Source organism: Glycine max, chromosome 16 (genome assembly GCF_000004515.6).
Source record: "Glycine max cultivar Williams 82 chromosome 16, Glycine_max_v4.0, whole genome shotgun sequence".
NCBI classification, from domain to species: Eukaryota; Viridiplantae; Streptophyta; class Magnoliopsida; order Fabales; family Fabaceae; genus Glycine; species Glycine max.
Window position 1 is genome coordinate 14,895,886 of NC_038252.2, and position 72,089 is coordinate 14,967,974.

A 72,089-nucleotide genomic window follows, 5' to 3' on the forward strand; every position below is an offset into this window, starting at 1 on the left:
AAGAGTATCTAATGAATAAGTGAGAGACCTCCATTGTTGCTTTTTACATACAGATTCAAACTATACTCCTTCTCGATCTATTATATTAATGAACAAGTGAACAACCATGATATATTATTAGGATTTATAAAGCTGTGAAGGGTCTGTCTTTAGATTTTATAGACTAAGATAAAATAATAAATAACATCCTTTTATATTTAAATATTTAAAAATAGATACATAATTTCATAAAAATATTTTTTTTATTTCACTAAACAAATATAAACGGTACATCACATCTTTTATTTTACTCTTATCTTATTATCTATTTTATTCAATTTATATTTCTAAAAAAATTTGCATACACATAAATATCAATATATAAAATACACATGACAAAGAAAAAGAACAAGAAGTGAAATTGACTCTCCCAAGATCTCAGTTCCCACAAAAGGTAGGAAATTTTTTATTTAAAAGAAGTTATATTATTTTTTTAACTCATTCACACACTCTAATTAAATTTTTTCAGTTTAAGTAAACTCATATTGAAATCGTCTCATTTTTTAAATTTAAATTTATTTATATATTTTTAGAATATTAATTATATTTATGATTTAATTTTGTTTTTTTATATTTGATTCCAAAAAAAAAACTCTTTAACTCCATCATTATCATTTATAATTGACAAAATATTATTTAAAACTTACATATATTTTATTCTTTATGAATAGAGAAAAATGATTATATAATAATAGTTTACAGTGTCATTCAATCACAACTCTTCATGTATGATAAATTTTAAATAATCTATTTTATATATTTCATAAATATGTTTTAAATTTATATTAGATAAAATATATTAAATAGATTAGTATTTATATATTTTAAACATATTTATAAGTTATATTATTAAAATATATTTTGAAAAACATATAAATATATTAATATAATTTTATTCATTATTTATACATTTATTAAAATCGTTCAACAATAACTTATTCGTATCTAGAGTTGATAGAAACTGCAGCCAAATACTAATTATATAAAATATTTTTTATTAAACAATTTTAATAATCATTAGTAACTTAAAAATTCGATTAATATATTTTATAAAATATATTTTATATGTATTTTAAAATATATATAAGTACTAATCTATTTTATATAATGTAATTTACAAAATACAGGAAAAAATACGTAGAAAATATATTTATAAAATTTTGGGTTTAGTTTTGTTGCTTACGTATTTTTATTTTATTTACATAAACAAAAGATAATAAAAGAAATTACATTTTTTTTTTATATTTAACATATCTGTATAAGATCAAATCTTTTATAAAAAGGAAACTAATCATATAATTTCTTTATTCAAAGGAATCAAATTAAATCAAATAAATAAATAATATTATTTCTTTATATTTTACAACCTCTGAGTCAATTGTTTGATGATTGTTTATAAAGATGAGGTGTTAAGTGTATGTCTATCACAACTATTCTTTGGCTTTTATAAAAGGTAAAATTATAAAATTGGTCCCTTAATTTATCTCTAATTATGGATTTGGTTTTCTTATAAATTAATTTACAAATTTGGTCCCCCCAATTTTATAAATCTCTGCAAAATTGGTCTTGAAAGCCCGATTTAGACGTCGACCGTTATCTCAGACATTGACTGTCACGTGTCAACGTTTGAGTGGTTCCCTGTAGGCTTCATTTTTTGTAGGTAAAATTGCACTTTTGGTCCCCTAGTTTTACTCCAATTTCGATTTTGGTTCCCCTATAGTTTTTAATTCACACATTTAGTCCCTCAGTTTTATAAATCCTTTTATAAATTGTTCCTTCAAATTTGGTCTTTTGAATCCCGGAAGTGGGAGAGAGACAAAGAGTGATTTTTTTTTGGGTTCCAAGTGAGTGAAAAACTTGCGATGAAAAAGAATTGCGAGATTTATCAAGACCTACCATGTCTCTAGCACCAGTGTGAGATTTATCAAAACCTACCATGTTTCTAGCACCAGTGACTAAATCATTCAAAAGACCAATTTTGAAGGAACAATCTATAAAGGAATTTATAAAACCGGGGGACCAAATGTGCAAATTAAATTATAAGGGGACTAAAATCAAAATTAGAGTAAAACTGTGGGATCAAAAGTATAATTTTACCTACAAAAAATGAAGCCTTTACAGGGAACCACACAGACATTGACACGTGGCATTGACATGTGGCAATCACATGTGACATTGACACGTGGCAGTCACAGTTTGAGATTAATGGTCAACGTCCAAATCGAGCTTACAAGACCAATTTTGCAGGGATTTATAAAACTGGGGGACCAAATTTGTAAATTAAATTATAGGAGGACCAAATCCAAAATTGAAAATAAACTAGGAGATCAAAAATATAATTTTACTTTATAAAAAGATAAGGGGATGAACAAATAAGACGATCAAATTTCATTAAGCCTGTAACATGAATATATGATCTAGATATTCACATATGATGTCACACACTATTCAAGTACTTTAATTATAGACCCAAGGATCAAATCTTTATATATATATATATATATATATATATATAAATAAATAAATAAAAGTATAAGTGAGGATAAATATGTAATTTTAATTTTTTTTAAGGATAGAAAAATAATGTTATATAGCTTTTCATTCTAAAAATAAAATATTTTTCCGCTAATAACCTTAAAAGCTAAAATAGTAATTTTAACTTTACGCTCTAAGGATAAAAGTATAACTGTAAAAGTATTTTTATATTATAATTTTATATTTAAAAAAATATTTTATTTTTAATTTAAAATGTGATATTTAAATTAAAATAGATAATAAATTAAACAAATAAACATGATATATAAAAAAATTATTTTGTATTTTATATTTCCAGTTTATAATTAATATATAATAGCTGAAATAGATAATAATTTTAATGCTTAATTATAAAATAAAATAAAATATACAAAAATATAAATTATTTTATATTTAAAAATCGTATACCTTTTTTATTTGCTATAATATATATATATATATATATATATATATATATATATATATATATATATATATATATATATATATATATATTATAATCGTTTGATTGATTCAAAATATCTCTATATATTATGAATCGATGAAAGAATACATTATTAAAAATATATAGTATTACAAATAAAATAACATTAAATTTACACATACTGACTATATATAACTAAATTTATAACATTTAATATAATTGTAAAAATCCTACAAACTTTACTCAAGTTTAATCTTTATATATATAAAAGTAGAAGTGAACATAAATATATAATTTTAATTTTTTTCGTTCTTTTTAAGGGAAAAAAGTAATTTTATAAAGTTTTCCAACCTAAAAAAGAAATATTTTCCCGCTAATACTTTTAGGCTATATTAGTAATTTTAACTTTCTGCTCTTTTTAAGGATAAAAGTGTAACTGTAAAAATATTTTTATTTTATAATTATTATAATTTTATATTTAAAAAAATTATTTTAAATTTAAAATGTGATATTTAAATTGAAATAGATAATAAATTAAATAACATGATATATATAAAAAAATATTTTTATATTTTTCATTTCCCGTTTATAAAAATATATAATAACTGAAATAGATAATAATTTTAATGCTTGATTATAAATTAAATAGAATTTACAAAAAAAAAAGTAGAAATTATTTTATATTTAAAAATAGTATACCTTTGTTTATTTTCTATAAAAAAAATCAACTAAAAAATATATGATGATCGTTTGATTGATTCAAAATATCTCAATATATTACAAATCTATAAAAGAATACATTATTAAAAATATATAGTATTAAAAATAAAATAACGTTAAATTTACACATAGGCTACTTATAACTAAATTTATAACATTTAATATTGTTCTTGTCATAAATTGATCAAATACTCGTCCTTCTACCCAAGAGTCTTCTTCTACCATGTTGAGGGGTCTCTAAGGTCGAAGGTTTGTTTGTTTGTTGTTTCTTGCTAAGGACTCAGATGCACCAGTATTTTGATGCAATCCTATCCCCCAAGGCCATTGGATAGAAGACTCCAAGAAGATTGGGCCAGAAATGCAAGAGAAGATCCTAGGGTTCTCATGATCCTTAGGGTAGATTTCAAGCCCATAGGCTAAGTATGAACTCACTTATCTTAGTACATATTAGATTAATGTTTCATTATTTTTGGGTCTTGTATTTAGGGCTCCATAATGTAGGCAAGGTACCCTAGAAATGTAGGATTTTTCAGTTCTTGTATTTTATGGCACCTAGACTAGTTTTGGTATTAGAGGTAGTTTTGTAATTTCACATGCATTAGGTGAATATTTGATGTGTGTGTTGGGAAATAAATTTAATTGAATTGGGAGAATTCCAATCCAATTAAATTTTAGAGGGGGAGGTGAGCATTTGCTTGCTACATCCCATTGTCACATCATGTAGTCACACTTTGTGCATGTCCTTCATGCTTTACATGTCTCATGACACCTAAGCACACTTAGTGGATAATCTTGGACTTGATCTTGGATTAGTGGACTGAACCATAGCTAAACTTCACTAATCATAATTAGTGAAATTTTGGCTCCAAAATTTGGCTCCACAAATTCAAGTTAAATTTGAATAGAAATTCAAATTTTCCTCCAATTTTGTGTGACACTTAGGATATAAATAGAGGTCATGTGTGTGCATTTTTTTCAACTTTGATCTTTTGAGAATTACACTTCAAAGTTTAGACCTCATTTGAGGCACAAAATTTCGTGCTCCTTCTCTCCCTCTCCCTCCACTCATCTTCTCCTTTCTTCAAGCTCTTATCCATGACTTCCTATGGTGGTAAGCTTCTACTTGACTCATCTTCTCCTTGAAGTGACATCTCCAATCATCTTTCTTCCTTCTTCATTTCGCTGCCATTGATATTCAAGAAGCAAATGACTCCCTTGATTAAGAAGATCAAGGCCTACAAGCTCCACATGGAGCTACATCATGTGGTATCAAGAGAATCTTCATCTAGATGATGTTCTTTTGCTTTCTCTATCTTTTTGTTTGGTCAAATCACTTTAATTCCTTGTTCTTCATCTTATTCTCCATGCATATCCTCCATTGTCTTGTGGTTTGATGCTGTTTAGAGTAGATTCAAAATAATAAATCGATCAAATCTTATATCTACACTTGTTCTTGCATTTCAATGGTTCAAATTTTATAGATCTACTCTTGAATCATGTTTTTGGGGTGATTTTAGGTTCTATCATTTTTCAGTTATAATATTTTTGTGTTGAACCTTTAGATCTAAATTTTCTTCCAAAATATTGATTAGAAAAAAAAAACACAAAAATCTAAGTGTAAATCACTTAATCCATGTTGTCTTAGAGTCATGTTTAGTCATAATAATTGTCACATTATATTCTAAGTTTGTGTTGAATTTTTATTTTGTTGATTGAATTCTAAATACATTTGTTCATGTATTCTTGTCATTCTTAACCTATCTTTTGAATTTTGAGTCTAATTTATGCATGTTATTTAGTTCATAACATGTTCTAAATCAATTCCTAGTAGTAGTCTTGTTGTTGAACTTTTTTTTTCTAAGTTTCCTACATGATGCCTATGAACAAGTTGAGTTGTGGTGCCGAGTTGTGGCTGAATTTGTGAATTAAAATAAGTCTTAAGCTCTCTTTAATTGTGTTATTCAAGACATTTGAGCATAAGAAAACACAAATTGTAATTATTCAAGCCTTAAGCAACATAAACACTACTCTTGATTTCTAGGTTGAAATCGTTGGTGCTGGCAGCTTTAACATATGAACTTAAAAATTACTGGAAATTGGTCACTGTGAATTTTGAGCTGAAAATTTTACTGAATTTTCTAGACATATGGACCCAAATTATAAAAAAAGAACCAAGTGATTTGGATAAAAGGAAAAAATACTAAAAATCACACAAGTTGGAAGAAAAATCAGTGTCCACGAAAAAAAAGTGAAAGGGAAGTATGTTTGTTGTTTTGGCTCGAAATTTGTTCTATAATTGGTGCCTATTTTATGTCAATCTTAGTTCTGAAATTTAAATTGAAAATTAGTGTGAAAACAAGTTCCAAAACTAGAGGTTTCTTGAGTCTTATTTTTTTAGTTTTTTTACTCTACTCTAGAGCCCTTCTAGGTTTCTCTTTGAGTCCTAATTTGCTTTTGTGTGCTTTTTATTGCTTTAATTGTTGAATAATCCTTGAAAATTTGTCTTGTTAAAAATCTATTGGTTTAGCTTTCATTTAATTTTTTGGTCTTAGGTTATTGTTTGTCTCTTGTTTTCCTTGTTTGTGAGTTGCCATATAGGGAACTGGAAAGGAGGATTGGTGTCATCCCTTGAAGAATTTGAGTCAAGAAGCAAGGGGCCAACCACCTTAAGAGCTATTGGACTAAGAAACACTCGAAATTGAGTGAAACACCAAAGAGAGAATAGCCACCAAAATTGAGGACTTTTTTTTGTAATTTTGTAATTGGCAATTTGCTTTGCTTTCAAATTTTGTAACAAAAAGGCCTTTCATTGGAAGTAAGTTGGGAGCCTCCAATAGGTCACCCTACTTCCATTTGTGTGTAATAATTTTAGGCAATTTTCCCTTAAGATAGTGAGTATTTTGTTGGGAACCTTAAATGAGGTCATCCAAACACTCTTAGGATCCGACTAGTTTGCATTTCTTACACTTTAATTTCTTGCTTACTTTCATAGTTTATTTCCTTTACCTTCCATTGTCAAACTACCTAGATAGCTTGCTTTTTACCAATTAGTTTTTACCTTATTTTTCACACCTATTTTAGTGTTTATTTTAGCTAGTTTCAACCATAGTTCTTTTACCTTTTGTTTTCAAACCCCTAACAAGAAAGAACCACAACTTAGGAACCAACATGAGTCTTCATTCTTCATCTAGTGTTAACGGTGAGGGTTCTACTCCTAAGTACCCCTTCTATAAGATATTAGATGAGTTTAGATCCCTTAAGTTGTGGAAAGAAAAACAAGAGAGAAAGAAAAAAGGAAAAAAAAGAGTGGAAGAAATAAGTCAAGATGAAAGAAGAAAAATAATGAAAGAAATGAAAAGAGGAAAACATGTCTCCTACAGTAGTCATGACTCTTGCAAGAGTTTAAGTGAAAAACTTAGTGACTATTATAGAGGGCATCATAGTTCACATACTAAACATCATTCCCAAAGAAGAGAAAGGATAGAAGGCCTCAAGAGGTTAACATTAACCTCCCATATTTCCATGGAAAAGATAATGTTGAGGTCTACTTAGATTGGGAAAGGAAGATTGAACAACTCTTTGCTTGCCATCACATTAGCAAAGAGAGAAAAGTTCCATTGGCTGCCCTTAGCTTTCAAGGGTATGCCCTCTATTGGTGGACTTCCCTTGTTAGGGAACGAAGGTTCATGGAGATCCTTTAGTAGAGTATAGGAATGATCTTAAGAGTGCCCTTAGGAAGAGGCACATTCCCTCCTACTATGAAAAGGAGCTTATGGACAAGCTCCAAAGGCTTAGACAAAGGAGTATGAGTGTTGAAGAATATAGACAACAAATGGAACTACTCCTTTTAAGAGTTGGACTTAGGGAGGAGGAAAGAACAAGCATAGCTAGGTTCCTTAGTGGGCTTAATATGGAAGTGAGGGATAAGGTTGCACTCCTTCCATATAGGGACCTAGATGAGCTAGTCTAACTTTGTATAAGAGTGGAGCAACAACTTAAAAGAAAGCCTTCTTCAAAATCTTAAGGATTTCACTCTTATCCAAGGAAGGACCAAGTTCAAGGAATTTTGGGGGTTGCACCTTCAAAACCCAAGGAAGATAAGGGTAAGACCATAGAGAAATCCACCCTTAAGACTATTTCCCAAGAAAGGATTAGCAACATTAAATGCTTCAAATGTCTTGGGAGAGGTCATATTGTCTCTCAATGCCCCACAAAGAAAACCATGATTATGAGGGGTCAAGACATTTATAGTAGTCAAGAGGAGACTACTTCTCCCCCTTCCTCTAGTGGAAGTGAAGATGAAGTAAGGGGTGAAGAGTCTAGTGAGGAAGTCTACCCCCGTGAAGAAGGTGACCTCCTAATGGTTAAAAGGCTCCTTGGAGGTCAATCTTGTGATCTATCTCAATCTAAAAGAGAGAACATCTTTTATACAAGATGCAAAATTTTAGATAAAACTTGTTCTCTCATTATGGATAGTGGATCTTGTTTCAATTGTTGTAGCACAAGATTAGTTTCTAAGTTGAACCTCACTATCATTCCCCACCCAAAACCTTATAAACTTCAATGGCTCAACGAACAAGGGGAAATGATAGTTAACCAACAAGTGAAGGTACCTTTCTCCATTGGGACATATAAGGATGAAGTTAATTGTGATATAGTTCCCATGGAGGCAAGGCATATTCTATTAGGAAGGCCATGATAATTTGATAGGAAGATCATTTACAATGGCCTAACTAATGAGGTTACCCTCACCCATCTTGGCACTAAATTTGTGTTGCATCCTCAAACACCTTCACAGGTAGCCAAAGATCAACTAATTATGAAAGATAAGAGGGATGAGGAAGAAAAACTAGAAAACCAAAAGAAAAAGAAGGATAGTAAGGCCTTGTCTACAAAGGCCAAGGGGAAGGAAAAAGAGGAAAAAATTCCTCCAAGAAGATTGTTAAGAAGGAAAATCATTTTGCAACAAAATGTGATATCAAAATAACACTCCTTCTTAAACAATCTTTCTACCTTCTCCTATCAAGGGAAACATCCCTTAGCACCGCCATACCTCTTGAGCTTGAGGTTATTCCTCAAGTAAAAGAGTTGTTGGATGAGGGTTTGGTTCGTAAGAGCTTAAATTTTTGTGCTTTGTTGGTGTCCAAAATAGGTACTATGAGGCACCAAATCCCTATGATAGGTGGTATGATGAATATGTTAAGTGGTGCAACCCTCTTTTGTAAAATCACTCATGCACCCAACATCTTCATGATTTGTGTACATAGAGACTCATTAGGTAGGTTTGTTCTCATTTTTTGTTTCAATACAAACCTAGGTGCTCATATGGGACACCTTAGGTTTTTTGTAATTTTTTTGTAGGAATAATCAACATGAAAATAAAGAAAAAGGTATGTTTTATTCCATTACTTAATAGTGATCAAGGGTTTCCCATGGACCCTAAGAGAATAAAGGTCATTCCTGAATGGCCTACTCCACCAAGTATAAGGGAAATTTGGGGCTTCAATGACTTAACAAACTTTTACAAAATGTTTGTCCCATATTTTTCTACACTTGTAACACCACTCATTGAGTTAGTGAGGAACTATGTTCTCTCATGGGAAGATGGTTAGGAAAGAGGTTTTCAGTCCTTACCCTACTCTAACATACCCAACATCACTAATACATATGTTTTAATTCTTTTTACAGGTGTTGAGGAAAGAATTTCTGAGTTTCAAGAACCTCTGAATTTGAGGTCAAATCATTTTCAAGGGGGAGGGAATGATGCAATCCTACTGATGAGAATCATCAAACTGGCCAAATACAGGCTAAATGCCCAAGTGGAGAAGGACGAAGGCCTAAGTGGAGAAGGACAAAGCCCCCGAGTGGAGAAGGATGAAGGCCGAAGTGGAGAAGGATGAAGGCCCAGAGGCAGAGACACTATCAAGACAATTAATTGTTGCTGAAGGCCCAAACTAATTTGAAGGCCCAAGTTAAATATGTTTTTAGTTATAATTTTTATTTATTGTAATTTTGGCCCAACCTGTTTAGAAGGCACATGTCTATTTTTATCTTTTTGTTCAGATACACTATAAGTATTGGTTTTTATTTTCAATAAAAAAAAAAGACTTTTGGCATTTTCATAAAATTGGGTGAGAGTTTCTCTCTGGGTTCCTTGTTGAACCAATTATTAGACTTATCAAGGTAATCTTTGTGGCGTCTACCCGGACTTATCTTCCTTCATTGGAAGTGACGTCTACCCTGACTTATCTTTCTCCACTGGAAGTAGCATCATCCAAAACTCCGTAGCCTGTATCAAACGTTCCGCCCTGTAAGATTCACATCACCTACCCCCCAAGGGCATTGGATAGAAGACTCCAAGAAGATTGGACCAGAGATGCAAGAGAAGGCTCTAGGGTTCTCATGAGCCTTAGGATAAATTTTGGGTCCATGGGCTAAGTATGAGCCCACTTATCTTTGTACATATTAGATTAAGGTTTCATTATTTTTGGGCCTTGTATTTAGGATTCCATAATGTAGGTAAGGTACCCTAGAAGTGTAGGATTTTTCCAGTCCTTGTATTTTAGGGCACCTAGACTAGTTTTTGTATCAGGGGTAATTTTGTAATTTCATATGCATTTAGTGAATATTTGATGTGTGTGTTGGAAAATAAATTTAATTGAATTGGGAGAAGCCCAATCCAATTAAATTTTAGAGGGGGAGATGAGCATTTGTTTGCTACACCCCATTGTCACATCATATAGTCACACTTTGTACATGTCATATGTTTTACATGTCTCATGACCCCTAAGCACACTTAGTGGATAATCTTGGACTTGATCTTGAATTAGTGGGCTGAACCATAGTTAAACTTCACTAATCATAATTAGTGAAATTTTGGCTCCAAAATTTGGTTCCACAAATTTAATTTCAAATTCAAGTAAAATTTGAATAGAAATTCAAATTTCCCTCCAATTTTGTGTGACACTTAGGATATAAATAGAGGTCATGTGTGTGCATTTTTTTCAACTTTGATCTTTTAAGAATTACACTTCAAAGTTCAGACCTCATTTGAGGCACAAAATTCGTACTCCTTCTCCCCCTCTCCCTCCACTCATCTTCTCCTTCTTTCAAGTTCTTATCCATGGCTTCCTATGGTGGTGAGCTACTTCTTGACTCATCTTCTCCTTGAAGTGGCTTCTCCAATCATCTTTCTTCCTTCTCCATTCTGCTGACATTGATATTCAAGAAGCAAAGGACTCTATTGATGAAGAATATCTAAGGCCTACAAGCTCTACATGGAGCTACATCATATTTGGTAAAGTGAAGGGAGATACCTACAAAAGACACTTCAACGCTCAAATGAGGATTTGGTTCAAAACTATTAAGGGTATATAGTGAGTAGGTGAGAAAATGAATCAATCATTTACTTGGGGGTTTACTTATTTTTATACTAACCTTATTGGAATTGGGGTCTATGAGTCGTCACATCATAATTACCAGTAGAGTAATATTCCTCCTAATCATGCTTAGGTACCTTTAATTTGAGATATTATCCTTAAGAGGATTTGGTGATGATAATCATGACCAAATGGTACTCGTTGCTCGCACATCCTGAAGGTTGAGATGTACTATTTGACATATATGAATACGTAACCAAAATAAGTAATTGATTGGGACGTGTCGGGTATTCTTTCATCCTAAGCGGATACTTTATCTGATATAAATATAATTGTAAAAATCCTACAATTTCGTTCACGGTTGGCAAATTATATGTTCTTAATAAATATAACTGAACAAAATAAAATATATTAATTACGTTAAAATTAATTCATTACATCTAATTATCCGATAAATGTTTTTAATTGATTGTGTTAATTCATTAGTTTATTGATTATTTTAATATAAAGATTTTAGTATAATAATATAATAAGTTCAATTAAAGATTTTAATAAATTGTATCAATTAAATTCATTTGTATTCTCATTCTTAATTTTTGCCAGAAGCACGGTTGGTGGAATACATTAACTGACATTAAATCGGATTTTGAAAATTTGTTTTTTCTTCTATTTAAACATGAATGACCCTTGTGTAGATTAAGATTTTAGTCTTCAATAATAAGATAGTAATTTGTCCTTCATCAAAAGTAGGTTTTTTCTCTTTTAATTACTAAAGTTGTCCAATTGTCTTTTAATTGTTGTTTGTAAAAGGATCATCTTAAATGTTTTTTTTTTCAAGACAGATAAAAAGAATTTCAAGAATTTGATTGATTGCGAATTGGTTATAATTTCTTTCGTATGATTTTTGTTCTAAATCTCATTCTCATTATAAACCTCCAACCCGTGTATTTTCTCTCATTTGCATGTTAGTGTTCTATTTTGTACTGATTTGTTTTGATCTTATTTTTTATGTATGAATTTGATTTTTCATGTTTGTAGGTCATTCCTACAAAATTTGTGGATAACTTTGTTTCTTTAAATTGAAAGCGTATACATCTTCGTCTTGAAGGGGATAATGCTTACAAACTTATATGTGGGGACTAAAAGAAGACACATTGAGCTATATATCTATGTCAAGGGTGATACAAGTTTGTGAGGGAAAAAAAATTGATTAATGGAAATGCTTAAAAGTATGATCTTTATGTCATGACCATTACAAAGAATTAAAATTCCTAGAGTTTTTGAAAGATCTAAAATATGAGTTGGGTTGGGAACAATTCAATTTTTGTGTCCTAAATTCTTATTGAATATTATATCATTAAGAAACTACCTTAATATTGATGATTTATTCTTAGCATTTGAATTAATATTGCAATACCCGTGAGTTATATTTACTCTTTCAAAATCAAATTGTATTTATTAATGGAATAATCAACTTTCTTTGAAAAAAAAATACTTTCTTTGCATTTATTTTTCAAAATTATTTAACTCTTTAAGATAATAAGATTTCATTTGTGACTATTGAACTTTTTAATTTAATATTTGTTTTACAAATTTTTGAAATTAATTATGAGAAAATAAAACATGAATTAAAAGTTTTAGATAGTGTATATTTATTGAAATATATGATTAGTCAATAATGTAAAATTAAAATAAATAAATAATAACATAATGTTTTTACAAGAAAACACATAACATAAAAATACAAGAAAACAAAATTTATAAATAAGTTTAATTACATTATATATTTAATGACTGTATTTGTTCTTAGTGAATAAAAAAAACTATATTAATTCTCAATTCAATAAAAACCTGCATTGATTCTTAAAAAAATCATAAGGAAATGTTTTTATGAATAAATAGAGACAAATAAATATATACTTTATTAGATGAAAAATTTGTAAAAAAATATTATTTTTTAATAATTTTAATAATTAATTCAGAAAATCAAATCAATCAAATGATCTAATTGATTGATTAAAATTAAAAAATTAATTGTCATAAAAAATGATAAAGATATCATATTTATTAAGATGTTAACGTGAAAAAAAATAATATTTAAAGAAAAAAACAATATCTAAAAAAATTACTATTAATGATTATCAATTGATTTTAACTATAAATAAATAAATTACTCAAAGAAAAGTTTAGATCAGTAATCTCATTCATTGACGAAATTTTGGTTTCAATAAATTAGATCATGATCTTATTTTTAATATAAAAAAATACTTTAATTACTTTTACCATTGTATACATGAATATAACTAATCATTTTAATCTATTAAATAATGATGCTATTTGACTAAAAAGAAAATTAATATGCAAAATTAAGATTTAAAGAAGAATTAATATAAAAAAATATAATATTAATGATTATCAATTAATTTTCAATATAAAATAAGTAAAGTTTTACCATGGAGATTTTACGGTGAAAATTATTATGTAATCCTTGCATATGATTTTATATATTGAGATATTAAAATGTAATACATTTATTACATTTACATAGTACACACAAAAAAAACTTTTAAATTAGAGATATTATATTAACAATTTTACATTATAAATATAAAAATCTATAATACCTTTATCCTCTTAAATTTACCGTTATATACTTTTGTAGTTAGATCCTTAATTATTTTTAATTTCCTATTTTAGATGAGTATTAACATATATAAATTATCGGAAGGGTGATAAAGGTTGTATACTTAGATTTATTTTAGAAAGTCATGTTTTTTTAGATTGTTATTATGAACAATTTGGATATTGACGATGATTAGTCCTCGAATCACACTGTATTATTGAGAGAGAGGTTTACTTTGATACTTTTCTGATTTTTTACTTCTTGACGGTTTTCACAATATGGCATTTCATATAGTGACACTTCACTTAATATCCTTGTTAGTTAGAATCATTTGTAACATCCTTAATTGTCAACGGATTCACACGGTGACTTTTCAACGTATTTTGTTCCCACTCACGTTTTCTAGAAAACTTTTCAAAATATCACTCATTTCATAACTATTTCAAGCCAAACACGATTAACTATAAAGTTCTTACATGATAGACTACCAAAAAGTAAATGCATTTTATTGGTATAAATAATACTAATTAAATCAACACGAGACTTTTCAACGTGTTTTGTCCTTACTCACATTTTCTTTAAAATATTACTCATCTAATAATTACTTCAAACTAAACACGTTTAACTATGAAATTCTTATGTGATGGACAACCAAAAAGTAAATGCATTTTGTTGGGATAAGTAATACTAATTAATTTTTTTAAGTCATTCTCAACTATACAATTTCATAGCTATACAGCCTTCAGAAGCATCTTTTTCTAGTGTGATTCGTCTAAGTGTTACAAAAGTATAAAAAGTTAATTTTTTTCAATTTTATATATATATATATATAGCATTAATCCATGTTTATATCAATTTGTCACACAGGTGACCATACCAAAAAAAATCTATCGGGATAATTTTTTTATAATCATTGATCTTTTATGTTAAAAGACTCTTAGTTAAACTTTTATATGAACAATGTTTAAATTTCTTTTATATAAAAATATCCTTTATTTTTTAATTTAAAAATATAAAAAATTATATTTTTTTAAACTATTATATATTTTATTTATGTTGTACTAATCTATATTTATATTTTTCCATTATACGGATATTCATGTTAGACTAACCATTTGAGTGATTTTTATTTAATCATTATTTTTTATATCAATAGACTTAGTATAATTTTAATGTATACAATTTACATATGACTTTTATATATATATATATATATATATATATATATATATATATATATATATATATATATATATATATATATTATGCTAATTCCCTAGTGTGTCCCCCTATCATGCGTATAACCATATTAGGATAAATATAGTGAGATGATTTTTTTTTTTATGTAAGAGACTCTATAAAATATATTCTTTTTTTAAGATTATATTCTTTCAAACTATTATATATTCTATTAGTTAATTTTATTAAATTGTGTATTTTAAAACAAAAATAAGTTTTTTTTATCAAACATAAAAAAGTCTTTAATCCTATTAAATAAAGATATTTTAAAAATAATCTTATTAAATAAGAAAAAGTTAGTTTACTTTTACTTAAGGAATGAATTTGTTTAAATTAAAAAAAAAATTAAAATAAACACTTTTAAAGAAGAAGATAAAATTTGCTTCTTAAAAATATAGAAAATTACTTATTTCAAGTTAAAACAGTTTACACAAACACATCCGAAAATAAGAAAACTGCTTATTTTGTTTAAAAAAACACTTATTTTAATAAGCAAAGCTTAAACAAACATATTCATATTTGATACAAAACAAGTGATTTTTGTTACATATAATAAATACCAGACTGAGTATTATTTTTTTTATAAAAATAATAATTGTAAGAGTAACTACAAGATTTTTTTATAAAAATAATAGTTGTATGAGTAGCTATAAAACAAGTATACTCAAATAACTTTATAACATACTAGTGCAAATAAAGCACTTCGTGGTTGACTTAAAAGTTAATTATATATAATTGGGTGTAACTTATTTGAAAAAGATATAACTTGTTATTAAAAGTTAAGATAAAATAATATAATGGCTCGTTCCGTTTATAATAGTTATAAATTATAAAGTTTACTTCATGAGATTTTACTTATAAATTTGGACCATTTAATTATGTAAAAACAAATCAAGTAAAATTTATCATATTTTTACGAGACATCTATGTCTATTTTTACAATTAAATGAAAAATTAAATCTAAATAAAAACACCCAAATCCTTTGTTGGTCAAAAAACTAGTTTCTATTAAGATACGATTGTTATTAACAGAAACAACTGAAACAAAATTTGGAAAATAATTACTCAGTAGAAAGACGTCAACTGTGATTGTGAACATCATTGATTCAAGGCAATGGAAGTTTTCTTGATGAAATGACATAAATAAAATTTCTACAAAGCCCAGTTAAATAAAAATAGCTTCCAAAGTTATCAGATATCAAATCTATGATATGATGATCCAATAACCTATGAAGCACGGACACCCCAGCCCTTTGTCGTGTCCGATGTTCGACCCACGTCCGTGTCAGTGTCCAACACGGACACAACACCCATACTACGTTCTATATTTTGGACATTACAGGTGTCAACGTGTCCGTGTCCGGTGTCCGTATCGGTGTCAATACTTCATAGCCAATAACAAGCAAAACTGAAAGGTAGTTTCAATTGGGTATAAGTTGCATAAAAAAATTTAAAAACATAGACTACTCAGTACTTGACTGGAGCAAGAATATCAAGTTGGGAACCGAGCTTGTCTTCAGCAACCTTCTCGGCTTTCACCCTTAATTTGTTGAGCTGCTTCTTTCTCTCATAAACCAATTGTGCCTTTTCCTTTCTCTTCTTTTCTAGCTCCTGTGTTAGCAATAAAACAATTACTCACATCAGCAAACACATCTATTTATTCCCTTTCCATTTGGAAAGCAAAAAAAAAAAAAAAAATCCAAAATTTTCCAACAATCTAATTTTCCCTTGAAGATTGAACAAGGGAAAAACAATTTTTCAGGTTTGCACAAACATAATGATACTAAATAATAAATACTAATATACAAAACAAAAATATGCATACAGTCTTCACAATTGACGGAAAGAAATTAGACGAGATCATATTAGAAATATGATGACTACTTATAGAAATTGCACATTTGAAATATTAGTAGTACCATGTGAACAGCTAGCAGAAGCTCGAAAAGTAAGAACTTACCCTGATGGTATCATAGTAGCTCCATCCAACTTCAGATGACAACCTGCCCAGTATGCAGTACTTGTGTCCTTTCTGAAGTCTCAACACCCTGATTTCATTTTTCATTGATTAGTTCAATATTCACAAGAGGAAAAAACAACTCAAATAATTTATAGATTAAACATTAAATATTACCATTAAAAACAGTTCAGGAAAAGATAAAAGAACACTTACTTCAGAGCATCTGGAACAACCATTCTCTTTATCTTGTCATATGGAGGAGGAATTCCCTCATAAACCTTCAAACGAGCGAGAGCGGCTTCCCCACGCTTTGTCTTGTGTGGTATCATTCTACAGAAACAGAAATTTCAGAACCTTCCCTTCCCACAACAAATTAAATCCATCCTACCTTCAGATAGATATAGTATACAAAAATTCTTCAATCAATCTCACCACAAAGAACACATTTCATACTAAAAACCCCTAAACCAATTACCAACCACAATCGCAACCAGGTTTCAAAATGAAACTCAACATTAAACAAATCATAACAGTAAACTCCATTTCACACTCTAATAGCCTAAACCATTCACCAACCGCAATCACAACATCTTGAAACTCAGCATTTCAAAGAAAAAAAAATTGAAACTCACAGTAAAACAAGACAGGTGTCCTCTTATATATCTTATGTATCGAGAACAAATGAAAAAAAAAATCCTTTTTTTGGTTCCCAAACCTATATTCAAAACATTGTAACCTTTTCTGTCAGACATTAAATTTGGGGCACCTTTCTCATCGAGAATTCAAAACTTAATTTGCCTAGTTATAAGAAACTAGCTCCTTACCCAGACTCAATCCTACTTGAGACAAGATATTAAAAGTGGGCATTTCTTTCAGCAAGATTTCAAACGTGAAACTTAATTTGCCAAGCTTTAGGAAACTAGCCCCTTACCCGAGACCCAATTCTATTCTATTTGTAGGACATCAAATTTAAGATAAATGCTAACCAATGCCCTTAAGGCATCAGTTAAAGGAACTAAAAGAATAAAATTTAAGAAATTTTTTTATTGGGATGCGTAAAATTGTAATGTCATGATTTTTTTTATGCTCTGATGTGATTTTCACACTAAATAATTCTCATTTTAGTTCCTTGACCAGTGTCATAAGGATATTCGTTAGCAAGAACCTAAGTTTAAACACGTCCCCTAAAAGGAATTCAAATTCTGTTACGCAAGTAGTCAGAAACTAGCCCCTTACCCAATAATTAACAACCTAAACTCACTTTCGACGTAAACATTAATTGTCTAAATTACGAACGAGAACAACAACGAAAAAAAACAACAACATTGTTATATATAAGTATTGTGAGAAAGGAAAAAAAGAACAAAGAAAAGAAAAACAGACCCACGAACGGTGCGCCAGAAGATCTTGGAGGGTGCGCGGAAGTGGATGGGGCCGTGGGAAGGCTTGGTGTTCATGCGTTTGCGGAGGAACCTCAAGTACTTCATTTTCTGCCTCACCAGACCACCGGAGATGCAAATCTCTTCGCATCGCACGACCACCACTTTTTGTCCGTTCAGCAGCTCCTTTGCCACAATCGAGGCGAGCCGACCCAGCATGTGGTGCCGGGCGTCCACCACCACGCGCTTCGCGCAGATCCCCGAACCTGACACCATCTTCTCTTCTCTTTCTTTTGCCAAGCACAAAAACCCTACTTCTCTTGCTTTGTTGGGGTTGAGGGTTGGGGATACGAGAAGTATGATATTTTGGGTCGTGGGTTGGGATATGAGAAGTATGGTTTTTGGGACATGGGTTGGGCTATTTGGGACAAGTCCAACTTACCCAACCCGTGCCTTTTATTTTATTTTATTTTATTTTTAGGATAAATAATTATTTTTATTCTTAATGTGTATGAAAATATAAAATTTAAATTTTAAAAGTGTAAAAAATATGATAAATATATTCATCATTAAATTTCGTCCGTCACCGCTAATAAAATAGTCTACGTGAAAAATAAAGATAAATTTGTCACTGAAATCATAGTCAACGTACGCATAAGGACATATTTGTCAGATAAATGTGTCCCTAAAAGATGAAAATATAAAATTTAGTCACCAAAAGTATAAAAAGTGACAAATATATTTAAATGTTAATAGTAGATTGTGACTAATTATTATAATTTGAAAAAAAAATATAATGATTGTGATATTTTTTTTAACAAACTCAAATTAAATCGAGTTTAGAAGAAAAAAGAATACTCTTTTTATGAATTATAAATAATTTTTTCACACTCTCATGCTGGTGAAAGGTTCAAGTAAAAAAAAAAATACTTATGGTAAAGTATTATAGTTAAATTAGGTCCATGAATAATTTTTAGGAAAAAATGCAATTACAATGACACTTTTAATTTGTAAAAAACACTCATCTCCTTTGGAATGATTTTTTTAAGGTTATGATTTTTTAAATGATCAATCATATAAAAAATAATTGTGTATGATTTAAAAGAAATTAAAAATCCACAAACTTTTATTATAATTTGTAATTTGATGTCATTGCAAATACTAATAGACATTCATATTTTATTATGAAAAATTTATAAAAAAAATTAAATGAATAGTATTTGATTAAACAAAAATAATGATTTTCTTATCATTTTACAGTAAAATTTCTTTTTTTTTTCTATATTGATAGCATTTATTCAAGAGTTAACAACCAAATGATTGATTTTTTTAGTTAAAGAAAAGTAAGAAGAATTCGCCAAAGCAATAAAAATTCACTTCTAGTGGTAATATTTTATGCATGTCTCAACCGTTGAGCTTAAAAATTATATAACGGAAACAGACACTTACTAATGCGAGATAGCTCTCCCAAAATTTTGTCACAGTCATTATAAATTTTTCAAAATTATAATAATTAGTCACGATCTATTATTAACGTTCGGATATATTTGTTCCACTTTTTATACTTTTGAGGACTAAATTTTGCATTTTCATCTTTTAGGGGCGTATTTGTCTGTGGTGTGAGAAGATGAAAAGTCAAAAAAATATTATGACAAATATGTTCCTATGTTGATAATTAGAGATAGTCACGTTGACAATCATTTTAGTGACAAATTTGTCCCTCTGTGTCACGTAGGCTATTTTATTAACGGTGACAGACGAAAGTTAACGGCCGGATATATTTGTTGCACTTTTTACACTTTTATGGACTAAATTTTGTATTTTCATCTTTCAAGAATATATTTGTCAGTGAATTACACATTCAGGGACAAAAGTGACTATTTGTCTTTATTTTTATATATTTACACTCTTTTGTTTAGACTTCAGCGGTTCATGTTGAGGATTTTACTTCTTGCATGTCCTCTTTTCTACTTGTACCCCCCTAACATAATATTAAAGCAACATTCATCAAGAGATTTTAGCTATTAGAAGGTGTTGGAGAGGACTACGACAAAACAACTCTAACGGAGAGGACACAACCTTCCTCCAAACATTAATGAAGTTGGGACTCAGAAAAAGGGTGTGTCAACTGATTTAGGAGAAATATGCTGAGAAAAAAAAAGTTATAATATGTGAAGGATAATCTGGGGATATTTTAAATTTGGGGAGTGCAGGAAGCAAAAAAGAAATTGCAGGAAATAAAAGCCTCATGTTGATTATGTTATTCGGTTTTATTTGAGACTTGATACATGAATGGGCCTTCTTATACCCATGTCTTGGGAGTTGGTGCACCAACATTATTGCTTGTGCACCCAGCAATATTTTCTAATTCTGTAAATGCCCCTGCGTCTTCTTCTTCGTTTTAAAGTTATTGTTTAAGCTTTTTTTTTTCATTTACGGTTCACTTGGTTCGCTTTCTCGTTTGCTTTCTCCTTTTGATGTTGGTTTTTCATTGTTGAGAGAGGTGCTACTTTGGTGGAGATGGAACTGTTATGGGTCAATGGTAATTGTTGCAGGGGTTGGTTCGTCGTTGGAGGTACACCAAGTACGCACTGTTGCTGGGTGAGTGAGTTGATCCGTATGTGTAATTTCAACATATGGATCAAGTTGATCTGTATAAACCATATGGATCAAGTTGATTCGTATGGTTTACAGATTTTGAATTTTGTAAAAATTGTTTAAAGTTTAATTTTTTGTTTAATTATTAATATGTTTGTATGTAAATTTGTAAAAAAAAATTATTTGTCATATGTGGATTTGAAATAATTCGTATGTAGATTCATATAGGGTTTTCGTTTTTAATATATATGATTATGAATTGTAGTGTTTATAAAATGGTATGTAGTAAGAGATTATGTATAGTTTTGTATGATATTATATGAATAGTGCGGTTAGGTATTGTATGTTTGTCATGTGGAAATTTTTGATTTGTTGTTAAGATGGATGAAGATCAATGGATGTATGACAGAATAATGTTTGAAAAAGTTGATATGGATGATGAAAATGAATAAGAATGTGGTGTGAATGAACAACATGTTGATTGTTCGGATGCGTTCAATACTTCTTAGGTAATAATCTTTATTATTGTTATTAAATTGATAAAATGAATGTCCCTTTGAAGACTAAAATTGTTTGGGTTGCGTTGTAGGTGTTTGCTATCCGAGATGATGTTTTGTAGTGGGCTCGATCAGTTGCTCATGAAAACGGATTTGTGACGGTGATTATGAGGTAAGACACAAACATTGGTATTAGAGGAAGGACCTCATTTGTGTTAATTGGTTGTGACATGAGTGGTCAGTATAGGTCTAGGAAGAAAGATTTTGTTAGAAGAGATACTGGGAGTAGGAAATGTGGGTGTCTCTTCAAGCTTCATGGGAAACCAGTAGTTGAAGGACAAGGTTGGATGCTGAAGTTGATGTGTGGGAGTCATAATCTAGAATTAGCGAAGTCATTAGTTGGACATCCATATGTTGGGCGATTGACTAAGGATGAAAAGACAATTATTACTGATATGACAAAGTCAATGGTCAAACCAAGAAACATTCTGCTAATGTTGAAGGAGCACAATGCCAATAGTTGTACAACAATCAAGCAAATATACAATGCAAGAAGTGCATACCGTTCTTCCATTAGAGGAAGTGATACTGAAATGCAACATCTAATGAAGCTTCCTGAACGGGATCAATATATTCATTGGCATATATTAAAGAATGAAGATGTGGTACGTGATATCTTTTGGTGTCACCCTGATGCAGTGAAGTTATGCAATGCATGTAATTTGGTGTTTTTATAGATAGCACCTACAAAATAAATAGGTACAAACTCTCACTACTTGACTTTGTTGGTGTGACACCAACGGGGATGACATTTTCTGCTGGTTTTGCATATCTGAAGGGTGAGCGTGTTAATAATGTGGTATGGGCTTTAGAACGATTTTGAGGTTTTTTTTTATAAGACGTGATGCCCTTCCTGGAGTTATTGTGACTGATAGAGACCTAGCATTGATGAATGCAGTGAAAACTGTATTCCCTGAGTGTACAAACTTGTTGTGCAAGTTTCACATTGACAAGAATGTCAAGGTAAAATGTAAATCCTTAATTGGTCAAAAAAATGCTTGGGAATATGTGATGGATGCTTGGGGAAGTTTGATTGATTGTCCTTCAGAAAATCAGTTCGATGATTACCTTAAGAAGTTTGAAATTGCTTGTTCACCTTGGCCAATGTTTGTTGCAAGGCTAATGAAATATGGATAATCCCCCACAAGGAAAAAATTGTTACAACCTAGACGAATAAGGTGATGCACTTAGGAAACACAACAACAAACAAGTATGAAAATGTTCAAGTTTTTCTATTCAAATTTGATGAATAGATGGATTTTAATTATTGTATTTGTTTATTGTTTTTTGTGTATTTCAAATGTAGGGTTGAATCTGCTCATTGGGCTTTAAAAAGATTATTACAGGATAGCCTTGGAGACTTATGTAGTGTTTGAGATGCCATGAACAACATGATCACGCTGCAACATACTGAAATTAAAGCATCCTTTGAAACAAGTACACATGTGGTTGGACATGTTTTTAAAGTTGCCTTATACAAGAGGCTTCTTGCCATGGTTTCAAGGTATGCTTTAAATCATATTGATGCTGAGTTTGAGCATGTACATTATGTTGGCAAGAATCTTTCTTGTTGTGGTTGTGTCATGAGAACTACGCACAGTCTTCCTTGTGCATGTGAGCTATCTAAATATGTTCTTGGTAGCATCCCACTAGATTAAATCCATATGTTTTGGAGGAGACTAAGTTTTTTAGACCAAGGGTTATCTGAGCCCCAAGTGACCATAAAGGAAGAGATGAAAATCATATCTAAGCGATTTGAGGAACTTGATGTTTGTGGTAAAGTAACTCTAAAGAGTAAACTTCAGGAAATTGCATACCATGATCAAAAATCTATGTGTCCTCCTCCAGAAAAGGTCAACACTAAAGGTGCACAAAAGAAACCCATGAATAGAAACCAAAGATCAACAAAACGCGATTCGTCTTACTAGGAGTATGTTGATGCTTTACATTCTGTGCAAAATAGTAATTCTTCAATGAAATGTAGTGCATCATCTTCTGACCAGCCGATTTCAAAAAGACCATGCCGATGTTGGATCAATTTCAACCGTTTATACACGATTTCATTGACAACATTGTGGATGTCAAAGCTGACGATAACTGTGGATATCGTGCGATTTCCACTTTATTAGGTATGGGAGAAAATTCTTGGTCCTTGGTGCGCAACCATTTGCTTAAAGAACTTGGAAAATGGTCAGATGACTATATCAAGTTCTTTGGTGGTACAGACAGATTCAAGGAATTAAGGAGGTCCTTACTTGTTGATGGGCTATCCATGGTATGTAATTTATGTTTTTCCTTTTAAGAATTAACTTTAAATAAATGTGATATCTATTTTTGTTTGATTCAGGTTATTATGGATAAGTGGATGAATATAATCGAGATGAGATATGTCATTGTATCAAGGTATAATATAATCTTTGTATCGTTGTCGCTACAACAAAGCATGACGTTCTTTCCTCTTAGAAGTCAACCACCAACAGATTTTTCTGTGCATCGCATAATATGTATTAGTCACGTCTATGGTAATCATTTTGTTCAAGTAGACTCAATATAGTCATATTTTAAATTTATGCAATCATTTGTGTTATAATAACGTAAAATTGTTTGTGCATGTACAACAGGTTTATTTAAAAAAACCGTTGTCCTTTACCGCCTCTAGCATTGTTATGGTCTAGGAAGAGTCATTCTCAAGCAAAACAGTGACCAACTCCATATATTAGTAGAATGCATCAGTACAAAAACTTGATGATGTTGAAAAGAGATTGTGTTGACATAACTGAAGACTGAACATGTAGCTTCTAATGGATATACTGTTAAATTTAATTGTCAGTAGCTTTGTTATGTTAAATTTAATTGGCAAAGGTGTGGAACTTATGGATATACTGTTACATCATTACTAGGGTTACCTGGTATGTTTAACGGTTACATAATTTAAAATAATTTGTTAACGCTAACCCTAATATCTAGAGGCATAAACATAGACTAAAAATTATAAACCAAAATAAGTTAACATTTACAAAATGTTTGGGAAAACCAAAATGTTGTCAAATACAAGAAAATTATAAACATAGTTGAAATATTAAAACATAAAATGGATGACGTCTATGACCTTCATTGCGACCTGACATAAACATTGTCATCTGGTGTGACACCCCTAGCGATCCTTAAGTAGTCTTCCATGACCTCATGTATTTTTGTGCATGCAATGACTATCCTTAGGTTGAGCAAACGCTCCAACCTTTCTATGATTGTTTGGAAAGCCTCCTATGACATTGAAAACAACCCATAAAGTATTACATTAAGTGAACTAAATGACATTTGATAAAAACATTAAAGCAACATTATTTACCACTGCATGTCTAGGCTGCTCCACATCAGAAGGGGCATGTGCCGGTGTTGCTGATGGTGCCACTGGGACCTCAGGGATATGTGGCTCCACATATGTGTCATCCTGCGTCACAGGTGGATGTCTGGCCGGATCAACAGGCTGTGCTGGTGTCATAAACGGATGAGAAATCATGAAGAACCATTGCATGTAATCTGATGCACATTGTCCTGGCACAACACAAATCAGCCCCACTACTGTAAGATAGTCAGAGTAATGCATCCACCTATCGTCAATATCTTCAAATGATAACATTGAAGTCATAGTCTATGGAGGAATGGTTTGAACATATCCAAATTGCCGCACCACCCTCTTTGGTCGGTGTTTGACGACAACGGGACCCTACCGTAGATTACCTGAAAAGCATGAAATCAAATCAAACTCCCGCACTCCATGGTGCTAACCGTAAGGCATCCAGCAAACATTAGCAATCATCAGTCCATCTAGACGTTTCTGGTACGTCGATGCTGGTAATGATTTCGAGGAAGCCTTCGTAGCAATTCACCGGCAGACACGTGGTGAGATCTGATCATAGTCTGGATTAGTCAAACACTCAGCAACAGAGGGAAAATGCTCATATATCCAACACTACAAAGATTAGATCAAAATAAAACAAATGTCAAATTAACATATTAAAAACATATTAATTACTTGTAATAGGGTGATGTAACCAACAAGCTGTTAATCGATGCTTTTACAAGCATCATTCAAATGATCATACATATAACCTAGGGCGGCAGCTCCCCATGCATAGCTTCCACTCTGACTCAAGTCTCGGAAAGTGTTTAAAAAAACAACATGAACATGTGTTGCACTCTTGTTAGCAAAAAGAGTGCAACCTAACAAATGCAGCAAATAGGCACGAGCTGCAACAGTCCAATGTCTGGCCTCACATTTACTCTGATAAATATCTCGTAGCCACGATAGGCGTACGTATGCCCCATGACATTGCGTTGTCTCAGCTCTAGCTTCCTCTCTAGAGACTTCAAGTAACTCCACCAACATAAAGACCGCTTCATCGACATGCAGAGGCTCGAGGCTGTGGAATGCGCCTATAATTGGAAGATGAAGCAGAGACACCACATCATCCAGGGTGATGGTCAGCTCTCCAACAGGAACATGGAAACTGCTAGTTTCCTTATGCCACCTCTCTACAAAAGCGGTTATAAGTCCTTGATCTTTAGTGTCTACTGAACATGCGATCAAAGGACTTAATCTTGTGGCAACGACTAGCCCTTCAATTTTTGGAGCAAGCCTCCCAAATTTCTAAATCTTCCTTCCATGGGAGGATAACTTCAATTCAGGACATTCTTGCAAAAAAAAATTAAATGATTCGACAACTTATAAAAATAATAATTAAAATTATGACGAATTTAAATAATAACAAATACTTAATAAATAAGTTTAATTAAAAATTTTAAATACCTCTCCATTCCATACGATGACTGCAACATGGTCACCATAGTCAGTCAGCACTGATGGGTCACGCGGCCCACGTGGGAATCCCTTAGCATCATCAACAACTTCTTCAGCATGTGCATGTATGTCTTCAGTCACCCCAGGATCATCCTCAACAACAGGGACAACTTCCCATTGCCTACGTGCAGATGCTGTAGGCCTTCACCGCTGGGGAACATCATCTAAATCATGATGATCCTCTCTCCCAGGGCTCTACCTATAATCTTACCTAAGACACGACCTTATCCTTTAGTTCTAATCATAATCTGCAAATTTTGACACACATGCATTTTTTGGTCAAATTCAATATTTACTATTAAAATAAACATAAACAACTACAAAAAATATATGACTATTTTTCAATGAAATAAAATAATACCATTTATAACTATTTCATAACAACATATATGACTACATAATTAAAACACAAAATTCATAAATAAAATAACAACTACATAATTAAATAATATATGACTATTTTTCATTGAAATAAAATAACATCATTTAAAACTATTTCATAACACCATATATGACTACATAATTAAAACACAAAATTCATAAATAAAATAACAACTACATAATTAAATAATATATGACTATTTTCATTGAAATAAAATAAACATAAACAACTACAAAATTCTTATATTTACTATTACAATTTAAAACTATTTCATAACACCATGTAATCATACATATTATTTTTTAAAACACAAACATTATCTATTTTTAAAACAAAACTAACAAATAAAATACCTATTTAAAAATATTTTTCAAAACATAAATACCTATTTTTTATTTTTATTTTTAATTAAAAAGGGTCATACGGATCAAGTTGATCCGTATGAGTCATACAGATCAACATCATCTGTATGAGTCATACAGATCAACTTGATCCGTATGCGTTATATGAATCATATAACACTTACGGATCATGTTGATCCTTACGAATGCACAAAACGAAATACGAAAATATAGCTATTAACGGAGACGCGAAACTTACCTCGACGGTGGAAAAGCAAAACGGAGTTGCAGATCCTCATTGCTGACAACGAACCACCCAATGCGCGGCAAACAAACCTCCAAGGAAAGCAAACAACACTAGGAGGAGAAAAAGCTCGAACATCGTCGCGAAAACAAGCAAACAACGCAATATGAGAAGAGGAACATATGGAACGTGTGAACAGTGAATTATTGGATGTACAGATTTTGTATTTTAAGTGGAGGACATTTTTGCTTATTCATTTAAAATGTTGGGTGCACCAACAAGATGCACCTAGCAACACCCTATGCCTTGTATCTCTAAGATGGCACTAGTGTTTATGTAGTGTAATGTAAAATCTTACACTACAAAAATTTGCTTTCATCATGTATCTTACACACACACGAAAGCACGTCTTCATTGTGACTAATTTACAACAGAAATGCATATTGTACACTTGCCTTTTATTTTACTTTGTGGCTAATAAAATTGATTGAAAATAATCACAAGAGGAAAACTTTATTTTTTGAAAAAATAATTAATAAATATGTGTCATTTTCGATGTAAGTTTCAATAGAATTCATTATTGAAACCCGGACTTCATTTCACACTAATAGTGTAGGAACATCTAAAAGTGAGACGGCAATGATGAAGAATTTAATTATAATTATTCTCTAATAATTATAATTTAGAACATGTTTGAGAATCCGTTGTAAAATTATCCTTGAGGTGAAAGTAATTTTATCAACGGATTAGGATTCATGCTTTTACACTGATTTTGCTTTTTATACGTTAGATTTGCATTGAAAGTTGCGGTAATATTTTCAATTACAAATCAAACATGTACTTAGTCATTATAATTTTTTTTTATTTTGTTATTATCGATTAAAATAATAATTTTTATTGTGATTCCAAAACAATAAAATTTTACAAGTTTTTTTGGGAATTAGAACATTTCTACGAGACATTCTAATTTTTTCTTAAATGTACTAAATTAAAATTAGTAAGCCACATATTATTTAGGATGTAATTGAACTATCTGAGTGATAGATGTGCTTGCATGGCAACTCACAAGCCTCCGCGTGTAGCTCAAATGCTTCTTTGCAAATGGTGCAATGCTTGTCGGTTTCAATGTGAGTTTTGTCAATCTCAGTCGTTGACATGGACTTGATTGTCGCCTTCGATGCCTACAAGTTCTCTGGGCACCTGAATCTGTTCATCTCGATCTGAGCACCTCATATCTACTCCCCCAACACAACTTTGTTTAATGCCTTCACTCTTACATCTTCCCCTTCACATGACCCCTTCTTTTCTTCTCATCTCAATAACTTCCATTTATAAACTTAGTATTATAATTTATTTTAAAAAACTTAGCATTATAATCTTAAAAAGAGAAAACAAAATGTATATATATAATATTTTTAAATATACATACTAACATAAAGATAGCATAAATATTCTTTTAAATCTAAATATTTTCTTAGAAATTTCAATTTAAAAATTGGAATTGTTTTCCACCACGTTCCTATATATAGATATTTTCTGTCCGGCTCCTTAACTATACTATGTAGCTTCTCCCGAATCATCTGGATTGTATGACCTCTTACTCTTGCTTATACTTGGACTGATGTTTATTTTGATATCTATTGTTTTTCTTGAAATTTTTGCAACAGTTTTAGGACTTTTGAGCATGATATGGTTAATTAATTAAATCTAGGAATCTGTGATTCATCAAAATTCAAAACAAGAAAAATCTAGGAACATGAGGATGTTAATAAAGTTACATTATGCCTCATTTAAATTGATCAAGTGGGTACCTCTAGGATTGGGAGGTTATGATTTGAGAAGACAAAAAAAGACAAAGATATGACTCGAGGTTAGCAGATGCCATAATGTACAAGATCAAAGTGTCCATAAAATGGAGTGGAAAATAGTTAAATACTACATGATTGTGCCGGGATTTTACTGTGTTAATCATTATTATGATCTTACAAACATTACAGACATTAAATTTGAAACATATGAAATCCTAAAACTTTTGCTTGACTTCATAAATTATTATTATTATTATTATCCTAAGTTGCGGAGGTTATCAGGGTTGCAGACAACACAATACGATGTAGATGGTCATGGAGGCGTCAATTATTTGTCTGGGAGGAGGAATTGTTGCAACAGCTGTCCATCTTAGTCCTAAATGCAGCTACGTTAAATGATTCAGCCGATGCTTGGATATGGAAACCTTCAAATCCATTTTCGGTGGCTTCCACATACAAGCATTTACAAACAACCATCCTAGAGCAGCAACAAGTAACCAGTCACACAATCGTCAAAAAGTTTTGGCACTCAGAGGTCCCCTCAAAGGTTCTGGTTTTTTCTTGGAGGCACATACTGAACAGACTTCCGACATGTGATCACTTACAAAGAAGAAACATCCAGATAGCTGTCCCTCATAACTTGTGTCATTTCTGCCGATCTCACCCAGAGATAGCAGAGCATTTGTTTAATTCTTGCGAAAGAACGAAAGACATTTCGAAGGCAATCTTTGGGTGTACAACAATTAACAACACGGATATTGCCCAGCACTACAATCAGTTTGAAAACCTTTTTTCAGGTCAGCTCAACTTGAAGTGGAAGCTGATGATTTTGCATGCAACGGTATGGTCATTATGGAATGCTAGAAATGACTTCCTATTTAGAGAACAAACTTTTGATGGTGCTGCAATCTTTGAGACTATCGGATCTTTTTCATGGCAGTGGCTAATATATAAGAGGAAGGAAAAGGTGCCTTTGTTCTTCTCGGACTGGATGACAAATTGTTATGACTTGGACTTCGAGGACCATGATGCCTCCGTAATAGAGAGAAGAAGGAGAGAAAAAGAGGAAATTATATTTTGCTTATTCTTTACAAGCTTTTATACCTCCTGAGAGTGAGATCTAACGGAATTAGTTGTGTACAAGCATATTCTAACTGATTCTAGAATATTCTACACTCTCTAACAGAAGTGATTATCTGCTTCCCACTCCATGCAAAGCTCTACCCGATTCGCACATAATCCTCCATGTACGTTGGAGCTTTTGTTTTCCTCTTGGGCCTCTCTTCACGTTGCTGCCCATTTACTTCCTGCAACCCTTCTCCATTACTCGTAACACTCCCCTCCCCTTCAAATAGCACCTTGTCCTCAAGGTGGTGAAGCTTTTTGAAGTTGGACCATTCTTCCCACGAAGCTTCCTCGATTGGCAGGTCTTTCCATTGAACTAACACCATGCGCTTAGGTCCCATCTCTGAAGGAATCAGCTTGGACGCGATGATGGCTAAGGGAGTAACGACTGGTTCATTATCCATAGCTACCGGAGGAAGATCAACAGAATCTTGTGGTTGGTCAGTAGCCACGTAGGGTTTGAGGAGAGATATATGAAAAACATTGTGGATGCGTGATTGAACTGGTAGCTGCAACTGGTAAGCTACCTTCCCCATTCGTGCTGTGATTCGAAAAGGCCCGCAGTACCTCTTGGTCAACTTAGAGAAAGTGGTATCTGTGACTGAAGTTTGTCATCGTGGTCTCAATTTAACTAAGACCCAGTCCCCTATTTTGAATTCCTGCTCCCGGCAATGCTTATTTGCCATTTCCTTCATTCGCGTTTGAGCTTTGGTTAGCTTCTGACGTAGCAACGGGAACATTGCTTCTTTCTGACGGAGCATATCGTCTACCGCGTCAACCTTGGCGGTCCCTGTGACGTAGTGAGGAAAATTAGGAGGTTTTCTTTCGAAAGTTACTTCAAATGGAGTGACGCCGGTAGCTGAATGGCATGAAGTATTATAGGACCATTCGACCCACAACAAATAACGACCCCACGGCGATGGTTTCCGATGAACAAATGCTCTCAGGTACTGTTCTATGATGTGGTTCGCAACCTCAGTTTGCCCATCTGATTGTGGGTGGTATGCTGAACTGAGGCGAAGCTTCATCCCACTGAGAGAGAAGAGTTCTCTCCAGAAGTTACTCACGAATAATGGATCACGATCTGAGACAATGCTTCTCGGCATACCATGCAGACGTCCCACTATATCCATGAATAAGCTGGCCACGGTGCGTGCATTATGATGAGTGGGTAGCATACCCAGACGCAACCCCTTCGAGAACCTATCTACGATTACGAAGATGCAAGTATTTCCTTTGTAAGCGGGTAACCCGATGATAAAGTCCATGGATAAATCTTCCCATAGTTGTACCGGTACCGGGAGAGGACACAACAGCCCTGCTGGCTTTCTATTGTCGTATTTGGTACACTGGCAAGTTAAGCAACTTGTGATGAAGGCGCAGGTATCTGCTCGAATGGAATCCCACGTAAAGCTTTCTTGTAAACGATGCAGCGTTTTCTGAATTCCCCCATATGACCACCTGTAGGTGATTGATGGAATTCTTCGAGTAACAATTTGGTGAAGGAGGAATCCGAGGGAATCCAAATACGACCTCTGTGTAAGATCAGACAGGAAGTTAGTGTATATTCTGGGTGTGCTTCAGGTTCCATTTGAATCTTGTTATACAGTTCCATAAAAGCTGGGTGGGACGCCATCTCCTTGCGAAGGTCCTCTAGGAAATCAAATGGAGGCATAGAGAGCAAGGAGAATGATGCAGGTGACTCTTCCTTGATTCGTGACAAAGCATCCGCCACTACGTTAGCTCGTCCCGCACAATATTGAATCGTGAAGTCGTAACCCAACAACTGTGCTAAGTAACGGTGTTGCTTAGGCATCTGAATCGTTTGGTTCATGAGTTCCCTCAGGCTCCGATGGTCGGTTACGATAATGAACATGTGACCTAACATGTACTGCCTCCACTTCTTGACGGCAGAGGTTATAGCTGCGAGCTCACGGACATATGTTGACGCATTCATCAGTTTCGGGCAGAATTGCTTACTGAAGAAGGAGATGGGTGACCTTCTTGCATAAGAACTGCTCCCATGCCTGACCCCGACACGTATGTCTCGACAACAAATGGACTTTTGAAGTTGGGTAAGGCCAAAACAGGAGCTGCCATGATCGTTTCCTTAAGCTTCTGAAAGGCCTCATTGGTTGTTGTGGACCACTGAAACTGCGTGTGGCATAGAAGCTTAGTAAGGGGTGCTGGAAGAGTTGCATACCCCTTTATAAATCGCCTATAGAATCTGGCGAGACCCAAGAACCCTCACAATGCTCTTGGGGACCGCAGTGTTGGCCATCCCTGAATGGCCTGAACCTTCTCCGGTACTGGTCGCACTCCGTCACCCGCCACCACGTGACCCAGATACTCCAATTGTTTCTGGGCAAACATGCATTTGGAGAGTTTCAATGAAAACTTACCTGTTACTAGAATCTGAAAGGTGTTCTCCAAGTGAAAGAGGTAATCTGTTATAGTTTTGCTATAGATCAAGATATCATCGAAAAAACGATGATATATTTTCGCAAACATGGCCGGAACAGTTGATTCATTGTGGATTGGAAAGAAGAAGGTGCATTACAAAGGCCAAAGGGCATTACTTGAAACTCGTAATGCCCTTGATGCGTTCGAAACACCGTTTTGCTAATATCATCCACTCGCATCAGGATTTGATGATATCCTTGCATCAAATCAAGCTTTGAGAACCACCTAGCTCCTCTGAGTTCATCTAAAAGCTCATTCACCGTGGGGATTGGAATGCGGTCTCTTACAGTAACTGCGTTAAGGGCTCTATAATCTACACAAAATCTCCACCCTCCATCCTTTTTCTTTAACAGTAGAACAGGTGACGAAAATGGACTTGAGCTTGGTTGAATGAACCCTTTTTCAAGCATGGCGTTCACCTGGTCCTCTATTTCCTGTTTCTGATAATAGGGGTATCTGTAGGGTTTGACATTCACAGGGGCTGTGTTTGGTAGTAGAGTTATAGAATGGTCCGTGGGTCGTGACGGTGGTAGGGTTGCTAGAGGTTGGAATAATGAGGAGTACTTGGTGACCAAGGATGCAATTTCCGGGAGCATGTGTGTCGTAGGTTGAGATGGAGTGTTATTTTCCACACGAACGTGAAAGAACGTGCTTGCTGGATTCGTGTGAAGTAAACGACGAAGTTGGGAAGGTGTTACCTGCTCAAGGTCCTTCTCGTGATCTCCCTTCAGTTCTATTAACATGCCTCTCGTGATGAACTTCATGTTTAATGAAGTGTAATCAGTGAGTACTTGGCCTAGGGTCTTCAGCCATTGTACTCCTAATACCACATCAGCACCACACAGTGGTAGAATATGGAAATCTATCGTGAAGGAGTGACGTTGAATATGCACCGTGACACTACTACAGCGCTGTTGGCATCTAATTTCTTCACCGTTACCCACCGTGACTCGTAGTGGTACTATCTCTTGCGTTGGGAGCTTTAATGCTATGACTACCCGATGATGGAGGAAATTATGCATACTTCCTCCATCAATCAAGATGCTAACATGGAGATCATTAATGGTTCCCTTCATGCGTAGTGTCTCGGGGGCTGAGTGTCCTGACAAGGCATGTAAGCTCAACTGCGCCAGAGGCAATTCTGAGAGCAACTCTGGTGGTTCCAAGGGCAACTCCGGGCTATTCCCTGCGTCTGGTACAAGTTATTCGTCATCTGCTATCAATAGAAATAGGGATGGGGAACATTTGTGACCACGCGAGAATTTCCCATCGTAGTGGAAACATAATCCCTTCTCGCGACGCCGTGCTAGCTCCTCCGACGAAAGACGTTTGAACGGAATAGAAGGACTTGACGTTCTCTGCGGTGTAGGCAATAATGGCAGTGTGGAATTGGTTGATGGTGAACGTGTTGCTAATGTGGATGCTTGGAAATGGTGTGTTGATGATCTGCGAGCATCTAGTAGTTTTTCTTCTTGTAATCTCGCATACGCGACTGCTTGAACCAAAGATATTGGTTGCAGAACCTGTACCTCTCGGCAGATGGCCGACGTTAATCCCGAGATAAAGCAGCTTAACACGAATTGAGCTGGTATTCTGACTATACGGTTTGCTAATGACTTGAATTCTGTCAAATAAGCATTCACCGATGATCGCTGCTGAAGTTTGCATAATAATCATGTAGGATCCTCGTAGGTGGATGAAGCAAAACGAGTGTGTAACGCGTGTAAGAATGCTGACCATGATGATAACTGAGCGTTACGGTGCATCCACTGGAACCACGCCAACGCAGGCCTTTCCATGTAGAATGATGTGATCGTCAGCCTCTCATGATCATGCGTGGAGTGATACTTAAAAAATTGGGTTATTTTGAAGGTCCAACCCGTAGGATCCGAGCCATCGAACCTCAGGATGTCAAGTTTCAGACGGTGTGTCGAACCAGTCGCCGTTGGCGTTTGTCTTGCCGAAGAAGACGGTGGCGTTTGCGGTGGTTGTTGGTTTGCTTCAAGCTGTGTCATCCTTTGCAGGAGATCATTTATCTTCGTGTTCATTGCTAGCTGAGATGCCGAGAGTTTTGCAATTGCATCTTCCAACCGGTCTACGGAAACCCTAGAACGTGTTGCCTCCGCCATTGATGCTCAATGAAAGCACCAATGTTATGACATGGACTTCGAGGACCAAGATGCCTCCGTAATAGAGAGAAGAAGAAGAGAAAAAGAGGAAATTGTATTTTGCTTATTATTCCATGTATGATTCTTTACAAGCTTTTATACCTCTTGAGAGTGAGATCTAACAGAATTAGTTGTGTATAAACATATTCTAACTGATTCTAGAATATTCTACACTCTCTAACAGAAGTGGTTATCTGCTTCCCACTCCATGCAAAGCTCTACCCGATTCGCACGTAATCCTCCATGTACGTTGGAGCTTTCGTTTTCCTCTTGGGCCTCTCTTCATGTTGCTGCCCATTTACTTCCTGCAACCCTTCTCCATTACTCGTAACACAAATCCTATGCTTTGTCTCTTCACTGTTCCTTTGCTCAATATGTCCTCTCCAACTTCTACTTCGACTGAACCACTGCTTGGATGTTCCATGTCAAAGCCAAAATGCTGACGCAAGTCATCAACACAGATTGTTTCTCTTACTTTTCTGCACTGTTCATACCAACGATTTCTTTTGCTTTTTTATATTTAATTTTTTACATTCCAAGTGGAGGCTAATTGCAATTATGTTATATAGTCACCGTATTCTTTTTTAAGTATGATAATTGCTTTGAAAAAATAACCAATTAAGGATGAAATCCTTCGGTGTCTGTATTTAATTTTGGAAGCATACTTGATCGTACGTGCATTTGTGAGGATTATAAATAAATAGTCAAATCAACTGAACTAATAGACACATTATGTTATAAATAAATAGTGTCGCTATATATAACACTAAAATTTCTAATTTATATTTAATGTATATGCAATAAATTTTGTGATGATTATTTTTTATATAATAATTAATTTGTTTACATATATAAATTATAAATAAAAATGATAGGTTTAATAAGTATTTCCAGATGTAAAACAATATCAAATTTATTTAATTATCAATTGTTATAAAAAACATCTAAATACATCATTCAATTAAATATCATATTTATTTAATTTTTAATCATTATAATAAACATCTAAATACATCATTCAATTAAATATCAAATTTATTTAATTATCAAATTTTGTAAATAATGCATTTGTTAACTTCTAATTCTAAACCTTTGAAGTTTAAAGTTGAGTAGTTGAGTCAGTCACATGAAGAAACGAACTCACTTGAAGATTAAGAACAATGGAGAAAAATCCTTTTTCTGAAGCAACCTACATAGACACAAAATTAGGACTATTGTCAGCAAAAGCCTTAATAAAACATACAACCCACTCTACAACTTCAATAAATAATAAAAATGGAAATCAAATTCACCTCATTGTATATTATAACTGATAACCATCCCGTTTAAGCAAAGATATTATCCTCCCATAATTTATGTGTTTCAATTGCAGGTGTGTGGGTTTGCAGGTTTGGGGGCTATCTTGGTCTGCAGTAAGGTGTTTAAAAAATAGTGCAGGTGTGGGGTGAGAGCATTTTAAAAAAAAAATTACAACAGTAGCAGTGTGTTGTATACATTCATTCCATTTTGCAATCACCACCCACAACAACCTTACAAGGATGACAAGGATAAGCCATGGAGCATACTGTATACTGTATTTTAATCTGGGGTTGGTAGGGTATAAAAAAAATTCCAATTGAATGAGGGATTTTGAGTTTAAACATTCAACTTTAATGGATAAGTTCATTATCAAAAATCAAAGATGGTGTCAACAATAGTTTAGAAAAGAGAGGGGGGTGGTTCTGCTCCATCTTTGTATAACATTTTTAGCTAAAGAGTTAACATGGAATTTCATTAAATTCTTAAGCATCATCATGCCCCATTTCAGTTAACAGGGGTTGGTGTTTTTATGTCCCAAATAGGATGGCTATTTGGTGTAAACAATGAGCACCAACCATGAGGAAGGAGAATTTAATTTTCCCATAACGATTAACTCATTAAATATTTATGCAACAAAATACAATCATGTATACAAGTGACAAGAAGCGGACATAGAATAATGAAAAATAATCAAATTATTATTAGGCTTCAATTATCACTTCATTATTGTGCTTCAAACAAAGGGAACCTGGTAAACTTTCAGTTGCTACAGGATACTTATAATGACCTCCCAGACCACCTAGAGGACAAGGTGGATCTTTTGGGAGAAAGTAATGTTAGCAACTGCTCTTAACCACAGGGGAATTGAGTAAGGGGCAGAAGAGGGATTTGGATCTTAACAACCTGGCACACCTGGCTAGGAGGGTGGGAAGGAAGAAGGAAGGATTAGAAGCAAAGATAAAAGGGAGGGGTGGCAGTGGGATAGGGGATTCAGTAACTGATTGAGTTTTGGGGCCTTTGGATAGGAAAATTTGCAGATCCTTGAAGTTCTACAATAATTACAATGCCTATCTTTTGTTTTCTTTTGTGCTATGCGTGTTTGTGATGGACTTGTGATCTCTGTAATTGAGTTTACCCCTATTTTCTGTAACAAAATAGCTAGTTCAAATCACCTACCAATAATCTTCATCAGGTAACAAAAAAAAACAAGGCTAAGTTAAATAACTCACTTGCGCCGCACAACCATGACGCCTAGCCACATGGTCCATTCTTTTTGAGTCTATAAACCAATCAACAGCAACAAGGTCCAGCATATGTTTTCCAGCAGGAACCTTCTATGTTAACCACGAAGGAATATGAATACAACCAAACAATGATCAATTTTGATTCAGGAAGCGTGCATATAAAGAAATAACAAGAGAAGACCTTTGTTTTTTCATAGCAATAATGCTTGCTTCTGACTTTGAAGTTGTTTCCATCAGAAATTTTCCAGCAGTCACGAGCATTATCACGGTCATCTCGGCGCAAATTGCCCGAAAAGGAAGAAAAGTCAATTTCATGTGCCGGTTCTTCTTCCAAGGCTTCAGTTTAGGAAAATGTTATGATAAGATTTAATTGAGCTTCTAATGTGCATGCATCTTTGTATGCAGGTGCTTCACGCACATGTTTGTAATTGTAATATTATTAACTTCATTAAGGTATAGCAAGCAATACCTGTTTTTCTCACATCATTCTCAAGACCAATTTGGTATGCCTAAAAAGTATTAAAATATTAACACTTAGAACTTATGAAGCAAACCTCAGAAGTATAGATGAGGGAATGCAAATACAACCTCTTGTTCAGGTTCTGCTATTTGAAAATCTTCTTCATCATCAAAATATTCATCTATCAAGGCAGAACTTCTGCTTGTAGCATTCATTTGATCAAGAGAAGTAGGATTGATAGAAAAATCATTTGGCTTCTGATTCTTCTTTGAAGAAACAGCTGTTGAGGACAAATTAACCATGACAGGAATTCTTGGATGAGCATTTCTTTCATCTGATTGGGCAAACCATTCACGTAAACCTGTAGAAATAGAAGGAAAAAATACAGGCATTTTGAAACACATTACATATCAGGCTCTCCCACAAAAGAAAAGAGAAATCCAAAATGGGGAAGCCTCCACTCCTCAACTTTTAATTGTCAAATTGATAGAAAGAGAAAGGTATATAAAAGGAGCCATGATGATAGAAGGAAGAGTGTTACCAATCTATAAGAAAATTGTCGCATAAAACTGTAAAAGAAAATGAACTCACCAGCTACACTATTTAACATTTGACGGACACAATACTGCTGAAAAGATGACAAGTAACCCACACCCCATCCCTCCTTCAGATCAATCTGCATAAGATGCTGGACTTGTGTCCTGGGCCTCCCATTTCGAGGTTTTAAGAAAAACAGAACCATAAAGAAAACTATACATGAGATGCATCAATCAGTAGAAACAAAAATTAATTCTTGAAAACTAGTGCATACTAATGATAATGATAAAAAATCACATAAAATCAGTTTATCATAAAGTTCAATCTTCATTTTAAGCTGACAGATAACACATTGCAAGGTTCCATTTTTATCTCTTAGATCAAGAAAACATTTCACATGTTTCAATTGATTAAAAGAGGGAAACTTCAATCCTAGGCAACCAACAACCTCAATATGATAAACAACAGGCATCCTAGATGTAGTAGCATTTCCATGATATTTTCCAACTCATTAGCTGTCCCTAACCAAAGATCATTATTATATCCATTCAATTGGAGGTAACTAAGGTAAGGTAATTGTTTGTCAGAATAAATATTCTAATGAAATTAACAAACTGCCAAACATAGATCCATTAGTTTTAGGATTTAAAATTGGGTGTGTTCATATGAGTGCAACATCCTAAAAAATAAATTAGAGGACCAAAATAGTAATTAAACCTCTTTTTTATTAGAAAAGAAATAAATACTAATACTAAGAGGAAAAGGAGCTAAAGGAATGACTCTCCTTTAGCGGAAAAAAGAAAATAGTACAATGTTTAATAAAGAAAAAAATACTCAAATTAGAAGAGGCAAGGCTCTTAAAATAAACTATTAACAAAACACCAGAGAGGCCATATGCATAACCTATTCCATAATAAATTGAGAACATCAAGACCCATTGAAATGTATATCAATCCTACTCTCTTGAACTTTGAAGGACAGAGTCAGATCTATAAAGAATTTAATCTTACTTTCAATATGTGCCCGAACACACCCAAGCTGTGGACCAAAGTTTTCATGTTCCCTAGAGCGAAATAAAACAACTGCAAGAAGAAGAAACATCAATGCAAACTTCCAAAGTAATAAACACAAGGTAGGATCTTGATAACGAGTGCTTTAAGCGCATCAATTAAGGAGCATCCAATGCCATCCATAAAATGTTTATGATCACCTAAAGAAACGTATTACATGTTTGAGTTCCCAATATAATAAATAATAAATTATTTATTTAATACTCTCTGCTTTTGTTTCCTTAACAAGTGTCATTGTTAGCAATTCCTATGAAAATATACCAAAATCTTTGAACAAAAACAGAAAATCCCTACCATAACTTCCATCATCATTTCGGCGCCACATAACAAAGATCACGAGGCCACACAAACCTGCAATAATAAATGCATAGCAGTTTGGGTCAACACAATTAACCACTTTTTTTTTTTATCGGCAAAATTATAAATATTATTAATAACGGAGAGTACCAGGGGTACTAAAATTACAAGGTATAAACAAGCAGACTGGCAAAACCATAAGGTCCTGAGAACCAGGTGCCAGTCTAAAAAGAACATAGAAACCCTGCACTGTTACCCTAGACAGAAAATGCTATTGATAGATTAGTAGACCAGTAGTTGTAGGGCGGGGCAAAGCCTTTCTCCAGCTGACTAAACCAAGACCAAACTAGGAAAATAGCATCATCCATTAACTTGGATCCATTAAAAGCCTCGTTTAGGAAAACAATCCGGTTTCGATGCTGCCAAATTGACCAGGTAAGCGCCACCCACCAACACTTCCACCTAGACTGCAGATTCTTTCCTTTTAGGATAAGCGGGTGCTGCATGTAATGATGCCTAGGGATGGGGGAGAAAACTCCCACAGTTTTGGTCCAAGATAGGGATTCCCACCATAAGGGAAGAATCCTTGGACAATTAAAAAACAGGTGAGAGGCTTCCTCCTTCTTTCTGATGCAAAAAGGACACAACGAATCGTTCAGCTAAACCTGTCTTCTCCTCAGATTCCCTTTAGTTGGAATTCTGTCTTTGATCAATCGCCAAGCAAAAATTGTTGCTTTTAAAGGGATTTTAAGGTGCCATAGGTCCTCTAATGCCTCATCCACAGTCTGATCTGCTGCTCCTTCTAGTAGCATAAGATATGCGCTCCTTGTAGAATACTGGCCACTAGGTTCTGGTTTCCAAACCCAGCAATCTGATGTCCGACAATCAATATGACCCCGCGATATGTCTTCCAAGAAACTGACTGCCGCTTGTACTTCATTATCAAAAAGTTGTCTTCTCCATTCAAGCTTCCATTCCCAAGCAGTTTCAGAGTGACATCCCATATCCTGGATAACTTTCTGCTGTTGACAGGATATTTGATACAACCTGGGGTATTTCGACCTTAGAGGTTCCTGTTCTGTGAGCCAACGGTCCTCCCAAAACCTGATTTTATCCCCACATCCCACTTTCCAATCTATTGCAGATTGAAGTAAGACATGCACATCTTGTTCATGGATGACTGACCTTAAATCCTGCCACCATAAGGATTCATTGGTGGCTGATGTTCCTTCATCTAGAGGCCTCCATCCTCCATACTTTGAATTCAGAATCTTAACCCAAAGATCATCATGTTGCTGCATCAAATTCCATCTCCATTTTCCCAGCAAAGCTCTATTAAAAGTTTTGATATCCTTTATTCCCAGACCACCCTTATCCTTTGGGAGGCAGATTGTATCCCATTTAACCCACCCAATTTTCTTCTGATCAAGGCCACCACCCCATAGGAACCTCCTCTGGATTTGGGTCAGCTTTTCCACTACCCTGTTAGGAATTCTGAAAAAAGAGAGATAACAAATAGGAATAGAAGTTAGAGTTTCTTTTATGAGAGTCACTCTTCCCCCAAAAGATAGGTGTCTCTGCTTCCACCTAGATAATTTTGTTTCACTCTTTCTAAGTATTGGATCCCATAACCCACAGCGCCTTGGATTAGCCCCGATTGGTATTCCCAAATAAGAGAAAGGTAGAGACATGATTCTGCAATTCAAATAGCTGGCAGCCTGCAGTTTCCATTGTTTAGATTGGCCCAATACCCCAAAGCTACTCTTCCCATAATTTATTTTAAGTCCTGATGACAATTCAAAAGCCCTCAAAATCGATTTGATTGTCTTGACATTTTGCATAGTAGCCTCTCCAAAGAAAATAGTGTTGTCGGCATATTGAAGAATGCTAACAGGGACTGATTTCTCCCCCACTAAAAACTCATCATAAAGCTGCTTCTTAATAGCTTCCCTCATAAGACCAGTTAACCCCTTAGCTACAATATTAAACAGCAGGGGGGCTAGGGGGTCACCCTGTCTAAGGCCTTTTTGAGGGGCAAATTGAGCTGTGGGACTACCATTTACCAACACCAACACTGAGGCTGATTTGAGACATCCCTCAATCCAGAGAATCCATTTACTACAAAAGCCCATCCGACGAAGCATGTAAGAAAGGAAATTCTAGGACACGGAGTCATAAGCTCTTTCAAAATCCACTTTGAAAAACAGGCAAGATTTTCTACCCCTCTTAGCTTCCTCAACAACTTCATTAGCGATGACTACACTGTGCAAGAGGTGCCTTCCAGATATAAAAGCAGATTGACGATCATCTATAATATTCGGCATTACCCTTTTCAATCTATTGGCTAGTAACTTAGCCACTATTTTATAAATACAGCCTATGAGCGAGATAGGTCTGTAATCATTTAGGCAATGAGGGTCGGGCACTTTCTAAATTAAGGCAATGAAAGAAGCATTAGCTCCCCTTGGGATGATACCATTAGCATGGAATTCGTCCAGAAAGCGGAGGACATCAGGTTTTATAGTCTGCCAAAAAAGCTTGATAAATTTTAAATTGAGACCATCGGGTCCCGGGCTCTTATCACCATTGCAATCCCAAACTGCTTTCCTGACTTCTTCCTCACTAAATCTACCCACCAACAGCTGGTTATCCTGATCCCCGATGGTGTGAAAAGTGGTGCCATTCAAAATTGGTCTGTTGCTCATAGTTTCTTGAAATCTCTGTTGGAAGAAGCTACGAACTTCCTCTTTTACTCTAGATGGATTATCAACCCAGGATCCGTTAATATTTACACCATTTAGAACATTAAACCTTCGATGCGAATTAATCAACAGGTGGAAATACCGAGAATTACAGTCCCCCTCCTTAATCCAACGCGATCTCGCCTTCTGCCTCATTAAAGACTCGTGAGCTTGGGCTGCTGACCAGAGATCTTGCTGCAACTTCTTCCTTGTCATATTTTCTTGGAAAGTCATCTGCCTGTGCTCAGATTCAGATTCGAGCTTGTTAAGCTCAGATTCTATCTTCTGGACCCTTTTAAAGGTGTCCCCAAACTGCTCCTTGTTCCAAATTTTCATCCTTTCTTTAATACACTTAATCTTTTCTTTGAGAACAAAACCGCCCCAACCAGAAAACTGAGTCTGAGTCCAGCAGTCCTTAATTGTATTAACAAAGTATTTATCTTTGAGCCAGCAATCAAGAATTCTAAAGGGTTTGGGCCCCCAATCAACAATTTTTTATCTGAAAAGCACCGGGCAATGATCAGAAAAATTGCGATCTAGAATAGATTGCGAACTATCCGGCCATTTGGTTAGCCATTCAGAGGATACAAGCACCTTGTCAAGTTTACTTTTAGCTGACCCATTTGGTCTAAACCAAGTGAACTTCTTCCCTATACAAGGAGGTTCAACCATTTCAAGGTCATTTATCCACTCATTAAAAGCATTGATGGGTGCATAATCCATTTGCCTCTAAGATAATCCCACTATTTTCGCTGCATTTCTGACGCTGTTGAAATCACCCACCATGCACCACAGGTTGCATGGATTCTGATTCTTAATTTGTTTCAGGGATTCCCAGAGATCCCTTTTGTTTTGAGGGTCACAAGGAGCATAAATGTTGATGATATAAATCTTCTGGTCCTCATTACACCATGTTCCTTCCAGGCAAATAAAACCTCTACCACAAATCCTCCTATCCACTTTGAAAGTTGAGTCATTCCATAAACAAAGTAAGCCCACTGCCGTGTTCACTGCCGACTGCGCTTCCCAACTAACATCAGTATCGCCCCACATGGACTGACACATTTTGTTGTCAATGTGCTGCTTCTTCGTTTCCTAAAGGCACAAAAGGTCCACTCTATGCTTCCTCACGAGCCTTCTAATAGCATACCACTTAACCCCCCTCCCCAGCCCTCTAACATTAAAGGATAGAATATTCATGAGATACACTTTTGCTTCCCATCTTTTCTGCCTCTTTTCTATCTCTGGTTTCCATATCCCGGATCTTGTCAATGAAAATATCATGAGTAGAATCAACCGACAGACCCAGATGTTGCGCCACCTGCCAATGATATCGGGCCTGTTGTAAGTCTGTATGGGGTTCATCAAGAGGGGGTGTACTTTCGCTGTTGGGCTTTTCTTCATTGCACATGTTAGAACAACCCAGGTCCGTATTGAATTGTTTCTGAGCAGAGCTGTTTGGGATAGCATTTGGGCTAAGGAGATGTTGTTTCTTTTTGCGCCACTGCCTTTTTTAGTACACCTTCAGCGTTGAAGTGGACGCACCATTATGATGAAGAGGGCTCATATACGTTTTTTGAATGCTTTGTACCAGTGAGCATTATGCTAGACCCACTGGATAAACGCTGATCTACCCCACCAAGGTCCACCGCAGCTAGAGGTGGGGGACAGAATGGGTGGTCAACGGTGACCAGCCTGGCTTTAGAAGGGGCTTTTCTTCTTTCCACATTCACGTAACCTGGCTCTGTCTCCTCAAAGGTCTCCTTTCCATTTTTGGCCTCTAGGTCAGACGCGACAAGGTCATTGGGGTTCGCACTTCCTTCCCGCACCCCCTGGTTAATATCCCGAGGGTCACCATAGTGACCTTTGGGTAAAAACTGAAGTTGCTGAGGCCCCGAGCCCGTACCCCCTTCGTTAGTGTCGCCGTCGGGGCCAATCGTTGCTAGGTCGGCGTCGTTAGCTTCTAAGTTGGTTTGGAGGTCGTCACCAGCTTCACTTTCTTCCGATTCTACTTCCTCCGACGAGCTAGCGTTCTGACGAGGTTGACATCTGCATGGATATTTGTCATGCCCTGTTTCTTCTACAATAAACACTTGATGAATCTCCTTCGCAATGTGAAGATTGACTACATGTTGTAGAGCAGGTCTCCAAGAGGTTTTGATTAGGACTCTTGCTCTATCTAATCTACTTAGGTCTTCTACATCATCATCAACCTCCACTGGTTCCCCGACGACTACGACAATCCTTTTGATGTGTTCCAAGTCCCACGCTATCAAGGGAATACCCTAGACTTGAACCCAAATGAGGCGTTGCCCTGTTTTCATGCTGGGATTCCACTTCTGTAACATGTGGAATGGCGTCGACCCATACCTCGATTCCTCCACTACAAGCTCCTCCACTCTGATGTCCGATAGGCCAAGAAGCAGGAACATATTTTCCCTTGTGTACTTTGGCGTAATATCTGTCCCAAGCTCCCATGCAATGTCATCTTCTGCTTCATGGAGAGTCTTCATATCCTTCAAACTAGCCACCCATGCATCTGAGAGCCACCGTTTGGCTCCTTCTAGAATGTCTAGGTGGATCGATGTTTGTACACCTCTTGGATTGACGCTCACATTTTATGGGCCTTGTCTCTGCTTAGGTGTCTTTGCTGTTGGGATCAAAGCCTTTTTGTACGATAACCCTGATTGAAGAGTCTCGTGCTGCATTGGTTGTTGTCGAGGTGCTCTGTTTGCGACATTTGCCTATTGCCCGTCGGCGCTCCGTAGCTTGGGAGCTATTTTAGACTCCTCAGATGAGCTTTTCCTTCGTTCATATTTCGGTACGTTGACATACAACTTCATCCCACTTATAATGAGATTGTCCAGTTGTCTTTCTAGCCTTCTGACATCCGTCACTCCGCTGAACCTCACAAAGCCATACTTCCTTCCCCCTTTGTTCCGGTGCTTAGAAATGAAGACCTCCTGTACATGTCCCCACTCTCTAAAATGGCCCTAGAGGTCTTTCTCAGTCATCTCTTCAGGGAACCTCGTGAAGTAAAAGCTCGAGATACCTGAACGATCCCTCCAGTTTGAGGGGGTAGGCTTGTAAATACTCTCAGGGCTATATCCGGTGTAGCTTCGCCGGGGTTCCTCCCTAGCTCTCACATATCTCTCCCCTATTTTCCTGGATGTGACCCTAGTCCATCCCTCTTCTTCTTCCCTCTCATAGGCTCTCGTTATCCTCCCCGTGTCTCTCTCATCTCGCCTAGACTCTCTATCTCTCTCACGCTCCCTCTCTCTCTCTCTCATCTCTCACTCACTTCCAAATATTCTTGTGTTAGGGGGATTAAATTACACAGTTAACCACTTTACTTCGGGGATGTGCAACCATTTCTTAAATCATTTAGCCAGTCCCATATTATGCTTTCATATATACAAAAAAAAATAACAGATTTAAGTGGGAGACCCAAATATAGGCTTACATGTCAAGAAATAAAACAATTTATTCAGAAAACTTATGACACAAGATACAAATAAATTTGGTTCTCCAAGAAAAGACATCTCCATTCATTTATGCAAAAATAATAAATAGGTTAACTCTAATATAAACTACAAACTATTATAAACGATAGAGAAGATAGATTATCTTTACTTTGAGAACCAGTCTAGCTAAAGTCGGTGATAAAGAACTGTCGTATGCCCATCCATCTCCTCAACTAAACTACCATGTAGGAAACTGCAATCCCATCTGCAGACATGTGAATAATAAGAAGCAAACAAATTTATCCACCAAATAAATATTTGCAGATTTATGGAACATCAAATATCTAAAAGAAAGAAAAACTTGTTTTCTGTATTTCCCTTATCACTACAGATTAAAGCATCCTTGACCTGTTGTAGATCTGCAGGAGCATGCCATCTGGAAAGTTTTCATTAAGTTTAACTTTTGTGTTACGGTGAATATTTTTAATTTAACTCAAGTGATAACTGGAACAATTTCTGAAACAAACTGGGTGATGCCAGAATCTTGCTAAATTTTCCAAATCTTTTCTATAGCCCAGTTTATGTTATCATACTCAGACTCAGTGCATCAACAGTAATCAACTCATCGTTATCACAATTATGAAGAAGATAATAGAGGTTCCTAACTAATTACTCCTCTGACCTTGCAGTCAAAATTAAACAATTTGTACCTCACAGTCCTCAATCCCCTCATCAATCAGAAAGATCTTAATAAGACTCATCAGTTTACCATCTACAATAACAACCAAGTGTTAACCCACTAGGTCAGGTCAGCTATATGGATCATATAAAAATATTGAGCTATCAGGAAACCAAACTTTCAATTAATTCATTCAAAATTAATTTATTTTTCAATAATTTTTTGCCTATTTTTTTCTTTGGTCTTCCTCCACCCTTTTTAATGTAATCCTTTTCCATTTGGCCCACCTTTCGCATCACGGCCTCTGTTGGTTCTTAGCTCTTTTCCTCACATGACCAAACCCATCATAGGCAAGTTTCTATCATCTTCTCAATAGGTGATACTCCAACATATTCCCAAATACTTCCATTCATAATCTTATATTCTTATCTAAATATTCAACTTATCCACCTCAACATTCTCATCTCCCACTACTCCAGCATCCACCTAAAAAAATCATTCCTAGTCATAGAAAACTAACATACCCTGGTGTCAGAAGGCTCCTCGCTACGCGAAAGTATGGGGGAGGGTCATTGTACGCAATCTTTCCCTTGCATTTGCAAATAGGCTATTTCCAGATTCAAGCCTATGACCCACCGGTCACCAAAGCACAACTTTACCATTGTCTCAAGGCTCACCCTCATTGCTAGTCATAGAAATAGCAAAAAAATATGTAAGAAGCTTTCACCACCAACAATACCCTATTCATCACCATTTATAACATAGCAATGCTTCATTTATCTCCTTGACCAGTCTCCCCTAGTATTTTTCTCAACATTCTGACCACTTTACCCCCTTTAGCATCCAAGTTATTAAATTAGATGGTTGTCCTTTCAGAGTTCTTTACTGTTTTTATAGGATACTAGGGTAGGGCCATTCCTAGCCTTATCAAGAAAGGCATTCCTAAGGTGCCAAGAATAGATCACCCTTGCAGGAACCTTGCCTTAGTACCCTGGACATATGGTTGGGTTCCTTTGACAACACTGTCCAGGACATAGTAGAATATGACCCAACTTGGATTATTTCTAATTTATGGGTGTTTTTCAATGGTAAAACCTACTGAGACTTCTCTTAGACAAGGGTGTCAAGCCTTGTTAAGTTTATAGGTGCTTATGTAGAAGTTAAATGAGGGATCCTCTTCAAAATTTGAGGTGTTTCCGGGGGGGAGTGGAAACTTCAACAGACAATAAAAATTGAAGAAAAAAAGAATAACAATAGTAATAATAACTGAATTCCCCAAAAAACGGAAACGAAGAAGCAAAATTCGATAAAAAAAATGATACAACCACATGATTATCCTGCGGTTTCCTCTTGTAATACGCGAGCAGCCGCGACTCCACCCTTCGAACACCACCTTCGACGACATCGTTTCGCCGCCGGAACGCGAATTTCAACTCTCGAAAACCACAAAAAAAACGAAACAATTAGGGGACGCGGTTCCGGCCGGAAGCTGGAACGGCGAATCTCTGCTTGGGCGAGATCAGTCGCGAGCTACAACGAGAGTTGAGGAGTCATCACCGGCACCGGAGACGGAGGATCGCGGAACCGGCGATTCCTTTTTCCGTCTTAGGATTTGGAATTCGAATTCCGCATTGGTTGCTCTTCGCCGATTACTGGAATGCTCCGCTTCCTCGTTGGAGTTCGATTCGCCGGGATCGGGAAACAGCGACGTACAAGTGACGAACGGTGATGAGAGAGAGAGAATTTTGAAGAAGAGATTCTATTCTAAGTAGCGCAAGTGAGAGATCCCACGTAAGTTAGAAAAGGCTGTGACCGCAAGGAGCACTTGCCACGTGGCGATGTTGGATTGGGCCGTTTGGGTTAAATGCGTGTTGGCGCCGTGACATTTTCCCTCTTTTTTGAATGGAGGTGGCATCTTCTCCTTCTCTTCCTTTCTAGTTACTACCGGACCAGTTTAATGTTTAATTATAGTTAATTATGTGTTGTCGTTTTTTTTTAGAAACAAAGTATGTCAAAAGTTACAAGACTAATTTGAATTAGTAAAAATCATTAAAATAAATTAAACTTTGTTATGATTGTTACTAGTTAACTACGTGTTGTATTTGAGGAGTACGTGATTAAAAAGGAGTGGGTCCCTTACTTTTTGAGATAATGGATATGCCCTCGGTGAGAGGGACATGCACATTTGTTTGTATTGGGGTTGTGGTCATTGTCCGGTTGTCCTTGGTTACTAATTCACATTTATACAGTGTAGTGGGATTAGGAATTGAAATAATTTGTGGAGTGTGGACAGCATACACTCTGCAAGTGAAAAATTTCTAATCTTGAGGAAGGATAGTTAGAAGTGGGACGCACATCCATTTTTCTTGCTTTGCTTCCATTTTGGCCAAATATTTGTGTGCCAAATTTAACAAACCATGTTTTTCTTAAAAGGAACTTAATCAATCATGCTAGTACTTCATAAACTTAACTAAACTTTGTAACTTATAAATAAGTTCCACAAACTATAAAGTTCTTTTAGACGTTCCTAAAATCTAAGGACATCATTGGTTTGAAAAAATAAACATTTTCTATTTGTATTTCATATTTTATTAATTTTATTGATATCTATAAAAAAGATACACTACACTTTATTGTAGTATTACTTAATTTTTTGTTTTCAAGGATTCAGAAGTAAACGACATACGCAACAAAACAGAGAAATTATACTCTAACAGGAAGGATGACCCTAAATGTAGACATCCACTATTGCATCAAATGAATGTCAAGAGCTTCTATTCTATTTTATGTTAACCTACACTGCTTGGCTTTTCAACAAATATTGAAGCAGTAGGTTACTAAACCAAAAATTAGAGAATGAACTGGAAAATTAGAGTTTTTGGGGCCAAAAGCATTTGGCATAAAAAATCTTTTCTTTCCAACTAACCCATCCAATTTGTTCTTCCTTAAAAGTAGAATCAGTTGTTTTATACACAGCCAAACTATTAGTAGTATCATAGATTATTATGCCAGAACTGGGAAAACGATGCAACTTAACACAACATTCCCAAGTAAACCGATACATACATAGTATTATTATTATGTGTGTGTATTTCCAAAGTAGTTTGGACCTAAGTGATAGGTATTTTGGGATCCTAACTCCATTGGGACTGTGGTAAAAAAATGTCTAACCCAAATGAGAAGGAACGATTTATAATAATTCCTCAACCTGAAAAATAGTTACCACGAATTAATGGAACATAACGCAACATAACAGTGACAATATGTTATATTGGGAGTAAGAAACTGAACAGGCGAAAAGAAAAGAGAAACATAACATTAACAATAAGACAAATGTGAATTTCTCGTAATCTCGAATGTTTTATCGCAAAAAGTACATTCAAAAAATAAATTTAAAGTTATCTATGTTTTAGAAAAAAAAATGGGTATTTGTTTTTTTTTAATTTATTTATTTCCAGTAAGTTGTTACTCTGGACATAAACTAGAGAGAACGAGACATTGAGAAGATCTAAACAAGCAATTTGTGTGTTGTCCGCCATGAACGAAGAACAACAGTGTCTGCTTCTCAGCTCAGCTTCTCGCTTCTGGCCCCCCAAGGGAGTGAAGTTATCATACGACACTGCGGGCTTCAGGGCCGATGCATCACTTCTCCAATCGACGGTGTAAAGAGTGGGAATTCTTGCAGCCCTTAGATCGCTCAAGACCCGCTTCGTCATCGGCCTCATGATCACCAGCTCACACAACAAAGTCTCTGATAACGGAGTCAAAATCGTTGACCCAAGCGGCGGCATGCTCTCTCAGCAATGGGAACCCTTCGCCAATGCCCTCGCCAACGCCTCTTCTCCCCAACACATCCTCCTGGTTAGTTAGCTTAGCACCAATAATTTCATCCCACACTACCCTTTTTGTTGAAACCGTGTTTGGCGAATGTGGTTATGTACAGTTGATAAATGAATTTGTCGACAAAGAAGGGATCTCGGTGGATGGGGACTGGCAAGTTGAAGTGCTTTTGGGGAGAGACATGAGACCAAGTGGAGATGCTTTGCTTCAAGCAGCTAAACCGGCATGAGCAAGGTTTTAAATTACAGTCATAGTTTCTTCGCATTCCTTGACATTGCGTGGACAAATGTGGCTAATGTGGTCACAGTTGGGTTGCAGACAACCAGACACCGCAAAAATCGTGACGTTGTGGCTGAAATCACTGCTGCAGACCCTTTTTTATAAGCTTGAGGGTATAAGAGTCATCATAATTTTAGAAAATGGTTCACTACTGTGATTTCAGTAGCAATGTCAAGGTATTTGGAGTATTTGCGACCGCAATTGTGGTTGCATAAGCTGCATTTGTCTGCTATTCCCTCAATGTCAATAAACTCGATGAAACTAAAACCTCAATTTAAAACCTTGAGAATCATATATGATTGGGAAATTCTACCATCTTTTATTTTAATGAGTGGATTTTAATTACATATAATTGAATGAAAATGAAGGGTGTCACTTCAATTGTTGGAGCTGTTGCGACGGATATGGGAATCTTGACAACTCCACAATTGCATTGGATGGTTCGTGCTAGAAATAAGGGTATGAAAGCTTCAGAGCAGGATTACTTTGAACAGCTTTCAAGCTCATTCAGGTTAGTCCAATCCTGATATTCTTGTGGTAGATGAACATTGCTTCATGTTGTTCCTTTCTTTTATTGATTTTTAAACCATCAATGAGCACATCCTTTTAGGGTCATTGTGTGATTGGATCAGGTGCTTAGTGGATTTGATCCCAGCTGAAAAATGTAAGTTTGATGGGGTGAACGACAAAGTGGTCGTGGATGGATCTAATGGGGTTAGTTGAGTGAAACTTAAAGATTTAGGGAAATTGTTGAATGGTTTTATTATTGAGGTTCGAAACAGCAGTGAAGATGGAGGAGTACTGAATGATGGAGTTGGTGCTGATTATGTGCAAAAAGAGAAGGTTCTTCCAAACAACTTTGGTTCTAAAGACACTGGGATAAGGTTAGTCTGCTGATAATCTTGTGTTAGAAGTGAAGTTCATGCAGGCATGCTGCTTGACATTTCTATACTAATATGAAATTATGAAGTGTATATCTGCATCGCAGTAATATTCCAATAAATAATTTGAGATTTTCTTTCTAACAATTTAATCAGTCTGCAATTCTAACAATTCGAGATTTTTTTTCTAACAATGCTGAGATTTTCTAGCAATTTTCTTTCCAACAAATGTGTGGTCCTTTGATGCCTTCAGAGCTTCGAGACCTTTCAGGTAAGGGTCTGGATGAGGCTTGACATGTTCACATTCACCACCAATAATGACAACATCGAAGAAATATGAGAGAACGAGTATTGAGATCATGAGTTCTGCATTTGCTCTTGGAGCTTTGGTAACTGCAGCTCTCTTCAGCCCATGATTTTCAATCCATTTCCTCACTTTATCAAGACCATTCAAAGGCTTCAGTTGCTCTACGGCCAATCTGGGCAATCCATCAGGGAAATGGCTGAAGCTTCAAATGGACTACATGGGGGAAGGGTCGAGAAAGAGAAAGTGCACGAAAGTAAGCATTGTTTACCTTCGGAACATGGCTTCCTTATCATTCACAAGCTTTAAAACTCATTCCAGATCACCAAGAAAGAGAACCAAGGCTAGATCATCATTGTGTTTGCCATCAACAGTCTCAATAAAGAATTCCTCTGATATAGGAACACCTCCATTAAAACCAATCTGACAATCACAGAAACTTTAGTTTTTTAATAGCTACTGATTATGTTCCTAGTTATGGTGATTTATAAATACTGTAAAAGGAATATTGCAACAAAAAAATATATTTATTTTTCCATATGTTGCGTTAAAGTTTTCTACTAAGAAAAGACACACTACCTCTAGAAGCATCTCACAGAAGGCATAATAGTGGAGTGGATCAGAATCACAAAGAGTTCCATCTATATCAAAGAGCACAGCTTCAAGTGGAGCAAGACTGGTGAGAGAACTCTGGCCGCTGACACAACAAGAAAGTAATGAGTGACAAGTACAAGGTGTACTGTGAATGATAAAGTAGGATATGCCTATATGCTAAAATTTCTTCACGAAGCATGTCAAGAACCCAGTAGCCAACTATACCAAAAGCATAAGCCATAGCGTAAGACACATAAATGGTTTATATGTCTAAGTGAAGTGTCCCCACAAGAGTCCTTTTTATTTAAAACATAGATAATAAACAGAAGTACCTTCCCTTATCCTGAAATTTAACTTCTATTTAGAAGAATGAATATATCAAGGATCGAGTTCTGGACTAAGATGTAATTGTAGAGGATTTCATACCTTGCCATAAGCTAACTGTTTCAAAATCATAAACTGTTGGGTGAACGTGAAGGACATAACAGTTTTTATGTCTAACAATGCAAATCATATCTCATCTATAAGTATGCCAGCCCCTCTACGGTTGATCAGTTAAACAAGAAGCCAGTAATGTGAGAATTATAATAAAGAATTTGGCATGTCACACACATGCATTATTCCCTAGTTTGGGCATTGAGAGTTAATTCACATAGCTGTAACAGTAAAGGCATGTAAACCAATACCTAGTAACTGATTATTGCCTCTTGGATATTTCTCAGAGAACAAAACTTAGATACAATATCATATGCATCAAAGATGACTACTAGTATTCTGACAAACCACCATTACTGTTATGACTGCTGCCGTGGCTGGCTCTGACCAGATCACCCCATTGCAAAACCTCCCAGGCCAATACATAGCAACCAATTTGGACTTTTGTCAATGTAATGACCTATGACCTCTTCACCTGAGATGGGTATCCAACATCCACACACCCACCTTCTCCTTTGAATAGCTCAAGAGGTCAATTCATTGCAGACCAAGGGGTCACAAAATGGATTCAGATAGGGGTGCAACCCGACAAACTTGCTCTGGGATTACCCTTCTAATGTTTCCAATAGACTTTGTCAGATCCAAACATCGATGGACTTTTTGCACCTACCATGTAGGGAATTGGGGCAATGAAGTACCTTAACACAACTTAATATTATAGGAGAAGCTTGGCTAATAGTAATTGGCCTTTTTCGCTTACAGTATATGTATATGACTCCAAGATTCGTGCTTTTTTTCTTGATTTTTTTTAGGTTTTTCCAGAGGTTCAAAATTATGAACAATCGCAAATAAGGGCTCTTGTTTTAATATCCAAGACAAGAAAATGCAACTCAAACAGGATATATAATTTTGGGTGCAAAATCCTTCTTGGTCTCAGCTAGAAAAAAGTGAATCGCAGATCCATCATTCACCAAATATTTATATTCGTAAGAAAGGATTGATCTATGTATCATGTGAAATGCTATCACCACAGAACAAACATGAAGAATATGGAAAGTATAACTATGAATCACAATTACTCATGACAGAATGATGAGTGATTCAACAAAGAAATACCAAGCGAGGTTTCTCAAACACATGCGGTTGGCATACAAGAACATAGAAAATGGGGAACTTTTAGCAATCATCATCGCACACAAACGTGTAAAGGAAACACACAACACCATGTCCTTGAAAATTTAAAAAATTCCTCTCGATATAGCAATGAAAAAATAATGAATAATTAGTTACCTTGAGATGTCATTCTCAAAAGAAAATGTCATGATTAAAAATGTGTGTATCGTCATCTAATTATTATAAGTTATTTTTTGAATTATTTTAAATAATTATTTTAAAAAATAATAAATTTATTAAACATAAATTATTATTTAAATTATTTTATTTAATTAATAAAATTAATAAATTGTGTATAATTTATACTAGAATGCATAATTTATTTTCTCTAATAAAAAACAATTAATAAGAATTAAAACTAAATCAACGAATAAAAATTATTAACTTATAATAGTTTCCGGCTGCGGTTTATTCCCTTTTTTGTTAAAACTATATCTATTCCTAAACTCCAGTGGATCCGAAGCCACCTTCAGCTCTGAGTGTAGAATCCAAATCCTGAACCTCAACAACCTCCGGCATCACGATCTGCTGGATTATCATCTGTGCAACCCTGTCACCAACTTTTACTTCAAAATCAGTGTCTTAATGGTTGAACAGTATCACCCCTACGGGACCCCTGCAATCCGCGTCGATCACGCCCGCTCCCACATCGATCGAGTGCTTCCATGCTAATCCAGATCGCGGTGCTGAAAAACAAAACAAAACGGGGAGATTTAAAGTTAGCCCTCGGCTGGGAAAGAAAGAAGGGAGGGGAAGAGATTGCAAATTCGAATTCCCCCAAGTCATTCTAACAAACTAACATTTGCACAAAACACACCAAAAGGAGTGAAGATCTAAACAAGCAATCTATGTGTGCTCCGCCATGAACGAAGAACAACAGTGTTTGCTTCTCAGCTCAGCTTCTCACTTTTGGCCCCCCAAAGGAGTGAAGCTATCGTACGGCACTGGGGGCTTCAGAGCCGATGCATCACTTCTCCAATCGACGGTGTACAGAGTGGGAATCCTTGCAGCCCTTAGATCGCTCAAGACTCGCTCCGTCATTGGTCTCATGATCACCGCCTCACACAACAAAGTCTCCGATAATGGAGTCAAAATCGCTTACGCAAGTGGCGGCATGCTCTCTCAGCATTGGGAACCCTTCGTCGACGCCCTCGCCAACGCCCCTTCTCCCCAACACCTCCTCCTGGTTAGTTAGCTTAACACTAATAATTTCTTCCCACACTATCTTTTTTGTTGAAACCGTGTTTGGCGAATGTGGTTATGTACAGTTGATAAATGAATTCGTGGAGAAAGAAGGAATCTCGGTGGATGGGGACTGGCAAGTCGAAGTGCTTTTGGGGAGAGACACGAGACCAAGTGGAGAGATGCTTTGCTTCAAGCAGCTAAACAGGCATGAGCAAGGTTTTAAATTACAATCACAGTTTCTTTGCGCTCCTTGACATTGTGTGGACAAATGCGGTCAAGTTGGTCACAGTTGGGTTGAAGACAACCAAACACCCCAAAAATCGTGACGTTGTGGCTGAAATCACTGTTGCAGACCCTTTTTTATAACCTTGAGGGTATAAGAGTCATCATAATTTTAGAAAATGGCCTGCTACTATGATTTCAGCAGCAATGTCAAGGTATTTGGAGTATTTGCGACCGCAATTGTGGTTGCATAAGCTGCATTTGTCTGCTATTCCCTCAATGTCAATAAACTCGATGAAACTAAAACCTCAATTTAAAACCTTGAGAATCATATATGATTGGGAAATTCTACCATCTTTTATTTTAATGAGTGGATTTTAATTACATATAATTGAATGAAAATGAAGGGTGTCACTTCAATTGTTGGAGCTGTTGCGACGGATATGGGAATCTTGACAACTCCACAATTGCATTGGATGGTTCGTGCTAGAAATAAGGGTATGAAAGCTTCAGAGCAGGATTACTTTGAACAGCTTTCAAGCTCATTCAGGTTAGTCCAATCCTGATATTCTTGTGGTAGATGAACATTGCTTCATGTTGTTCCTTTCTTTTATTGATTTTTAAACCATCAATGAGCACATCCTTTTAGGGTCATTGTGTGATTGGATCAGGTGCTTAGTGGATTTGATCCCAGCTGAAAAATGTAAGTTTGATGGGGTGAACGACAAAGTGGTCGTGGATGGATCTAATGGGGTTAGTTGAGTGAAACTTAAAGATTTAGGGAAATTGTTGAATGGTTTTATTATTGAGGTTCGAAACAGCAGTGAAGATGGAGGAGTACTGAATGATGGAGTTGGTGCTGATTATGTGCAAAAAGAGAAGGTTCTTCCAAACAACTTTGGTTCTAAAGACACTGGGATAAGGTTAGTCTGCTGATAATCTTGTGTTAGAAGTGAAGTTCATGCAGGCAAGGCATGCTGCTTGACATTTCTATACTAATATGAAATTATGAAGTGTATATCTGCATCCCAGTAATATTCCAATAAATATGTTTAGATTTTCTTTCTAACAATTTAATCAGTCTGCAATTCTGCATGGTGACCTTACCGCAAGTATTTCCAACCACAATTGTAGAAATGGAAGGCTTGTTGTTCATTGAAACTTACAAATTTGTAACCATGAATTGATAGTTGTTAACATAATCCTTGAAATAATTTCACTTAAAAAAAATAATAAACAAAAACATTCGACTTAAAAGGACTAGGCTTCTGGCTTGTAAGTAATTTTTTTTTCCATTTTTAATTGGTAGGGGGGAGGGTGTCTGTGATATGTGCAGGTTAGGGGAAGTAGGAGGAGGTCTTACTGAAAGCTGGATAAGTTAGCCCTACCATTTTAGTATATGTATTCTTTTAGTGTTGTTATATTGGTGTTCTTTATTATGGTCTTTACTAATGGAGCTAGTTCTAGTTTGTAGGTGTGTTAGTTTGGATGGAGATGCTGATCGGCTTGTTTATTTTATTGTGCCACCTAAAAGCAGTGGTAGGATTGACCTTGTTGATGGGGACAAGATACTATCCCTGTTTGCCTTATTTATTAGGGAGCAACTAAGCTTTCTTAATGAGAAAGAAGACATGAAAAATTGCCACCAAGCCCATGTTGGTGTCATACAGACTGCTTATGCAAATGGGGCATCTACTAATTACCTTAAACTGTTGGGACTTGAAGTCAATTTTACTCCAACTGGAGTGAAATATCTGCATGAAAAAGCCACCGAATTTGATATTGGTATCTACTTTGAGGCAAATGGCCATGGAACTGTCTTATTTTCAGAATCTTTCATAGAGTCGTTGGAGGCTAGAACTAATGAGATTTCTTTAGGATCCAAAGGTTTGTTCTGAGGTTTCTGACTATTTTCACTTCACTTACAAGATTCAACTAAACATAAATGTGTGATTGTTAGTTTTAGGTTCAGAAGGGGAAAAAGCTGCTCTGAGATTATTGGCTCTTAGTAAGTTGATCAATCAAGCTGTTGGAGATGCTTTGAGTGGATTTCTCTTGGTGGAAGTCATATTACAGCATATGGGATGGTCAATAAATAAATGGAATGAACTTTATCATGATTTACCCAGCAAGCAGCTCAAGGTCAATCATTATTATCTTTTATCTTTTCTGTAACTAGAATTTTTTGCACTGCTGTCAGAAACTTATTTATAAGAAAATATAGTGTGGTCCCTCCCTTAGCATATGGATTGAAGTTACTATTCAATTTAAATATTTTAATCTTCCCTCCCTTAGCATGCATGTGCCAATGTAATATATGTGATTATCATTCTAGTGTCAATTTATTTGTTTTTACTAATTAATTCATGGAAATTCAGAAATTAATGCTTGGTTTGGCTTTTCTCAACTGTCAGGTCAAAGTTGCTGACAGAACGGCTGTTGTTACTGTTGAATATCCTTGTAATTTAGCCATGTTTGGTAACTTAGTTGGTAGCCTTTTTTTCAGAAGGCAACAGTGCATTGTCACTGTCATAGTCTCTCTCCTCCCTCTCTCTCTTTTGTACTCTCTATATATATGTACCTATTTGAATTCAAGCTATAACTGAAAAAGCCTTTTACTTTGGTCCTTCAACTTGGCATCAGAGCGGGTTGCTGCCGTCCGCCGCCGCGTCGTCCGCCGTCCGCCGCCGCGTCGTCCGCCGCCGCCGGCCGCCGCCATCTCCGGCGGTTTTCTCCGGCGAGACCAGGGTTCAGATCGCCTCGAGAAGCGCGACCCAACCCTGCAACTCGCGCCGCCTTCCGTCGTCGCACGCGCCTCCACGCGCCGTTTCTTCTTCTCGCGACTTCCGGCGCGTGCAGCTCACGCGCCACCGTGCCAGCGTCGGAAGCTGCCACTTCCGGTCTTGGCAGCTTCGTCGTCACTTCCTGGGTCTGTTTCAGGCTTCACCTCCCGCTTCCGGCAAGCCATTTGGTCTGCTCTTGAGTGTCTTCCTCTCTTGGGTGTTAGGGTTTGCTGTTTGGCTCTTAAATGGCCTCCTCTGGACCTGTTTTTTCGTTTTCCGGGACTCCAACTATCACTACTGCAAAGCTGAACTGGAAAAACTATCCTTCGTGGTCTGCTTCCATGGAGTTGTGGTTCCTTGGTCAAGGACACCATGACCACTTGGAGAAAACCTCGGATTCTGTTTCAGTTGATAAAAGACCTGAATGGGAGAAGCTTGACTATCAACTATGTGCCGTGTTATGGCAATCAGTTGAGCCGGATATCTTGGAGATCCTCCGATCATTTAAATCGTGTCGCTCCTTTTGGAAGAAAGCCCAGGAAATCTTTGCCAATGATATCCAAAGCTTGTTTGATGCAACCATGAAGGTTACAGCCCTCAAGCAAACCAGTCATGACATGATTGCTCATGTGGGTAAGGCTCGGGCTGCCGTGGAAGAACTGAGAAAGTTCCTTGTAGCTGATTCATTGGAAGAAGTGAATAGGAAGCTTGACAAGTTCTACATGGTTCTTATTTTGAGGAGCTTACATTCAGACTTTGATCATGTGCGTGATCAAGTACTTGCTGGGGACCAGATTCCATCAATGGATTCCCTCATCACTAGACTTCTCCGCGTGCCTCATTTATTGAAGGATGAGAATCCTACTGATGGAGTGGAGACGTCAGCCATGGTTGCGTCTCGAGGGAGAGGAAGCGGCCGCAACAGTAGAGGAGGTCGCAGTGGAAGGGGCGGACGTCCTCATTGCACCTATTGCAAGAGGATAGGTCACACCCAAGAGACTTGCTATTCATTACATGGGTTTCTTGACAAGGTCGCACAAGTTTCTAAATCAGAGAAAGCAGAGTCCAGATTCTCTGATGAGGAGTATCAGGAGTATTTGAAGCTCAAATCCGAGAAGCCCAGCAATCAAGCACAACCCTCGTCCGTACCATGTTTTTCAACAGCGTGTATCTCTCAATCCATTGAAGGTCACAGCCCTTGGATACTCGACTCAGGTGCCTCTGATCATATTTCTGGTAATAAGTCCTCCTTCTCATCCTTTTCTCTTCCAAAAATTCCTCACCTTGTTACTGTAGCTAATGGATCCAAGGTAGCTTCTCAAGGAAGTGGTCAAGTTTCATTGTCTCCCTCTTTGAAATTAAATTCTGTTTTATTTCTTCCCCAGTGTCCCTATAATCTAATCTCATTAAGTCAATTAACTCGTTCGTTAAATTGTTCAGTAACCTTTACTGCCAATTCTTTTGTTATTCAGGAACATGGGACGGGGCGACTGATTGGAGAAGGACATGAATCACGAGGGCTTTATTACTTGGAATCCAGTCCACCTGGGTCTTGTTTTGCTACCTCTAGACCCAAACTTTTGCATGATCGTCTGGGTCACCCAAGTTTACCTAAATTGAAGATTATGGTTCCTAGTCTTAAGAATCTTAGAGTCTTAGATTGTGAGTCTTGTCAACTAGGAAAACATGTCAGGTCGTCATTTCCTCAAACTGTACAAAGATGTGACTCGGCTTTTTCTACCATACATTCTGATATTTGGGGACCAAGTCGTGTCACATCTTTTGGTTTTCGATATTTTGTAACCTTTATTGATGAATTCTCCAGATGTACTTGGGTTTATTTAATGAAAGACAGATCTGAACTTTTGCCTATATTTGTGTCATTCTACAATGAGATTGAGAATCAATTTGGAAAAACAATCAAAATTTTCAGAAGTGATAATGCTAAAGAGTATTTCTCTCATGATCTTTCTTCTTTTTTGTCTTCCAAAGGTATTATACATCAGTCCACATGTCCACACACACCACAACAAAATGGTATAGCAGAAAGGAAGAATAGACATCTTCTTGAAACTGCACGTTCCCTAATGCTAAATTCAAATGTTCCTACACATCATTGGGGAGATGCCGTGCTTACTGCTTGTTTCCTAATCAATAGGATGCCCTCTTCTTCTCTTGAAAACCAAATCCCTCACTCAATTGTCTTTCCTCATGATCCACTATTCCATGTCTCTCCTAAAGTGTTTGGTTGTACTTGCTTTGTCCATGATTTGTCTCCTGGTTTAGACAAACTTTCTGCAAGGTCAGTCAAATGCGTCTTTTTGGGTTATTCTCGTCTTCAAAAAGGTTACAAATGCTACTCTCCCACCATGAGACGGAACTATATGTCTGCAGATGTCACCTTTTTTGAAGACACACCCTTCTTCTCATCCTCCGTGGACCACTCTTCGTCTCTCCAGGAGGTTCTTCCTATCTCTTCTCCTTGTCCTCTAGATAACTCAGACCATAATGTCCGTGTTGTCCCAAATTCACCTGAAGTTATCTCTCCACCTTCGGTTACCGATCCACCCAGGACAAGACAGATTGGATCTCCAGTACCTGAAGCCTCTTCTCGTGATCCTCGTTCTTCTTCAACCAGTCCTCCACTCATGGATCCTTCCTCATCCTCCACTTCTCCTTCTCATTCTGACTCACATTGGCCCATTGCCATCAGGAAAGGTACTCGTTCTACTCGCAATCCTCATCCTATTTATAATTTCTTAAGTTATCACCGTTTGTCTCCTTCATATAGTTCTTTTGTTTTCTCCTTGTCTTCCCTTACTGTTCCTTCCACTGTTTGTGAGGCACTTGATCATCCTGGCTGGAGACAAGCTATGGTTGATGAAATGCAGGCTCTTGAAAATAATGGTACTTGGGAGCTCGTTCCTCTCCCTCCTGGTAAGACGACTGTGGGTTGCAGATGGGTTTACACTGTTAAAGTTGGACCCAATGGTAAGGTTGATCGGCTTAAGGCTCGCTTGGTAGCTAAGGGCTACACACAGGTATATGGCATTGATTACGGTGATACTTTCTCTCCTGTAGCCAAGCTCACCACCGTTCGTTTGTTTCTTGCTATGGCGGCCATCCGTCATTGGCCCCTTCATCAGCTTGATATTAAGAATGCCTTCCTCCATGGTGATCTTGAGGAGGATATTTATATGGAGCAACCACCTGGGTTTGTTGCTCAGGGGGAGTATGACCTTGTGTGTAAGCTTCGTCGATCTCTTTATGGGTTGAAACAATCTCCTCGAGCATGGTTTGGTAAATTTAGTCATGTTGTTCAAATGTTTGGACTAAAACGAAGTGAAGCTGATCACTCTGTATTTTACTATCATACATCTCCTGGAAAATGTGTCTATCTAATGGTCTATGTTGATGATATAGTGATTACAGGGAATGATACTACTAAGATTGTCCAGCTGAAAGAGCACTTATTCAGTCATTTCCAGACCAAAGATCTGGGATCTTTGAAGTATTTCCTTGGTATTGAAGTGGCTCAATCAGGAGATGGTATTGTGATTTCTCAGAGGAAGTATGCTCTGGATATTTTAGAAGAAACAGGTATGCAGAACTGTAGACCTGTTGAAAGCCCTATGGATCCTAATTTGAAGCTCATGGCAGATCAAAGTGAAGCTTATCCTGACCCCGAGAGATATAGGAGGCTTGTGGGAAAACTCATTTACCTTACCATTACTAGACCTGATATCTCCTTTGCTGTGGGAGTGGTTAGCCAATTTATGCAGAATCCTCATTTGGACCATTGGAATGCTGTTATGCGTATTCTGAGGTATGTTAAGAAAGCTCCTGGACAAGGGTTGTTGTATGAAGACAAGGGTAGTACGCAACTATCAGGATATTGTGATGCTGATTGGGCTGGATGTCCCATGGATAGGAGATCTACATCAGGTTATTGTGTTTTCATTGGAGGAAATCTAATCTCTTGGAAAAGCAAGAAACAAACTGTTGTCGCTCGGTCTAGTGCAGAAGCTGAGTATCGATCTATGGCTATGGTTACATGTGAGCTCATGTGGATCAAACAATTTCTTCAAGAATTGAGGTTTTGTGAAGAGTTGCAAATGAAGTTGTATTGTGATAATCAGGCTGCTCTTCATATTGCCTCAAACCCAGTCTTCCATGAGAGGACCAAACATATAGAGATTGATTGTCATTTCATTCGAGAGAAGCTTCTGTCCAAGGAGATTGTCACTGAGTTCATTGGTTCTAATGATCAGCCAGCGGATATTTTGACTAAGTCCTTAAGAGGACCCAAGATTCAGACTATATGTACCAAGCTTGGTGCATATGATTTATATGCTCCAGCTTGAGGGGGAGTGTTGAATATCCTTGTAATTTAGCCATGTTTGGTAACTTAGTTGGTAGCCTTTTTTTCAGAAGGCAACAGTGCATTGTCACTGTCATAGTCTCTCTCCTCCCTCTCTCTCTTTTGTACTCTCTATATATATGTACCTATTTGAATTCAAGCTATAACTGAAAAAGCCTTTTACTTTGGTCCTTCAACTGTTACAACAAATGCAGAAACTGTGGTTGTGAGCCCTCCGGGTCTACAAGAAGCCATAAATGAAGAAACTGGTATCTTTTTTCAATTCCTTCTTTTCAATTTGTGCGACATGTTTGTTTGAATTACCAATGTGTTTTACCAACTTTCACATTGATTCAACAAGTGTCTAAGATTAATGAAAAGAAAAATGTAGTAACATAGTATGGCACCACTCCTTCTGACATTGAGACCAGTTGCACTTCTCCCCACTGATTGAAGGAGGCCGAAGGGAGAGGGAGGCTAGTGACATTTCTCCACACCAATTTTGCAAGATTTGTTGGAGGCTTGTTTTTGTAATGTGTATATATTGCATTGTTTTGTTCAAAGACAACATTGTTTTTTGGTTTTATCATTGCTTGTTTGCTTTTATTTGTGAAACCACCAAGAATGGGCAGAGTGAGGGAGGCAAGGAGGCCTAAATAATACCAAAATTGAATGTTATATTTCTGAAAAGTTGGTGTCTTGTTGTTTATGGGATTATACTATTACTGTTATCAAGTCCAAGTGGCTTGGCAAAATTGCACTGACTGCGAGATATTTGTCAGTTTCATCCATCCATGAAAGCCTTTTAGTGTGAAAGATTAAAGTGCAGAATTTCAGTTTACTAATATTGCAGCTTGATACTCTTTCCTCTTCTGCATTTACAGCTAAGAACCCCCAAGGTCGATGCTTTGTGCGACCATCTGGCACTGAAGATGTTGTTCGTGTGTATGCTGAGGCATCCACACAGGAAGCAGCTGATACACTTGCCAACTGTGTGGCTAAGCTTGTGGATCAATTCTTAGGGTTCAATAGCTCGTGACATCACAACAGCTCCTCCTTCCGTGTCTTTTTAATTTCCATTTGACATTACAACAGAATGTACTTGGCTTTGAAACTTAGCTAGCCATCGTGATTTTCCAATAAATTTTCCCCTGCATTTTACTAAGCTTATCCGAGAGTATTTGAAAATCTTCTTGAACACTCTTACCCAATTGCCAGAAAAATTACAAAAATAGCAGAAATAAAAAAGGCTTAATTTTCTTAAAATTTTGCTCCAAAATTCCCTTCCACTGTACCAGAATGCTAATCTGAACCTGTAGGGTGCCAAGTTGGAAACTTTTTCCCTGAAAAATGATGGGGTTATCAGAATTAGAGCAGCTACTGCTTCTTCAGTGGCACCCAGAATCCGAAAAACAGCAACATGTTCTGTATCGAAAGATGGTAATGCCTCTGTTGAGACTGATGTACCTTTCCCTGCTGATTACTCTGAGCTTCTGGAACAAGTAAGTGTTTCATTGTCCTCCCTTTGCACCAATCTTTTGTTCATTGCAACATTCAACTTTGATATTGATGGACCGATGTAGTGGTGGTTTTGTTAATTTGCTATATGTCAATCCTGTGTTGATCGACAGAGCAGGTAAATTTTACTCAATAAAAAAGGTTTCAACACCTTTTCGAACCTACAAATATGCAATTTTTGTAGTCATAATCCAGGAAATATTCAAATATTTCATCAGTCTCCTTTAGATAAACATTTATTTGGTTCCATCTAATGTTGCTATGTAAGCAATTTGTAACGTGGCATTCCTATGTGGCAACACTTCGAAGGAGTCGCATAAGCATTTTTTTGTAATAGAAGAATAAAAACAGAAAGTTTCAACATTATTGGGATTATAAACAAAAGAAAGAAAATTACAAAGATTAAAAGTGAAAACAAGTAGTATATTTACAAGAATGGAAAAGGTATTTAAACCACCCTAAACAATATAAGAAAAAATGGTTGGACTTATAGTTGTGTATCATGTACACTCAGACACATGCTAATTGAACACTAAGATTGGGGTCTTTGTTATTGAATCAACCAACAGGCCAGAGTAGCTGCAGATTTGGCTATAAAGGATAACAGACAGCTAATGGTGAGTAACATATGATAGTAGTTTTATTAGGAATTAGGAATCCATAACTAAAGTTGCACACACTAAAGTGAGGAGCTAATCTATTATAGAGCCTGTAATGAAACCATCTTAACCTGGACCATTTGGCAGCACAGAAACAGAATCATCTTTTCAAATGATTCTTTCAATGGAAGCAAGTTGTTGGAAGATGCAGTGTTCCTAGTATGGTCATGGCTTAGAGCAAGGGAGACAGATTTTGTAATGCACCACAACCAATGGTCTAGTAATCTAAATGTAGGTTTTGGTAAATAGGACAGCTCATTAGTTGATGGATTGTATATTGGTACATATGGTAACTAGCTTGGATCCTATAAGGTCGAAATCCCTACTGGATCCAGTAGGTTTCCTATAAACCTATTCTGTAACATTAGTACCTCTGGTACTCCCATTTATATATATATAATACTTTTGCTGATAAAAAAAAAAACAGGAGATTGAGTTTCCCACAGCTGGACTCGGGTCTGTGCCAGGTTCTACATGTTTCAGTTTCATTTTTTTGGTTTGAGCCCTGTTTTATCATTGTTTCAATCTAAATGGAAATTGATTCATCTCACTCATTACATCACAGGTGATGGGGAAGGTGGAATTGAAATGACTGAGAGCATGCAATTGATTCGTGAATTTTGTGACCGCTTCATTAGTTCAGAGAAAGCCACACGAACAAGAATAGTAATCTTCTTGATTTAAAGAATTGTTCTTCTTTGTGCCCCTGGAATATGTTTCTGGATGAAAAGCTTTAAGAATTGATGTTTTTCCAAATTTTGGCTACAGATATAAAAATTGGAGGGACTAAAAGCAAAAAGCTACAAGAATTATGAAGAAAAATTGAGGATTCAACATCAGGTCCAGTCCAAAGGCGTGCTTAGCGCGCAAACTAGCACTGGCGCTAAGCGCGAAAACATGCATCTGCGCTGATCAAGCAGAGCACGCTAAGCACGAGTATGAAGGCCCAAGTCCACTTAAAAAATTATAAAAAGAGAGTCAAGCCAAGAAGAAACAACACACGAAGTCTCAGAGCACTCTCATACATACCAAAGCCTAAGAACTCTTCCTTAGGGAATTCTCTTATCTCTCTCTCATCATTTTTTCTATTCCCTTCTTCCATCCCTTCTCCTCCACCAATTCTTATACCCCCATTTCAGTGTAAGGTCTTCAATGACCATGAGAGGCTAAACCCCTAGTTATGTCCTGGCAGGCCTAAAAAGCCAAAGAGATGTATGATGTACTTCATATTTATCAATGCAACAGGTGTTTTCTATCCTATTATCTTTTCTATTTATATTTCATGCATTATTCATCTTTGCATTATATTACGGGTTAGGTGCTCGACAAAGGGTAACTCTTAATAAAAAATATAAAGAAGATATGCATGTATTAGTTTTAGGGGTTAGACGCTCGACATAGGATAACTTCTAATAGAACAAAAAGAAAAGATATCATAATGAAATCATTGCTAGACATAGGATGATAACTTTATGCCCATGCATTCAAGCACACATCTAGTGATGCAATCCTACCTCCCAAGGGCATTGGATAGAAGACTCCAAGAATATTGGGCCAGGGATGTAAGAGAAGGCCCTAGGATTCTCATGAGTCTTAGGGTAGATTTCAGACCCATGGGCTAAGTATGAGCCCACTTATCTTTGTACATATTAGATTAAAATTTCATTATTTTTGGGCCTTGTATTTAGAGATCCATAATATAGGTAGGGTACCCTAGAAATGTAGTATTTTTCAGCCCTTGTATTTTAGGGCACCTAGACTAGTTTTTGTATTAGGGGTAGTTTTGTAATTTCACATGCATTAAGTGGGTATTTGATGTGTGTGTTGGGAAATAAATTTAATTGAATTGGGAGAAGCCTAATCCAATTAAATTTTAGAGGGGGAGGTGAGCATTTGCTTGCTACACTCCATTGCCACATCATATAGTCACACTTTGTGCATGTCCTTCATGCTTTACATGCCTCATGACACCTAAGCACAGTTAGTGGAGAATCTTGGACTTGATCTTGGATTAGTAGGTTGAACCATAGCTAAAATTCACTGATCATATTTAGTGAAATTTTGGCTCCAAAATTTGGCTCCATAAATTCAATTTCAAATTCAAGTGAAATTCAAATTTCCCTCCAATTTTGTGTGACACTTAGGCTATAAATAGAGGCCATGTGTGTGCATTTTTTCAACTTTGATCATTTGAGAATTACACTTCAAAGTTCAAACCTCATTTGAGACACAAAATTTCGTGCTCTTTCTATCCCTCTCCCTCCACTCATATTCTCCTACCTTGAAGCTCTTATCCATGGCTTCCTATGGTGGTGAACTTCTTCTTGGCTCATCTTCTCCTTGAAGTGGCGTCTCCAATATTCTTTCTTCCATCTTCATTTCGCTGCCATGATCTACAAGAAGCAAAGGACTCCATTGATGGAGAAGATCCAAGGCCTACAAGCTCTACATGGAGCTACATCATGTGGTATCAGAGCATCTTCATGTAGGTGATGTTCTTTTGCTTCCTCTATCTTTTTGTTCGATCAATTCACTTTAATTCCTTGTTCTTCATCTTCTTCTCCATGTATGTCCTTCATTGTCTTGTGGTTTGGTGCTGTTTAGAGTAGATTCAAAAAAATAAACCGATTAAATCTTAGATCTACACTTGTTCTTGTATTTATATGATTCAAATTTTATAGATATACTCTTGAATCATATTTTTGTGTTGATTTTAGGAATTATCATTTTTTCAGTCATAATCTTCTTGTGCTGAAATTTTTACCAAATTTCTAGACATATGGAAAAAAATTAGAAAAAAATAAACAAGTGATTTGGATAAAAGGAAAAAATACGAAAAATTACATAAGTTGGTAGGAAAATTAGTGTCCAGGAAAAAAAAAGTGAAAAGGAAGCGTGCTTGTTGTTTTGGCTTGAATTTTTTTCTATAATTGGTGCCTATTTTATACCAATCTTAGTTCTAAAATTTCAATTGAAAATTAGTGTGAAAACAAGTGCCAAACCTTGAGGTTTCTTGAGTCTTATTGTTTTAGTTTTTTTTACTCTACTCTAGAGCCATTCTAGGTTTCTCTTTGAGTCCTAACTTGCTTTTGTGTGCTTTTCATTGCGTTAATTGTCGAATAATCCTTGAAAATTTGTCTTGTTAAAACTCTATTGAAAATTTTGTTTTTCATTTGTAATTATGCTCCCAGTAAATATATATTGTTGATCTTAGAAATCTTTCCCGAGGTAATAACATCATCGTTTATTCTCCCATTAATTATTTATCCTTTTTTCCATTCCATTCTCTTTTAAGTTCTATATTAACGTGGACTGCTTGGGTCACAGTAGTTATGCCATTTAATTGGATTAGAGCCAATTTTCAATGTTGCATTTCCATTGCTATTCTTTCTTTCTCCAACCACCACTGCATGTGAGAAAACCCACTAACCTGATATAAGGTCCTCTTCCTGATAGGAAAGTGTTGTCTCTCATCTATAGTATAACAACGTAGAGAGGCAAAAATAATAGTTAAGGGAGTGAAATCTTGTTTCTCTCCTCTTCCAAAGGAATCAAAGTACACCGGAGAGAAGCATTGTTATGCAAAAAATTATGCATTATTTGTTTATTTATTATTTTTGAGAATCATAGGATTCAAGATTCTGTTAGTTTTCTATACTTGATAATCTTGGAAATTCCTTAATGATTTTACATGTGATATTAGAGCATGGTTATGAAATTATATGATTTTTCAGTAATGATGTTTTTCTCCAAATTTTATGAACCCTAATTATGAAATTTATAGATTTTATTTTCTGTTGCATGCATTGTTTTTTTGATAATATTTTATTATTCATAATATTTTATTATTTTTGAATTTTAAATATGTATATGCTACATATTTGCTTGAACGTGTTTGAATGCAAAACACAAATAAATGTTAATATTATTTTATGGTCTAGAATGAAATTAATAAAATGACTATGAATTGTTAATAGCAATAAGTATGTGCATGCCATATATATTTGGTTGGAATTAAGTGTATGATAGATTTGTTAGTCACCAAAGTGGCCAAGTCTATAAGGTTATTTAATTTCAAATTAATGATTATTTCAATTACTCATAGAATAATGGATGCTAAATTATATGATTATTGGTTTATGAGTACATTGAAATTCATTGTTATTAGGCATTTATGGATCGCCCAAAGGTTGATTAGTTCTTATAATTAATGAATATAATTGTAGGTGATTTGTGTGTATCATTAGTTTTATTTATATACCCAAAGGAAATAGATACTACTAATTGGTGCATATTTAATTCTCAAATAATATTAAGAATTTTATTAGCATCATAATGTTTGTATGTTGTGTGTTTGTGTGTCACTCAAAGGAGAACATCAATATACATTGAATGTTATCTGAATAAATTATATGTATGACTTGTGTTTTATGTTCCAAAATGCTTATATGAAGTTTTATTATGAAGTACCTATTCCTAACTCATTGAACTCTCATGTATCATCTGTGCCAATTTTTAATGGGCTTAACTTCTTTGACTGGAATGAGCAAGTCCAATTTCATCTCGGTGTTTTGGATCTTGATCTTGCTATATTGGAAGAGAAGCCTGCTACTATTACTAATGCTAGTAGCAATGAAGAGAAAGCCCATTATAAAGCTTGGGAAAGATCTAATAGACTCAGCCTAATGTTCATGAGAATGACGGCTGCAGACAGTATTAAGACAACTCTCCCTAAGACCGATAATGCTAAAGAGTTTATGGAGTTAGTGGGAGAGCACTCTCAAACAGCTAATAAGTCTCTTGCTGGGACATTAATGAGTACACTGACCACCATGAAGTTTGATGGTTCACGTATTGTCAGACCCTAATTTCGTTCGGGGACTATCGTTCATGGATATTTTGATTCTTGCTAGCCAAATTGAGTTATTTGACACCAATTACCGCGCAAGACGAAAGATCATTCGATGTTTTGGTCAATGATGCGGAAAATACCCAAGGGGAGGGGCAAAAGGGTCATTTTAGGCATTTTTCTGGGCCCTGGCTCGCCCAGGCTAGACTTTGGCTCGCTTGGGCCCCCAAATAGCTTAGGGCTGAAGTAACCAGCTCGCCTGGGTGAGCCAAGTTACTTCAGAGTGAAGCAACAACTCACTTGGGTGAGCTGCAAGACCACCAAGTGCCCTTATTTCCTATAAATAATCATGAGGGGGGCTGAGGAAGGGGTTCGACCTTCAGTGTTAAGAGAAATTGGAGAGAAATCAGAAAGAAGAAAGAAGAGAAAAATGAGGCCGAGGCGCTACCGAATTGCGACCGTAATCAACTTCTACATTGTTCTTCGTTCGATATTCTTTGTTCGTCATCCGGTTAGTGATGTGAATGCTGAAATTGGCCAAATACAGGCTAAAGGCTCAAGTGGAGAAGGGCGAAGGCCCAAGTGGAGAAGGATAAAGCCCCCGAGGGGAGAAGGATGAAGGCCCAAGTAGAGAAGGATGAAGGCCCAGAGGCAGAGACACTATCAAGACTATTAATTGTTGCTGAAGGCCCAGATTAATTTGAAGGCTCAAGTTAAATATGTTTTTTAGTTATAATTTTTATTTATTGTAATTTTGGCCCAAACTATTTAGAAGGCCCATGTCTATTTTTATCTTTTTGTTCAGATACACTACAAGTATTGGTTTTTGTTTTGAATAAAGAAAACTTTTGGCATTTGATAAAATTGGGTGAGAGTTTCTCTCTGGGTTCCTTGTTGAACCAATATCAGACTTATCAAGGTATTCCTTGTGGCGTCTACCCTAACTTATTTTCCTTCACTGGAAGTGGCATCATCCAAACCTCCGTAGACTGTGGCCAAATACAGGCTAAAGACCCAAGTGGAGAAGGATAAAGCCCCCGAGTGGAGAAGGATGAAGGCCCAAGTGGAGAAGGATGAAGACCAAGAGGCAGAGACACTATCAAGACTATTAATTGTTGCTGAAGGCCAAGATTAATTTGAAGGCCCAAGTTAAATATGTTTTTTAGTTATAATTTTTATTTATTGTAATTTTGGCCCAAACTATTTAGAAGACCCATGTCTATTTTTATCTTTTTGTTCAGATACACTATAAGTATTGGTTTTTGTTTTGAATAAAGAAAACTTTTGGCATTTGATAAAATTGGGTGAGAGTTTCTCTCTGGGTTCCTTGTTGAACCAATATCAGACTTATCAAGGTATTCCTTGTGGCGTCTACCCTGACTTATCTTTCTTCACCGGAAGTGGCGTCTACCCTGACTTATCTTCCTTCACCGGAAGTGGCATCTACCCGGACTTATCTTCCTTCATCGGAAGTGGCGTCTACCCTGACTTATCTTCCTTCACTGGAAGTGGCGTCATCCAAAAAACTCTACAGCCTGTATCAAGCGATCCGCTCCTAGTTAGGATCACATCATCTGGTATCAAAGCTTCGGCTCTTGATACAGGTTCTATCCTATCCTATTATTTTTCTTTGTAATTTGTCCAGGTTCATGTTTTGTCCTTGTTCTATTATTTGTTTTCGCGTCTTGTTGCGTTCTTGTTTGTGTCTTTGTTTCGTTCTTGTTCTTGTTCTTGTCACGTTTTTGTTCTTGTTCTTGTTTCTTGTGTCTTTCAGACTTTGTGTAAAAAAAAATCTATTTGAGTTTTATTTCAAGTTAAAAAAAAAAGTTGCAGAAATTTGAAAAAGAAAAAAGAGAAGAAAACAAGAAAAAAGAAAAGAAAAGAAAAGAAAAGAAAGTGGGGTATTTGATCTTTGAACACGAAATTAAGGCAGTTAGAGGCTTTTTTTTGGCAGAAAATCGTGTACCAAATCCCCTTATCTAAATTCTCCTTTTTGGCAGAAAATCGTGTACCAAATCCCCTTATCTAAATTCTCCTTTGAATTTTGAGCGTTTTGATATATAGTGGGCCTCATATCTGTTATCCTATCTAATATCTTATCTATTATCCTATCTAATATCTTATCTGTTATCCTATCTAATATCTTATCTATTATCCTATCTAATATCTTATTTGTTATCCTAGCTAATATCCTATCTAATATCTTATTTGTTATCATATTTGTTACCCAAATTAAAGCTAATATGTTATCTTATTTGTTATCATATTTGTTACCCAAATTAAAGCTAATATGTTATCCAAATCCAATCTAATATATTATTATCCAAATCAAGTCCAAGTTGTTATCCCAAATCAAATATGTCTGTGATCA

General features: G+C 35.8%; 3 protein-coding genes, 1 non-coding gene and 2 pseudogenes across 13 annotated transcripts; 2 read left to right on the forward strand and 4 right to left on the reverse strand.

The window, feature by feature from the left end:
• Positions 1 to 16,036: 16,036 nt before the first annotated feature.
• On the reverse strand, positions 16,037 to 18,658 carry LOC100813340 (60S ribosomal protein L13a). The gene is made up of 4 exons (NM_001289209.2): positions 18,303 to 18,658; positions 17,133 to 17,249; positions 16,920 to 17,007; positions 16,037 to 16,570 (listed from the first exon to the last, which is right to left on the reverse strand). Exons 1-4 carry the CDS (start codon positions 18,572 to 18,574, stop codon positions 16,427 to 16,429), a joined length of 621 nt encoding a protein of 206 aa, NP_001276138.2. The 5' UTR covers positions 18,575 to 18,658; the 3' UTR covers positions 16,037 to 16,426.
• Positions 18,659 to 24,442: 5,784 nt separating this feature from the next.
• LOC112999748 (uncharacterized) lies at positions 24,443 to 25,369 on the reverse strand. 2 transcript variants are annotated; one of them, XM_041010420.1, is made up of 3 exons: positions 25,195 to 25,369; positions 24,803 to 25,008; positions 24,443 to 24,717 (listed from the first exon to the last, which is right to left on the reverse strand). In XM_041010420.1, exons 2-3 carry the CDS (start codon positions 24,986 to 24,988, stop codon positions 24,565 to 24,567), a joined length of 339 nt encoding a protein of 112 aa, XP_040866354.1. In that variant the 5' UTR covers positions 24,989 to 25,008; positions 25,195 to 25,369; the 3' UTR covers positions 24,443 to 24,564. The 2 variants fall into 2 exon arrangements, with proteins under 2 accessions (XP_040866354.1, XP_025981781.1); XM_026125996.2 differs by having other exon boundaries at positions 24,803 to 25,369.
• A 1,171-nt stretch (positions 25,370 to 26,540) lies between these two features.
• Positions 26,541 to 48,100, reverse strand: LOC100806040 (protein ENHANCED DISEASE RESISTANCE 2). 9 transcript variants are annotated; one of them, XM_041010304.1, is made up of 11 exons: positions 46,127 to 46,263; positions 39,750 to 39,806; positions 39,396 to 39,467; positions 38,440 to 38,598; positions 37,977 to 38,209; positions 37,858 to 37,897; positions 37,570 to 37,724; positions 37,374 to 37,478; positions 35,990 to 36,034; positions 27,297 to 27,394; positions 26,541 to 26,562 (listed from the first exon to the last, which is right to left on the reverse strand). In XM_041010304.1, exons 2-11 carry the CDS (start codon positions 39,778 to 39,780, stop codon positions 26,556 to 26,558), a joined length of 945 nt encoding a protein of 314 aa, XP_040866238.1. In that variant the 5' UTR covers positions 39,781 to 39,806; positions 46,127 to 46,263; the 3' UTR covers positions 26,541 to 26,555. The 9 variants fall into 9 exon arrangements, with proteins under 9 accessions (XP_040866238.1, XP_040866240.1, XP_040866235.1 ...); XM_041010301.1 differs by lacking the exons at positions 26,541 to 26,562; positions 27,297 to 27,394 and adding exons at positions 34,887 to 35,252; positions 47,965 to 48,100 and having other exon boundaries at positions 46,127 to 46,222; XM_041010302.1 differs by lacking the exons at positions 26,541 to 26,562; positions 27,297 to 27,394 and adding exons at positions 34,887 to 35,252; positions 47,962 to 48,100 and having other exon boundaries at positions 46,127 to 46,222.
• A 2,733-nt stretch (positions 48,101 to 50,833) lies between these two features.
• On the forward strand, positions 50,834 to 51,680 carry LOC100806564 (phosphoacetylglucosamine mutase-like; annotated as a pseudogene).
• Positions 51,681 to 51,823: 143 nt separating this feature from the next.
• On the reverse strand, positions 51,824 to 54,291 carry LOC100807635 (haloacid dehalogenase-like hydrolase domain-containing protein Sgpp; annotated as a pseudogene).
• A 1,359-nt stretch (positions 54,292 to 55,650) lies between these two features.
• MIR9737 (microRNA MIR9737) lies at positions 55,651 to 55,763 on the forward strand. Its single transcript, NR_126774.1, has one exon. It is a non-coding gene; the product is annotated as a microRNA MIR9737 (primary transcript).
• The last annotated feature ends 16,326 nt before the right edge of the window (positions 55,764 to 72,089 follow it).

Bases quoted from the DNA above. Each gene is read 5' to 3' on its own strand.
- LOC100813340 (NM_001289209.2), bottom strand. From the start codon at position 18,574: ATGGTGTCAGGTTCGGGGATCTGCGCGAAGCGCGTGGTGGTGGACGCC. The intron at 17,250-18,302 runs GTCTGTTTTTCT...CTGTTTCTGTAG, and splicing joins TTCTGGCGCACCGTTCGTGG to AATGATACCACACAAGACAA. The intron at 16,571-16,919 runs GTAAGTTCTTAC...TTGCTAACACAG, and splicing joins GCTACTATGATACCATCAGG to GAGCTAGAAAAGAAGAGAAA.
- LOC112999748 (XM_026125996.2), bottom strand. From the start codon at position 25,102: ATGACTTCAATGTTATCATTTGAAGATATTGACGATAGGTGGATGCAT. The intron at 24,718-24,802 runs GTAAATAATGTT...TCAATGTCATAG, and splicing joins AGCAGCCTAGACATGCAGTG to GAGGCTTTCCAAACAATCAT.
- LOC100806040 (XM_041010301.1), bottom strand. From the start codon at position 39,780: ATGTGGCGCCGAAATGATGATGGAAGTTATG. The intron at 39,468-39,749 runs GTAGGGATTTTC...TTCTTCTTGCAG, and splicing joins AAATGATGATGGAAGTTATG to TTGTTTTATTTCGCTCTAGG. The intron at 38,210-38,439 runs GTGAGTTCATTT...CTATTTCTACAG, and splicing joins AATGTTAAATAGTGTAGCTG to GTTTACGTGAATGGTTTGCC.